At 43.2% G+C, this 72,089-nt stretch overlaps 1 pseudogene; it reads right to left on the reverse strand.

Annotated features, from left to right (window-relative positions):
* Positions 1 to 22,168: 22,168 nt before the first annotated feature.
* LOC112267723 lies at positions 22,169 to 43,347 on the reverse strand (annotated as a pseudogene).
* Positions 43,348 to 72,089: the final 28,742 nt, after the last annotated feature.

Here is a 72,089-nt window from a genome sequence, read left to right on the forward strand (position 1 = left end):
TGCCATCAAGCTGCCTGCCTGCCCTTGGACATGCTGACATGACCACCACCTCCGACCGCCACCTCCGCTGACCATCTACCAGCGCTATGAGCTTCCAGATCCCCTCATGACCATGGCTACCCATCTGCTGGATGCTTCAAGAAGCCCTCAAACAGACTTGATCAAGCTGAAACCTAATTGCTCCTGTACAGTAAGTCACTCTGGATAAGAGTGTCCACTAAAATGTATTTTTTAAATTGTTTGTTTATTTTGTTTAACAAGTGCTTTGAGATTCTGTCTGTAATAAAAAGTACTATAAATGTTTAATAAATTATTGTTATTATTTCCTCATACTTAATGCTTCTTCCTTAACATGTTCTGTTGGAGAAGGACATGGCTGTTGAGATCCCTTGAGATCACCTAGGTCAAAACTTGAAAATGTCAAAATTGCTTGCAAAGTAGATTTATTCATAAAACTTTGAATAATAAAGAAGCACTTTAATGAACGTCCACTGACCTCCAAGACTTGCTTAATTGCATCATCACTTTTATATATACTGAGCAAAAATACAAACGCAACATGTAAAGTGTAGGACCCATGTTTCATAAGCTGAAATTTAAAAAAATCCCAGTAATGATCCATACACACCTTGCCTCCAAATTCTGTGTACAAATTTGATTACATCCAGGTTAGTGAGTATTTATCCTTTCCCAAGATAATACATCCACCTGACAGGTGTGGCATCAAGAAGCTGATCAAACAGCATGATCATTACACAGGTGCCCCTTGTGCTGGGGACAACAAAAGGGTCACTCTAAAATGTGTTGTTTTGTCACACAACACAATGCCACAGATGTCTCAAGTTTTGAGGCAGCGTGCAATTGGCATGCTGACTGCAGGAATGTCCACCAGAGCTGTTTGCTAGAGAATTTTATGTAAATTTCTCTACCATAGGCCACCTCCAATGTAATTTTAAAGATTTTAGCAGTACTTCCAACCATTCTCACAAACGTAGACCACGTCTATGGCGTTGTGTGGGTGAGCAGTTTGCAGAGTGCCCCACGGTGGCGGTGGGGTTATAGTATGGGTAAGCATAAGCTACAGACAACAAACACAAATGCATTTGTCAATGGCAAACTGAATGCACAGAAATACCATGACGACATCTTGAGGCCCGTTGTCGTGCCATTCATACGCCGCCATCACCTAAATCAAATCAAATCAAATTTATTTATATAGCCCTTCGTACATCAGCTGATATCTCAAAGTGCTGTACAGAAACCCAGCCTAAAACCCCAAACAGCAAGCAATGCAGGTGTAGAAGCACGGTTTCAGAAGATAATGCATAGCCCCATGTCGCAAAGATCTGTACACAATTCCTGGAAGTTGAAAATTTCCCAGATCTTCCATGGCCTGCATACTCACCAGACATTTCACCCATTGAGCATATTTGGGCTGCTCTGGAATCGACATGTACGACAGCCTGTTCCAGTTCCCGCCAATATCCAGCAACTTTGCACAGCCATTGAAAGGAGTGAAACAAAATTCCACAGGCCACAAGCAACAGCCTGATCAACTCTATGCGAAAGAGATGCCTCGCGCTGCATGAGGCATCTCTTTTCTGAACCTCGCCCCTACGTTAACATTTGCATATTTGCATTCCCAGTCATGTGAAATTCATAGATTAGGGCCCAATTAATTTATTTCAATTGACTGATTTCCTTGTATGAACTGTAACTCAGTAAAATCTTCGAAATTGCATGTTGCGTTTATATTTTTGTTCAGTATATAGACTGTACGTCTTATCCCTAAGTTTGTTTTACTCACTGCTCTAGCACACTCTGCTAACCCTGATGTCCTTGCTGTGTCTGAATCCTGGCTCAGGAAGGCCACCAAAAATTCAGAGATTTCCATACCCAACTATAACATCTTCCGTCAAGATAGAACTGCTAAAGGGGGAGGAGTTGCAGTCTACTGCAGAGATAGCCTGCAAAGTAATGTCATACTTTCCAGGTCCATACCCAAACAGTTCGAACTACTAATTTTGAAAATTACTCTCTCCAGAAATAAGTCTCTCACTGTTGCCGCCTGCTACCGACCCCCTCAGCCCCCAGCTGTGCCCTGGACACCATTTGTGAATTGATCGCCCCCATCTAGCCTCAGAGTTTGTTCTGTTAGGTGACCTAAACTGGGATATGCTTAACACCCCGCCAGTCCTACAATCTAAGCTAGATGCCCTCAATCTCACACAAATCATCAAGGAACCCACCAGGTACAACCCTAACTCTGTAAACAAGGGCACCCTCATAGACGTCATCCTGACCAACTGGCCCTCCAAATACACCTCCGCTGTCTTCAACCAGGATCTCAGCGATCACTGCCTCATTGCCTGTATCCGCTATGGAGCCGCAGTCAAACGACCACCCCTCATCACTGTCAAACGCTCCCTAAAACACTTCTGTGAGCAGGCCTTTCTAATCGACCTGGCCCGGGTATCCTGGAAGGACATTGACCTCATCCCGTCAGTTGAGGATGCCTGGTCATTCTTTAAAAGTAACTTCCTCACCATTTTAGATAAGCATGCTCCGTTCAAAAATGCAGAACTAAGAACAGATACAGTCCTTGGTTCACCCCAGACCTGACTGCCCTCGACCAGCACAAAAACATCCTGTGGCGGACTGCAATAGCATCGAATAGTCCCCGGGATATGCAACTGTTCAGGGAAGTCCGTAACCAATACACGCAGTCAGTCAGGAAAGCTAAGGCCAGCTTCTTCAGGCAGAAGTTTGCATCATGTAGCTCCAACTCCAAAAAGTTCTGGGACACTGTGAAGTCCATGGAGAACAAGAGCACCTCCTCCCAGCTGCCCACTGCACTGAGGCTAGGTAACACGGTCACCACCGATAAATCCATGATTATCGAAAACTTCAATAAGCATTTCTCAACGGCTGGCCATGCCTTCCGCCTGGCTACTCCAACCTCGGCCAACAGCTCTGCCCCCCGGCAGCTCCTCGCCCAAGCCTCTCCAGGTTCTCCTTTACCCAAATCCAGATAGCAGATGTTCTGAAAGAGCTGCAAAACCTGGACCCGTACAAATCAGCTGGGCTTGACAATCTGGACCCCTATTTCTGAAACTTTCCGCCGCCATTGTCGCAACCCCTATTACCAGCCTGTTCAACCTCTCTTTCATATCGTCTGAGATCCCCAAGGATTGAAAGCTGCCGCAGTCATCCCCCTCTTCAAAGGGGGAGACACCCTGGACCCAAACTGTTACAGACCTATATCCATCCTGCCCTGCCTATCTAAGGTCTTCGAAAGCCAAGTCAACAAACAGGTCACTGACCATCTCGAATCCCACCGTACCTTCTCCGCTGTGCAATCTGGTTTCCGAGCCGGTCACGGGTGCACCTCAGCAACACTCAAGGTACTAAACGATATCATAACCGCCATCGATAAAAGACAGTACTGTGCAGCCGTCTTCATTGACCTTGCCAAGGCTTTCGACTCTGTCAATCACCATATTCTTATCGGCAGACTCAGTAGCCTCAGTTTTTCGGATGACTGCCTTGCCTGGTTCACCAATTACTTTGCAGACAGAGTTCAGTGTGTCAAATCGGAGGGCATGCTGTCCGGTCCTCTGGCAGTCTCTATGGGGGTGCCACAGGGTTCAATTCTCGGGCCGACTCTTTTCTCTGTATATATCAATGACGTTGCTCTTGCTGCGGGCGATTCCCTGATCCACCTCTACGCAGACGACACCATTCTATATACTTTCGGCCCGTCATTGGACACTGTGCTATCCAACCTCCAAACAAGCTTCAATGCCATACAACACTCCTTCCGTGGCCTCCAACTGCTCTTAAACGCTAGTAAAACCAAATGCATGCTTTTCAACCGATCGCTGCCTGCACCCGCATGCCCGACTAGCATCACCACCCTGGATGGTTCCGACCTTGAATATGTGGACATCTATAAGTACCTAGGTGTCTGGCTAGACTGCAAACTCTCCTTCCAGACTCATATCAAACATCTCCAATCGAAAATCAAATCAAGAGTCGGCTTTCTATTCCGTAACAAAGCCTCCTTCACTCACGCCGCCAAGCTTACCCTAGTAAAACTGACTATCCTTCCGATCCTCGACTTCGGCGATGTCATCTACAAAATGGCTTCCAACACTCTACTCAGCAAACTGGATGCAGTCTATCACAGTGCCATCCGTTTTGTCACTAAAGCACCTTATACCACCCACCACTGCGACCTGTATGCTCTAGTCGGCTGGCCCTCATTACATATTCGTCGCCAGACCCACTGGCTCCAGGTCATCTACAAGTCCATGCTAGGTAAAGCTCCGCCTTATCTCAGTTCACTGGTCACGATGGCAACACCCATCCGTAGCACGCGCTCCAGCAGGTGTATCTCACTGATCATCCCTAAAGCCAACACCTCATTTGGCCGCCTTTCGTTCCAGTACTCTGCTGCCTGTGACTGGAACGAATTGCAAAAATCGCTGAAGTTGGAGACTTTTATCTCCCTCACCAACTTCAAACATCAGCTATCTGAGCAGCTAACCGATCGCTGCTGCTGCACATAGTCTATTGGTAAATAGCCCACCCATTTTCACCTACCTCATCCCCATACTGTTTTTATTTATTTACTTGCTCTTTTGCACACCAATATCTCTACCTGTACATGACCATCTGATCATTTATCACTCCAGTGTTAATCTGCAAAATTGTAATTATTCGCCTACCTCCTCATGCCTTTTGCACACATTGTATATAGACTCCCCCCTTTGTTTTCTACTGTGTTATTGACTTGTTAATTGTTTATTCCATGTGTAACTCTGTGTTGTCTGCTCACACTGCTATGCTTTATCTTGGCCAGGTCGCAGTTGCAAATGAGAACTTGTTCTCAACTGGCCTACCTGGTTAAATAAAGGTGAAATAAAAAAAAAAATAATAATAATCACAATGAGAAAATTGAAGTCTTAGTACTGTTCCACAGAGATGGAAACTGCAAACCTTACATATTCAAATGCATCCTACTCAGTTAGGAGAGGCTAGACAGACAAGTCTGGTGACCAAAATTGATGACGATCTCCTCTGAGTGTACAAAACATGACATACACTGACCAGGTGAATCCCTTATTGATGTCACCTGTGAAATCCACTTCAATCAGTGTAGATGAAGGGGAGGAGGCAGGTTAAATAGGGATTTTAAAGTCTTGTACAATTGAGACATGGATTGTGTATGTGTGCCATTCAGAGGGTGAACAGGCAAGACAAGATATTTAAGTTCCTTTGAACAGGATATGGTAGAAAGTGCCAGGCGCACCGGTTTGAGTGTGAAAAACTGCAACGTTGTTGGATGTTGTTGTGTTGCCGGCTTGTAGCGCAAATTATCCCCAATGAGCAGTCGACTGTATCACGGTGACATCTAGATTGTTACTATACTACCAAATGCCAATATTACAAGTTGTTTTTCTTGTAGGCAGCTATCCTACTCAAAATAGAATTGAGTGGGATGGAAAAAATTGCCCACGTTGCTACCACCAGTGACACATGATACAGCTGCCCGGTGAACAACTGCTGCCCAGTGGGAAGCAACACTAGTGGGAAGCACCGCGATACAACATCGTTGCACTGGTCATTCACACCAGCTTGTCATTACGTTAGCTAATTGGCATGTCACAGTGATACTACAAGTTATTTCTCTCTCACCCATCGAAATAAACATAACTTTCTTTCGCAAGCGCCATTATGCTGTTGTTGCCAGCTAGCCAGCATAAACTAGCTAGCTGGGAAGGGCTCATCATCAGGAAGATTGATTGAACTGACTGAACCGAATCCATTAGTCTCGACTCACTCTCAGCTGCGCGACACGACGTCATCAATTTGGGCACCAGGCGTGTCTGTATAGCCTCCCCCTACTCAGTTCAGTAATTTCCCACAGTCTATTGGTCAACAACAATTTATCCTTCGCTACTGTCATTTTCCGTGGAAGACCAATTCCCCATTCCTTTACCTTTAAACAGGTCAACATTCACAAGGCCACAGGGCCAGACGGATTACCAGGACATATACTCCAAGCATGCTCTGACCAACTGCCAAGTGTCTTCACTGACATTTTCAACCTGTCCCTGACAGAGTCTGTAATACCAACATCTTTCAAGCAGACCACCATGGTCTCTGTGCCAAAGAACACCAAGGTAACCTCCCTAAATGACTACCGACCCATAGCACTCACGTCTGTAGCCATGAAGTGCTTTGAAAGGCTGGTCATGACTCACACAACACCATTATCCCAGAAACCCTAGACCCACTCCAATCTGCATACCGCCCCACAGAAAGATGCAATCTCTATTGCACTCCACACTGCACTTTCCCACATGGACAAAAGGAACACCTACATAAGAATGCTATTCATTGACTAGAGCTCAGCGTTAAACACCATAGTGTCCTCAAAGATCATCACTAAGCTAAGGACCCTGGGACTAAACACCTCCCTCTGCAACTGGATCCTGGACTTCCTGATGGGCTGCCCTCAGGTGGTAAGGTTAGGTAACAACACATCTGCCATGCTGACCCTCAACACTGGGGCCCGGGGGGGTCTGTGTTCAGTCCCCTCCTGTACTCCCTGTTCACCTGGGACTGGATGGCCAAGCACGACTCCAACACCATCATTAAGTTTGCAGACGACACAACAGTGTTAGGCCTGATCACCGACAAAGATGAGACAGCATATAGGGAGGAGGTCAGAGACCTGGCAGTGTGGTGCCAGGATAACAACCTCTCCCTCAATGTGATCAAGACAAAGGAGATGATTGTAGACTACAAGAAAAGGAGGACCGAGCACGCCCCCATTCTCATCAACAGGGCTGTAGTGGAGCAGTATGAGCGCTATCACCAACAAACTATCATGGTCCAAACTCACCAAGACAGACTTGAAGAAGGCACGACAGCGCCTATTCCCCCTCAGGAAACTGAAAAGACTTGGGTCCTCAGATCTTCAAAAAGTTCTACAGCTACACCAGCTACACCATCAAGAACATGGTTGCATCACTGCCTGGTATGGCAACTGCTCGGCCTCCGACCGCAAGGCACTACAGAGGGTAGTGCATACGGCCCAGTACATTACAGGGGCCAATCTTCCTGCTATCACAGACTAGTCTCTCTGTGGTACCAGAGCGCCAAATCTAGGTCCAAAAGGCTTCTTAACGGCTTCTACCCCCAAGCCATAAGACTCCTGAACAGCTAATCAAATGGCTACCCGGACTATTTGTATTGTCTCTGTTTATTATCCATACATAGTCACTTTACCTCTACCTACATGTACATATTACTTCAATTACCTCGACTAACCTGTGCCCCCGCACATTGACTCTGTACCGGTACCCCCTGTATGTAGCCTCGCTACTGTTATTTTATTGTTGCTCCGTAATTATTTGTTATTTTTCTATTTTTCTTATTTAAAATGTTTTATTTAATAGATTTTTTTAAACTTCAGTTTATTTTAGTAAATACTTTCTTAACCCTTTTTTGTCTTAAAATTTCACTGGAAGGTCTGCACCTGTTGTATTCGGCGCATGTGAGAAATATATTTTTATTTGATTTAATATACAATGAATATATACAGACTAGCCCTTGCTAATCAGGAAACAAATGTGTTTGTAGTGTGGCTCTGAATTCACTGTCCATGCAGTCAATGCTTTAACCACTTTTGGAGCAAACTAGTCCTCTCATATGGTATCCTGATGTCGACAGCAGATGGGAGTTATACTCATAACATTGCCAACTTAGCTAGCTAACATATATTTTGAGAAAACAAGTTATTATAATTAAGTCTTGGAACCGGTTCAAGGAACAGAAACAAAAAACAGAAAATAACAAAATTATTTGAGGAACAGAACCCAAACCTGAAACAAAAGTGATTTATACATTTTTATTTTAAAAGCATGGAAACTGGTTAATAACATTATTTTACGTTCCAGGCATTGTTTTCCAGTCCCACAAAAATCACAACAAAGCACCTATGTAAAGCCCACACTGTCACTAAGAAACTTCTTCCAGCATCTGTCAGCTGGAAATCTTTGCCTCTGTGTGTGTGTGTGTGTGTGTGTGTGTGTGTGTGTGTGTGTGTGTGTGTGTGTGTGTGTGTGTGTGTGTGTGTGTGTGTGTGTGTGTGTGTGTGTGTGTGTGTGTGTGTGTGTGTATATCTGTCCCCCCTTCTGAAGCTGACATACTGACGAAATTACAAGCATGGTTCAGAAATTAGGGGGAGATGTTTATTTAGAAAAGAATGTATTCACTTTTTCAATGCTAGTTAAATATACTATAGTTGTCACGTTTCACATTGGATTTATGAATTACTAAAAGGTAAAGTGTTTTTTAATTATAGTGCTCCTCTGCACACACAAGCTTGTTAGCTAGCTAGTATTTGCTCGAAAAATTCTACATCAACCGGCTCTGCATTTCAGGAATCACAGTAACAAGTACTCCTGGTACACTATTAAATTATATAACCATTAAAATGTCATTTTTGAACCAGTTCAGAACTTTATTTTGCTGCTCGAAACAGTGAAACAGAGAGAAAAAAAGTTCTGTTCAGAACGAAACGATTGGAAAATAATTTTGGTTCCAACCCCTGATATTAAGTGGCTAGGTAGCTAGCTTTAGCAACGTTTGATGGCCAATGAGACTGAGAGCTTGCTAACCAGCTGAGCTAGCAAACAATGTAACAAAAGTATAATTTCGGATTCGAAAAATACTCCATCAACAGGCTTTGCATTTCAGGGATCACAGTAGCAAGTACTCCTGCTACACTATTCAATTATTTAACCATTAGAAATGTAGCCATGAAAACTCTGGTTTTGCCATAGCCCTGACACTGGTTACCATGCGATTTAAACGTGAGCTTGTCCGAGGTGTCGGACTCGACGACAGTTACTATCCATTGGAGCGCTGCAATTGGTTGCCCAAAATTCTGTCCGGGGATTAGCAAAGGGCCAATTGTGTATTCATGTTTATACATCATTGGTTACAATGGCTCACGTACACTGTGAAATGCATCTACCATAAATCAAAATGATGACACAATGATTAATACAAATGTGTGCACTCTAATGTATTAATATTTCTAGGTATTTACTATCGCCTATTAGACTGACATCAACATACAGCACCAGCGTGCAAGACAAAGTAATACTAAAATCACTGCTAGAACAATAAGCCAGATGTTTTAACCGGATGTATAAATCTAAAGCATCCGGTTGGCATTTCCACTCACCACCAAATATGCTAATGAGAGGAAGCCCAGCGGCTGGCAGGGGGAGAATATGGAGTGAGATGGGTTTTGGCCGTCATTTTGCTAATTTTGTAGTCGATTAAACATTTGCCAATACAGTTTTCTGTTCGCAAGACTAAAATATGTTAAGAACAGACTGGACTAAATTTAGTAGACTTGACCCTTTCTAAAAATGGTGTTGTTTAGAAGGAGTGCATGGGCAAAATGAGTTATTGCACTTCACAGAATAGGTGTTCCCTAACGGAAATATCCAAATACATGCTAGGATGTCAATAGAGTCTCGCTAGTTCGTGCTTGGCTCTGCCCACCTCCTTGCTTGTTCTGTCCACTATGAAAAAGCTCTGGTCTAATCTTGGGTTAATTATAAAAAATCTTTTTTTTTTTTTAAAGTTTTTTAATATATTTATGGTTTACCAGACTGCGAATAATGTTATGGTACTATGTACTATGTGACAGGTGTGAAAAAAAGTATTGAAAATGTATCCTTTACTCAAAGCTTTCTTTTCTTATGTGAGCTGCTTGTTCAGATCAAAGTCTCCACTATTCAACCTTGTTGCTTAAACCCGGGGCTGTAGCTCTCTCGTTGTCTGTGTGCTTTAATGTTTTAATGGCTCCTACTGCTTTCTTTGATTATTGCAAACAAAATTGATGTTGATAGAACATAATCCTCCACTGGATTCGTCTCTCTCCGCCTTACCCAATTGTTTTTGCGCTTCTGCACCTCTTTTCGGTCAGCCATCCCCCAGTGGTGGAATTGTACCTATTTTCTGTTGTTCTCCTTCCTTTCTTTTGAATATCTGTTTCCCGAAGATAATATAATAGCCACGAGAGAGGCTTGCGAAGACAGCCTCTCAACAATTCCTTTTACAGGAATTGATAGCTAGTCGAGGATAACATTAATGTAAAATTAATATACAGTGGAAGTCGGAATTTTACATAAACCTTAGCCAACAACCTTTAACCTCAAGTTTTTCACGATTACTGACTTTTAATCCTCGTAACAATTCCCTGTCTTAGGTTAGTTAGGATCAGCACTTTATTTTAAGAAGGTGAAATGTCAGAATAATAGTAGAGAATTATTTATTTCAGCTTTCATTTATTTAATCACATTCCCAGTGTGTCAAATTAGTATTTGGTAGCATTGCTTTTACATTGTTTAACTTGGGTCAAACATTTCGGGTAGCCTTCCACAAGCTTAAGTTGAATATAAGTTGAATTATGGTGCATTCCTCCTGACAGAGCGTAACTGAGTCAGGTTTGTAGGCATCCTTGCTCAATCACGCTTTTTCAGTTCTGCCCACAAATGTTCTATGGGATTGAGGTCAGGGCTTTGTGATGGCCACTCCAATATTTTGACTTTGTTGTCCTTAAGCCATTTTGCCACAACTTTGTAAGTATGCTTGGGGTCATGACCCATTTGCGACCCAGCTTTAACTTCCTGACTGATGTCTTGAGATGTCGCTTCAACATATCCACGTAATTGTCCTCCATCATCTTCACAAGGTCTGTTGCTGTTGTTCTGGGATTGATTTTCACTTTTCGCACCAAAGTACATTCATCTCTAGGAGACAGAACGGTCCCATGGTGTTTATACTTGTGTACTATTGTCTGTACAGATGAAAACTTTACCTTCGGGAGTTTGGAAATTGCTCCCAAGGGTGAACCAGACTTGTGGAGGTCTACAATTTTGTTTCTGAGGTCTTGGCTCATTTCTTTTGATTTTCCCATGATGTCAAGCAAAGAGGCACTGAGTTTGAAGGTAGGCCTTGAAAAATATCCACAGGTACACCTCCAATTGACTCATTTGTTGTCAATTAGCCTATCAGAAGCTTCTAAAGCCATGGCATCATTTTCTGGAATTTTCCAAGCTGTTTAAAGGCACAGTCAACTTAGTGTATGTAAACTTCCCAACCGACTGGAATTGTGATACAGTGAATTATAAGTGAAATAATCTGTCTGTAAACACTTGTTGGAAAAATGACTTGTGTCATGCACAAAGTAGATGTCCTAACAGACTTGCCAGACATTTTTGGAGTGGTTGAAAAATGAGTTTTAATGACTCCAACCTAAGTGTATGTAAACTTCCGACTTCAACTATACAATGCCACCATATAGATAGTTATGTATATCTAGTTACGTCTCAAAAACTAGACTACAGCCTATATGTACCATAAAACTGCTCTGTATAACCTAGAGGTCATTTCATGCTGTGAAAATAGTCACTTTTATATGTATTATGCTATGCTGTGGTACATGCGTCAACCAACATTGTATCTAGTATTCAACTACATTTAACATGTAAGTTCAGAGGTTGTACTAAGTAGCAATATATCAGCTGAATCATCCATGAATCTTTGCCGACACTAGTCAGTACGCCATGACATCAATTTCAGAACATGTTTCACTTCAGAAAAGCCACCGGAGTTTTGCCAGATGTAATATTTAATTTGTCATCAGTATCTTAACGTCGTACCATTTGTTTCCATCTCGAGCTCCATCTATTGTCACGTCCTGAACTGACAAACAGTTGCCCAACAGCCCGGCCCCTTGATGAACGAACAACTTCAAGGAACAACCTGCTAAATGTGGATCCAGGATCCTCTCTGTCTTGCAGCAGAGAATGTCTATTTGTGGTGCGGTTTAGACATGAATTAATTCAATGTGATTTAGAATTCATGAGGAATGGCTGCTAACATCTTTCACCAGGCAACACGGTTCGTCTTCTCATCCCTCTCCATCCTCCTGTTGTACCTGGCTGACAAATGAAAGGACTAATTCATATATATATATATATATATATACTATATATCATATATATATATATATATATATATATATATATATATATATATATATATATATATATATAAGAGAGAGAGAGAAAGAGAGAAAGAGAGAGAGAGAATAGTTCCTTAAATGCCCCAAAAAACTTAAGGGTCTCTAACACCACCCTTTTACCCTCCTCATGTCGCTGCACTTGTCACCCCGGGACAGTCCTGTATTGCAGACCCTTTTCAGGTGTCCCAGCTTTTGTTTTAGACAAAAAGGTAATTTTGTCAGCAAGACGCATCAATGAATTCAGGCTTCAAGAGTGTAGACCTGGGGCTCTCCAATCCTGTTCCTGGAGAGTTACCCTCCTGAGGATGTTTGCTCTAACTCCATTTGTAACTAACCTGATTCAGCTTCTCATCCAGCTAATTATTAGAATCAGGTGTGCTAGATTAGGGTTGGAGTGAATTTACGGATGGTAGCTTTCCAAGAACAGGTTAGGAGAGCCCTGGTGTAGATCCATTGACGATCATTCATCAAATGGCCCGAGTGCACAGTGCACTGTTTAGATGCTGGAATTATTTAGGAATGGATGAACATGCGCAGGTAGCCTACTTTTTGAAGTGATTTGTTTGACAATATGATGAAAACATCATGGCTGGTTGTGTTCATGCCAAATGCAAACATAAACACATTTTTACGTTAAATTACATCTTTATTATTAGACCCATTTATTGTTTTTTTTTTTTTTTTTTTTTTTTTGGGGGGCGCTACAGAGAAAATAAAAAGGTTTGTTTTAAGATGTCTGTAGTATTCTGTTCATGTACAGTATCTAAGAAGGAGTGTCTGTTCTGGTGCTGGTTTCCCCTCTTTTTAAATTCAAACTCGCCCTTCTTTACTCTCTTTTCTATTTCAACTCCCTCTAATTGCAACCCATTCCTCTGGCCAGTTGAACTTAATTCCAGTAGACAGTGGCTCTTCTCAAAATTCAGCAGGCAGAGACCTTTGTAAATAAAGGGCTGGCAGGCTGAGGGGCGGTGTACACGACCTTGGTTCTGGTGAGTCAGGACATGATGAATTTAAAAAGCTGCTAGAATCCATGGCTGAATGTTTGCCATTGTGCGTGAAGATGCGCGCAACAATAGCAGAATATGCCGTCTTCACTTGAACTGAACAGTTGCTATGGATGCGTGACTGGAACAGTACTATGACCGTCACCAAACATACTGTTGGCCTGTGTCTGCTTCATTTCAAGTGATCCAATCACAGGAGGTTGGTGGCACCTTAATTGGGGAGGACGGGATCGTGGTAATGGCTGGAGCAGAATTAGTGGAACGGTATCAAACACATGGTTTCATGTGTTTGACGCCATTCCATTAGCGCCGTTCCAGACATTATTATGAGCCGTCCTCCCATCAGCAGCCTCCACTGGATCCAAGCAATGAAGAAATAGGTTGATTTTCTTAACACAGTGTAGTTGCGCTGTTGAAAGCTTTTGCTCCACGAGGAGCTAAAAGGAACAAGTCAAGTAGCTAAGTCAAGTCATTGTAATTAACATAGTGTACAATGAGGTCTCATTGTCGATTCATCAATTTAAAAAATTCCCTTCCAAACCCAACCAGTGAAACAACTTGGTGTATGTGCATAATGTACTGTTGTTCACAGCCTATAGCGTTGTGTGCTGACAAAGCCTGCTTTGGCTGGCAGCTAGAGCTAGGCCCATGTCTGGAGGCTAGCTAGCTTTAAGCAGGAACACTAGGCATAGCTTTCGTCCCAAATGGCACCCTATCCCCTGATAGTGTAATATTTCTGACCAGAGCCCCATGGGCCCTAGTAGTGCAATATATAGGGGATAGAGTGCCATTTGGGATGCACACTAAGCACCCTAGCTTGCTCCATGCAGGAACACTAAGCGCCCTGGAACTAAACTCCCCCCTTCCATGTTTCCCACAGAGAGGGAAGCTCCCAGGATCCCTTTGATGAGTGCAATTTCCGTCTAATTAATGAGGGGAAATTAGGGGATATGAGGCTTTTTTATATCAGCCTTAATTCTTCTGATGGCTCATTAAAACCCATTCTGTAAGCGCCCTGTGATGTGATAGCCTGCACCTTCTGTGTGCAGAGAGAGATGTGGGAAATGGGGAAGCCATGAGGGTCTTTCTATAAACTAGGGTACCAGTGAGGATTTCCTGGACAACTTGTTACAGCTGTTGGTAAGTCATTGATGATAATCTGCAACAACAACAAGAAATCACGTCATTACATTAAGATATAAAGGGGATGATAACTATATTCAATAAAATTCCCGAGTTGATTTAACCCTTGATCATGGTTGTTGTCTTGACGGATTTGTCCAAAATCGTGTGACATAAGACATTCCTTTTCTGTCCTGCGTTTATGGCAGTCGAATTTGTCGCTATATCATATATTATGCATTAATCAGTTAAATTAGATATTGAACTTGAAACCCTATAAGAATCCTGGATCTACAGACGCTGTTGAACAGTTTTTTTGTATCGAGATATCAGAAGTGCAGTGTAACTACGTGTCTCCTTACATTATGGGATGAAAAGAGTTTTCACAGGGCACACAAATAACAATTTCTGAATGCCAGTCAAGTGACGATCAGCTGTTGTGATAGCACATGTGACGCAACAACAGAATAAGGGTATAATTGCACACTGCAATTAGGGGTGTTTTCTGATGTAAGCTTTTCTTGATATCAAGTTAAACCCATTGATGTTCGCTATTGGTCCATGGCTGTTTTCTTCACGTCGGAGACAACAGTTGTTGACAACTGTAGCATTGTAACTAAGTCTAACCGAAACCATTTTCTTAACCTCCTAACCTCCTCCTAATTTTCTTAAGTCTCCTAACCTGCCACACTAATTCACCTAACCTGCCATGTGAATTATCCTAACCTGCCACATTTGTTATCCTAACCTGCTTTGTAAACAAATCATCTGTGTTGAGAAACCATCAGTCTCGTAAGACCGGAATTGACCAATGGCAGGTATCGATAGCAGGAAACACCCACATCAAGAAACTCCCCAAATTGCAGTCTGCAATTACACCATATTTGACCGCAGCCCAAGTGCTGGAAAAAAGCTGTTCGCAAGCAATGTCCAGAGTATTTTGCAGTTCTGCCTGGATCCATGTTGGATCTAATATCCCTAGCGAATTGATGTTGATCATCTGTTGTCTGCTTGATTTACAGCAGGGACTTTAGTTAGATTTAACAATGAAAGCATCAAGATAAGGATTTCATGTTTTCGTGCCTTGGATTGGACACAGAGTCTAAGTCTACTGTGCGCAATTCTGTAGGATAGACTATTGCGTAACACCCAACACTATTCCTTTTAATTATGTTATATAATGACAACACATTACATAGCCTAGTGGGCTCATTCACAACATGATCTGGTAATGTAAATGTCATGAAATAACTTGACAAGTACAGTGCGTTTTCCATGTTACACTTGCAATACAAGGGGTTTGAAGTAGCCTACTTTAATTTGGAGCTCAGAAATCCAAGAAGCTTACTGGAATACCTTTCCTGCTTTAAAAGTCCTTATAATTATTGCAGCCAATTTTTAAGTTCTCCTGCCCCTTTATAATTACCTGTGATAACATGTTTGATCTGTTTTTGTGATAGACGTGGCCACTTTCGTTTGTTTCCGGCCATTTCAACATCTACTGTTGGCTTCAACTTGGCTTTACATACAAATCCTTTCATTAAAAAAGGAACCTGGTTTTTGGTAACGTTCTCATTATAAAAACAGCGACAGTGAGATTCAAATGGTGAGATGAATGCTACCGTTATTCATGGCTTTAGGCTACAGAAAAATCGCCATGCATGCATCCAATCTATTTAGTCAGGAAGTTCACATTATTCTCACTCATTTTAGAATGGTATAATCTGAATTTGAATAAAAGTGGTAGTGGCCTACTTTTTTTTTTTACACTTTTTGCATGCTTTTGGGGGTAGGAGGAGGGTTCTGAATTAGGCTCTATGCATAATTATATAAATTATACTATTGTTTAACACTGAGAATCTTGTAAATTACAATTAAGTGCTTGAAAAAGTCCCTGAAAATCCATGAATTTGACTTGCCAGTGGTTGTATGAACGCTGCATAAAGGGTCAAAATAAATTTGTTTCAAACCATTTTTGAAAAGTTGATCCCAATGTCACACATTGGCCCCATTATTCATAGAGAGATCCATAAGCTCGCTCACACACTCACTCACACACATATATATATATATATATATATACACATATCCAACTCCCACAGTGTTTAGTTTCTGGCAGGGTGGTAGAGGCTCCGGGAGGTTGAGTCCCCTGCGGCGAGAACAAGAGCCCAAGGAAAAATGTCATCCTGGTGAGCCACACCATCAGGGACGGCCGCTAATTTATCCCTGTGATAATTCCGTTTTGTCAGGGTGTACCGCCGAGGAACGAGCTCTGGGCCAGACAGACACAGGGGGATCACAGTCAGGCAGTCCCGTAGCCTTATACAGCCATACGTTGTGCCTCAGTGACTATTTCTCTAGAAACAAAATCCCAATGTATCAATTGTACATAATTGCAACTACCTGGGACATTGCTTCTGTTTCTGAAGTTCTATTGTTCTACAGCCTCACACTGTGCAAAAGGCAGCTTTCTATTTGGAAAGCAATAGAATCGTACTAAAAACTGTCCTGACATTTCAAGACACCTGCATGTACCACCAACTAAAAATGATTTCCTCTCCTTAGACCCTGGCCTTCAGAGGGCCTGTGGTGCACACAGTCATCATGTAGCATACTGTAAAAGCAGAGAGTATAAACCAATCCCTGGTAGTTTCATGAAAGCAAAAATATTCATATCAGGTATTTATATGGACCTATTAACTCGGATTTGGCCTTGACAGAATGTTTATTTGATTGAATGCTCTTAGATGTATATTGCTCTTAGGATGTATATACCCTTAAAAATGATTTCAGGACCTTTGGGTTAAGGCCTACTGATTTACCAGTTCATCCCCATTTAATCCCGCTTCTGACATCTGTTTGGGATGGCAGGTAGCCTAGTGGTTAGAGCATTGGGACAGTAACGGAAAGGTTGCTGGATCAAATCCCTGAGCTGACAAGGTAAAAATCTGTTCTTCTGCCCCTGAACAAGGCAGTTAACCCACTGTTCCTGGGCTGTCATTGTAAATAAGAATTTGTTCTTAACTGACTTGCCAAGTTAAATAAAATAATGCTGGCTGCTCATTCCATGTTGGAAGGCAAAGATTCATAGTTTCATGTTCATTCTCGTTGATTTCATTATTCTTTTTTTAAATGATTTCTGGCTATATTAAAACATCAAGGCGGACATTTTACTGCTTTAAATTAAATAATGAATCTATATAATTGAACTTATTTATCATATTTATCCATTACTTCAGAATGAATAAATGTTGAAAAGGGTGCACTCAAACACTGTATATCAAAACATCTTGAATTGTTGCTTGTCAACCCTGTTATGTGACATATTTCATTCAAAAGCTGTCACCTTGGAACATTCATTCAGTCTCGAGACTCTTGAGTTACATCAAAAAACTCCATCGCCATCTCAATACAAAAGGACTGTGTCCTTTCTATCCTTTGCCTTCCTTTCAGACTGACCGCAATGCAAATAAAAGTTAGATAATAAACCAACAGACATGCAGCCAGGACCATCCAGTGCTCCTACAGAAAGCTCCTATACAGCTCTCTGGTTTCAATGTCAAATCCCCTTTCAGAGTGACAGACACTCCATTCACACTCCATTCTGTTTCAGTGACACTGACGAGGCTTTGTTTACTCCCAGGGAAGCGAGAGAGACACTTCGTATTCAGACCAAACACGTTGTGCGTGTCCCAAATGGCACCCTATTCCCTATATAGTGCACTACTTTTGACCTAGAACACTATATAGGGAAACGGTGACAGTTGGAAGGCACACATTGTAACGGCCGTTGGTGGTGGAAGAAGGTGAGGACCAATGCGCAGCGTGGTATGTGTTCATGATGTTATTATTTACTGAATCAAACTGAACACTGAAATACGAAACGACCATGAAACAGTCCTATCTGGTGAAGACACACAAACAGAAAATAATCACTCACCACTCAAGGGTGAAAACAGGCTACCTATGTATGGTTCTCAATCAGGGACAACGATTGACAGCTGCCTCTGATTGAGAGCCATACCAGGCCAAACACAGAAATCCCAAATCATAGAAAAAAAGAACATAGACTGCCCACCCCAACACACGCCCTGACCATACTAAAACAAAGACAAAACAAAGGAACTAAGGTCAGAACGTGACACACATTCATGATTTGTGTTTTTCAAACGGTGAAAAATGTTCAGCTGAATTCTGTAGCCTCCTTGAGTGTCACGGCCCCGGTTTAATAAAGTATTTCAATCTTTTCAGAATGTGAACCCTTATTTCAGAAACCCAAGTATTCTACTATGTCTTTATTTGAACATCAATTACATTTTTTGGTGTTTAGTTTCATCTTTTTAATAAAAAAACATTTGTTCAAAGGTTTAGCAGACTCATTTTGTTCTTTCATAGATGTGTTTTATTATAAATCTTTTTGAAGATTTATTGAAACAAACATAGCAATTAGACCAAAAACACCTAAGATCCTCTGGGATTTCAGCACCAGGGACAGCGACTATCTCCCACATCTCTGGTGTGTGTGTGTGTCTCTGTTCATTCTGTCCAGCCAGCAGAGTTGTGTCCTGCATGCCCATCAGACAGACAGGCTATGGGGGCATCACTTACAGTCTACCCCAGGCCCCAGGGGAAGGGAGTGAATACAAGACTGTTAGCGACCTGCTATATTTCCACACTGTACAGCACATATGATCTGTGGTAGAACACTCACACACGATTCGGAACCACTGTATAGTGAGTGTGTGTGAAACCTCTGTCGTTGTGTTTGCGTGCGCATGTGTATAAATACTCATGTGTAGTCCACATGCACGCGTGTCCATACACACACACCCCACCAACATGTGCATTTATTTATTTACCAGGTAAGTTGACTGAGAACACATTCTCACTTGCAGCAGCGACCTGGGGAATAGTTACAAGGGAGAGGAGGGGGATGAAGGAGCCAATTGTAAACTGGGGATTGTTAGAGACCGTGATGGTTTGATGGCCAGATTGGGAATTTACACATTTACACATGAATAGATGTTGAGTGGAACTTACAGTAGGCAAACTGATGCACATCCATAATGCAGTATATCAGGGGTAAGCGGCAGCCCGGTGTTACTGACGTGTTGTACATTCAGGCGCCAGAGGCCCTTTTAACGGCGCCCAGAGGACTCTTTACTGCACTGCTTAAACTCCTTAAATGGATTTGAGCCCTAAATGCATTTACATTTCAGTTGCTTACATATCTTTTAATGTGGCTTCTTCTTAGAGAGATCTATGGATGAGGAGATGGAGACGGGGGGCGGTTAGGTATAAAAAGGTTTGTGAGTATTTGATTACATGCAAAGATAGGGGATCTAGTCTTACCACCAGACAGCGCGCAGACTGTTTGTGGGGCTCCTCGGTGAGACTAGTGCTGGTTTGTAACTTTCGTACTGTGACGGTTGAAGCCCACTTGTCAGTGTTTCTGTTAGTGTTCCTGAACTAAAGATAGAGAGGAGAGGTGCATCGATAATCTGAAGAAGAAATCATCTGTTAACACTGTATGTACATAACTACTGTATACCTTCTCATAAATATAAGTGTTCCACTACACAAAATATGATATGCACATGTTTTTCAATAGCTTACACTACATATGGCATCGGAGAGAGCATTATTCGGTAGTCACAGCTACTGGTGGAAAAGGTACCCAATTGTCATACTTGAGTAAGAGTAAAGATACCTTAATAGAAAACGACTCAAGTAAAATTGAAAGTCACCCAGTAAAACACTACATGAGTAAAAAGTATAAAAATATTTGGTTTTAACTATACTTAAGCATCAAAAGTACATGTAATTGCTCAAATATACTTATCAAAAGTATCAAAAGTAAAAGTATAAGTCATTTCAAATTCCTTATGTTAAGCAAACCAAACGGCACCATTTTCTTGTTTTTACATTTATGGATAGCCAGGGGCATACTCCAACACTAGACATCATTTACAAACAAAGCATGTGTTCAGTGAGTCTGCCAAATCAGAGGCAGTAGGGATGCTCTCCTGAATTGGACCATTTTCCTGTCCTGCTAAGCATTCGAAATGGAATTAGTACTTTGGGGTGTTATGGGAAAATGTATGGAGTAAAAAGTATATTATTTTATTTAGGAATCTAGTGAAGTAAAAGTTGTTAAATATATAAATAGTAAACTACAGATACCCTAAAAAAACTACTTAAGTAGTACTTTAAAGTATTTTTACTTAAATACTTTACACCACTGCATCTACTGGACAAGGATTTATTTGCATTTGTAACTGAAACAAAAATCTGATCCTTACTCTTAGCTTTAGGGTGGGCGTTTGTTATTTGGTGAACTGTGAAAAAGAGATGTGTTGTTGCCATGTATTATATGATCGTATACATTCATATAAGGTGGCTCCAATGCCATGTGCAACATGTGGCACCTCCTTCAACTCTATCCTCCTACGCAAAGATTTAGCAAAATGTGAGCTGTGATGACAACTATAATATCTGAAGTTCCGTTTGTCAAGGCAGACTATACGAGTCGTCTCATCTTCCTTAGTCTTTGTTTTCAACCCACATGTGAAAATGACTACTGACACGTGCAGCCTATTTCTATGCCTAGGTCCATAATGACACCCTATTTCCTTTATAGTGCACTTGTCACGCCCTGACCTTAGAGAGCCTTTTTATGTCTCTATTTGTTTTGGTCAGGGTGTGATTTGGGTGAGCATTCTATGTTCTTTATTTCTATGTTTTGTGTTTCTATGTTTTGGCCGGGTATGGTTCTCAATCAGGGACAGCTATCTATCGTTGTCTCTGATTGGGAATCATACTTAGGCAGCATGTTTTACCACCTTAGGTGGTGGGAAGTTGTCTTTCTTAGTGGCACTATAGCCCTTGTAAGCTTCACGGTCGTTTTCTTTGTTTCTTGTTTTGCTGGCGACATTCATTCAAATAAAGAGAAATGTACGCTCACCACGCTACGCTTTGGTCCACTTCTCCTTCAGACGGTCGTGACAGAACTTCCCACCACCAAAGGACCAAGCAGCGTGGCCAGGAGGAGCAGGGATCCTGGGCCCGGGAGAAGAGAGAGTGGAGGACATCTTGGATATGGGAGCAGGTTATGGCAGGGGACAAGACCCTGCCATGGAAACAGGCAGAAGTAGCGAGGGAGGAACTACAACGATACCAGGAGTCACGGCAACGAAGCAGGCACGAGAGGCAGCCCCCCAATTTTTTGGGGGGGGGGTGGCACGGGGAGTCAGGTTGTCTCCAGTGCGCGTTCACAGCCCGGTGAGCTATATCCCAGCTCCCCGCATCGGCCGGGCTAGAGTGGGCATCCAGCCAGGACTGATGGGGCCGGCTCAGCACTCCTGGCCTCCAGTGCGTCTCTACGGCCCAGGATATCCTGCGCCGGCTCTGCCCACTGTGTCTCCGGTCCGTCTCCACAGCCCAGTACGTCCTGTGCCAGCACCCCGCAGTTGCCGGGCTAGGGTGAGCATCCAGCCAGGACGGGTTGGGCCAGCTCTGCGCTCCAGACCTCCGGTGCGGCTCCATGGCCCAATATATCCTGCGCCTGCTCCACGCACCAGGCCTCCAGGTTGTCTCTCCAGCCTGGTGAGTCCTGTGCCTGCTGCATGAACGAAGCCTCCAGTGATGATCCATGGCACGAAGCCTCCAGTGATGATCCATGGCACGAAGCCTCCAGTGATGATCCATGGCACGCAGCCTCCAGGGATGATCCATGGCACGCAGCCTCCAGTGATGATCCATGGCACGCAGCCTCCAGTGATGATCCATGGCACGCAGCCTCCAGTGATGATCCATGGCACGCAGCCTCCAGTGATGATCCATGGCACGAAGCCTCCAGTGATGATCCATGGCACGAAGACTCCAGTGATGATCCATGGCACGAAGCCTCCAACGACAGCCTTCAGTCCGGAGTCTCCAGCGACGGTCCCCAGTCTGGGGCCGGCGATGTGGGTCCCCAGTCTGGGGCCGGCGACGAGGGTCCCCGCACCAGGGGCGCCACCAAAGTGGGGTGAGCCAGAGGGGGAGCGGTGTCTACATCCTGCACAAGAGCCGCCACCGTGGAGAGATGCCCACCCGGACCCTCCCCTATAGGTTCAGGTTTTGCGGCCGGAGCCCGCACCTTTGGGGGGGGGGTACTGTCACGCCCTGACCTTAAGAGAGCCTTTTTATGTCTCTATTTGGTTTGGTCAGGGTGTGATTTGGGTGGGCATTCTATGTTTTGTGTTTCTATGTTTTGGCCGGGTATGGTTCTCAATCAGGTACAGCTGTATATCGCTGTCTCTGATTGGGAATCATACTTAGGCAGCATGTTTTGCCACCTTAGGTTGTGGTATGTTGTTTTTTGTTAGCTCTGTGTAGCCTTCAGAACGTGACGTTCGTTGTTCTTTTGTTGTTTTGTTTGGTGTTCAGATTAAATAAAGTATCATGAACCCGTACCACACTGCACCTTGGTCCACTTCTTCCGACGAGCGTTACAGCACTACTTGTGACCAAGGCTCTGGTCAAAAATAGTGCCTTATACAGGAAACAGAGGGTGCCATTTGAGACTAATCCTATCTTATTGTTATGATCTGGTGGCACACTGTGAAGAACGATCAAACGAGTGTGATTAAAGTCTAAATAATGAATCACTTCACAAGATGAATTAGTATGTGCAGAATGGATGAAATTACAAGCATACGACGGTATTAACATTTGATATGGTTAAATTGAATGTTGCAATGAATTTCAAATGAAAAACCAAATGTTCCAGGTTTGCGCTCACATCCCAAAATAGCACAAGGGACTCGGAGGGAGAAACCAGGGGAAGGATGAACATTTCTAGTTCCATTTCACTTCATATCAAATAGATTAATCAGTATTTCATTGTTCTATTTAAAACATTTATTGTTTCCTTGCATGCACAGACGTGTATCCGACGTTGTCATTTGTAACAAGCTACCTGCTCGTGTAATAACATCATGCAATAATGCATAAACCATGAGGTGTAGCCCCATATATTTGCATCTTTGAAGGATTGTTTGGTCTTGTAGAGATCGCAAAGCACTCATCTCCATATCCACTGCTACAGAAGACCGGCTCCTCTTGGCCAGCAGAGTCTTTCAGTCTTTCATATCTCAATCTGAGCTCCACGAGATCCTTTGGATGCCAAGATCTGATTGAAGAACTCCCGATGAATGACATTTCTCCATTTTCATATTCCCAAGCCCACAGTTTTAAAGGAAAAGTGTAAAACGCAAAACTGATCATCATGCGCAAGTGATACTTTGCTTCCCGAAAGTCCAATATGTTGAAGACTTGACTGCTAAAATGCTAAACATGTTGGCACTGTATCAACAGTGGACTAATGAAATAAATACCTTTTTATGTGTGGATTTGTCCTTTAAGGTAGTGGACTTAGTGAGTGGGAATATGACAATGGATCAACTGCATCCATAAAGAGCTTTTCAATCAGATCAAGCATTCTTTTGTGCTCCCCTTCTTTTGCCCGACTCAAATGCAGGCTGCAATCCAAAGATAAGCAAAAACAGCATCCAAAGTATGCCTAACTGCTGCACACCAAATCTGTTTTGAAGTCGTCTTGGGAGTGACCCACCTTGCACACAGTGCAGTTATTTGTTTAGAATTTTCTTGTCAGTAAGAACAAACAAAGAGGTTTTTCTTTATTGTCACTATCATGGAATGCTACTCCAATGAACTAATTCCGTTCACAAAGTCAGCCTCATGACTTGGCACATGGCTTCCTCAACCGCTGAACTGCTCTTTTGCATAGTAATGGTTTTCTATGTTGTTCAATACGAACTTGGAACTTTTGGATAAGAAATATCTTGAGGACCAAGGCCTATAATCACAAAGTCTCAGAGACTGAGAAGGAATCAGTTCTGCCTTAAAGATCATAACAAATATGAGGGGGAAGCTGATCCTAGATCAGCACTCCTACTCTGATGTGAATATGGGCACCCAAATGTTTACCCTAAACAGTTTGTTGGCCCTTGCTTCTATCAATAACTGAAATCAATGACTTTTATGAGTATATCCCAAAGCAATAATGCACAAGTCTCTGTGTCTATTTAATCCATTGCTTTCATTTTCTCAGGTGTTTTATCACATTAACGATGACTGTCTCAATCCCTTGAAGGAAAGACATAACTGCTTTATGCTTTTTTTAATGACAGCCACCACATACTGTGCATCTCTTGATAATGCACGACAGTGAAAATGTACAAGGACTGTCTGCCGTTATCAGAGGAGCTTTCTCATTGAGCTTCAACCAGTGGGCTTGTCAGCCAGTAAGAGGATGAAAACAAAAGAAAAGCTTTATTATAACATTCTAAAATGAGGTCATTCCATACAATGTCTGTTTTTAAAACTTCCCCTGTTGAGGGACACTCGTCTGAGTGTCTGATAAAATTGATGTATAGAAAACCAACTGACATTGAAGATGAATGGGGGTTCACGGTCCCTCTTCTGCCCTCCCCGGCACATTGTGAAGACGAACCTAAGAAACATGTTAGCTACCCTCTCTCCCCTCCCTCACTTGCTCTCACTTCCCTCTCGGTTTCTCTCCCCCTCACTTTGTCTCTGGCAGAATGAGAGTTGAAAGGTCTGTAGGGAGGGATAAAATAATAGTTATTGGCAGTAGATGTAGAGACTGCTAATTTCCTAGGAGAGAGAGGAGCCATTGGGGCACTTCTAGTCACAAGCACTCGGGCGGACTGGCATTACAGGTGGAAGAGTAAGCTCTGATATCACCGTTATTGGCTATAGTGCTTTTCCTAGGCAGGCAGTGGCTGGATCATGAAGGTAAACCGGTGGTGATTGGTTGCCCAGATGAGACGTAGCCAATAGGCTGCTCCTGGGCGGACCAAGCACCTCTCTCTCTGTGTCTGCTCACCAGCGTAGTCATAGATCTTGAGGGGGAGGATGAATGCTAGCAGAAGAGAAGAGAAAGCGCTATTGTGTCACAACAAAAGGACAATATGCTTTGTGAATAGCAACGGTACACCGATGGACTTTTCAGTGTATTTCACAGAAACACAATTGAAAATGCATGTTGAATGTTGAATGCCCACTTGGTAACTCCATGTGCATTTTACAACAATACTGGTGAACACTGTATCTGCATTGAGCTACTACCATTTACCACAATAAAACATTTCTCTGTAGTAAATTATTAGATACAAAGAAAATGCATTTCCAACCGCAAAATGTAACTCCTTTAGACTGTGGCAAATGGCAATGGCCATTATGTACCAATCATACCCTGAACTCACTACATTTTTTCAGACATGATGTTCTAACACATCACACTTATTGCGTAAGTACACACATAATGTACAGACACACACATGCATATACACAGAGCGTACAAAACACCTTCCTAATATTGAGTTGCACCCCCTTTTCTGCTCTCAGAACAGCCTCAATTCGCCTCCTCCCCTTTATCGACACTGATTTAAGTGGATTTAACAAGTGACATCAATAAAGGATCATAGCTTTCACCTGGATTCGCCTGGTCTGTCTAAGTCATGGTCCTCATGTATTGTACACTCAGTGTATATTCACACAATCACACACACACACACACACACACACTCTTCAGGGCATGAGGGGGTAAATTACTTGTAAAATGGCTGAGTGATGAGGAGCAGAAGAGGAAAAGCCTCAGAGATTAGCCCAAGTTGAGGATGAAAGGCCAGGGATGCATGGAGGCCGGGAGGAGGAAGAAGGTTAGTGGACGGAAGGATACTACAGCAGTGAAATCCTATTTCAACAGCCTGAGGGAGGTGAGGGAACAGGGCTCTGCATTAGCGCTCAGTAACTCTACTCCTGTGTTCAGTCGTTTCAGGGGTTTTCTCAGGGAAGAAGAAAACATGTGAATTCCAGCAGCACTGCTGAGGCAAACATGAGTGAAGATGAAAGAGCTGAAGATTTCTCTCGCCATCTTTATTGGATTACACATCCAAGCTGGGAAAAGTGTCTTTGGCATTTCAATAGGCGCCGCTCGAAGACGAGTGGCAAAAGGTATGACGCGGGGAAAAGAGGGAGAATCCAACAGCTTCATCTCCAGTTGGTTAAGAAAGCTGTTCAAGGACATTAAGACTCAGAGACTGATACATCTTTACCTAGAATGACTGTGTTGGACTCGGGTCAAATGTAGTGCACCATGTAGAGAATAGGGTGCCATTTGGGATGCACCCCATATCACAATAGAAGCCTTCAAACTGATCGGCAACGAGTTGCTTAAAATACCAACCTATGTAAAAGGTTCAGACAAAAAAAAAAGACATCTCAATATGTTCAATTCAACCATTATTCTCAGCCGTTCTCATTATTTGGCCAAAGCAAGAATATCAATATTTGACTAACAACAACTTGATCACAGTTCCAAGTAACAATCAAATTCAGCATCATTGCATAATTTGGATCAGCATTGTGATTAGCATCATTACATTGCTCTGATTGGGCTAAATGGTGGAAATAGGGGGTAAAAAGAAGGGGTGAATTGAAGGTTCTCAGTCCTGAGCAGGAAGCAGATGGAGCTCAGTCATAGGCCGGCAGGCTGAACATGTCTGGTTTAAAGGCTCTCATACTGAAGAACTCGTGTTGAGGTGAGGTGACCCACAGTATGATTCTGACTGTTACTTTTGCGTCACAGATGCATGAATAGAGGCAGCATACGAATGAAAAGCCAATATGGAAGCAGTGTTGAGAAGAATGGACAAAGAACTGAGTGACCAGAGCTTCCTTTTTATTCATTGGGAACTTCCGACATCCTGCGCTTTTTGAACCTCAATAGCTATGCTTCCTGGCTTTTCAAACAAAACACCCCCTCCAAAGACGTCTCCCGCCACTCTACCTAATTCAAGGTTCAATCAATCCCTATAATTTGAATGAGTGCACAAAAAGAATCACACAGTTGCACTATTTTCTGCAATGTTCTTTCTTCTACATGATTTCCCTCCAATTTGCCTTTGACTTACCTCACACACTAATGGTGACAGACAATGCAATTTAATTGTACCAGATTGACCTAGCAGCTTCGGAAATGCCCTGACTACCAGTCAGTCTCTTCTCTAATTCTTAAATGGAACTAAAATAACTTAAAGGTTCCCAGGTGGAACAATAGAAGCCGACTCGAGGACTCTAGAAGATTTGACTAATTGACTCTTGCCTAGAAGTAGCCTAGGAGGGGGACAATAAGTATGGAAACACAGAGCAGCAAGGCTACCGAGGGTCCCTCGCTAGGTAATGCCCCTTAATTGGGAGCAACTAAGACTCTGAATTAGGCAACGAGCCAGGCAAATTAACCTTAAATCAGTGTTCAATGGCTGCATTGTAATTGGACGAGAGGGAAACAGGACTCAAATGCACTGCATTTGGCACAGGAGGAAGGCACATAGCACAAACAGACTGGCACTCAGATGATCATGCCAACTCCTTGTCACTCATTGTCATGCCAAACATGTTTGGCTTGACAATGAGCAATGGAGTTTGCAAGGGCACAAGTAGATCTGTGACCAGGCTACAAGTCACAGCAGCAAAGAGAGATTGGGGTGTTGATTTGCCTTATAAAGGGTCAAGGGTCTTTTCTCCCACTCATTGTTAGGACCAAAGAAGTTTGCTTCAAAAATCTACATTTTATTGTTGAATTACAGGCCTGCTATTCCATGCATTGGGAACAGTGAACGGAGAACAGACAGAGAACCCAAAGTCGTTCACCATGCAGGCCTCCAACAGCCATCCCCATGGAAGATTAACAACCAGTCCTGAGGCATACACCCAAACACATGCAACATTCATCAGAACCAATTTAATCTGTATTCACAGTGTACCCAAGGCAGTCAATGCCACAACACAAGAGAAGAGGGGGAGACTCTCCTCACTCTGTGTGGGGATACTTTCCAAATGACACCCTATTCCCTACATAGTGCACTGCTTTTGACCAGGCTCTTCTCAAAAGTAGTGCATTACGTAGGGAATGGGATGCCATTAGGGACGCACATCAGACTACAGTGGCTGGTGCCAAGACTACTGTGAATAGCCAGCTCAGCAGCACGTCACACACACTCCCTTTACAACGGTGTATTAAGGGGAGATGACAGGACACAGCGTAGTGTTGTTATGGAGCAGATCCAGGGCCTGCTTGGGAGCCAGCAGCAACTACTTCAGCAGAACGGACCAGGACGTTTAATAGTTTACAGGACTATCACGGGACACTTAGAACAAGGAGAGAAAAGTTTCCCTCAGAGAGACTGGGACTGGAGAATGGGTTTTAATCATATGGACGCATGTTATGTGACTGAGTCATAAGTATGTACACTACTGTACACTACGGTTTAAAAGTTTGGGGTCACTTAAAAATGTCCGTGTTTTTGAAAGAAAAGCTCATTTTTCGTCCATCAAAATAGCATCAAATTGATCTGAAATGCAGTTTAGACATTTGTTAATGTCGTAAATGACAATTGTAGATGGAAACGGCAGATCTTTTATGGAATATCTACATATGTGTACAGAGGCCCATTGTCAGCAACTATCACTCCTGTGTTCCAATGGCACGTTGTGTTAGCTAATCAAAGTTTGACATTTTAAAAGGCTAATTGATCATTAGAAAACCCCTTTGCAATTATGTTAGCACAGCTGAAAATGGTTGTGCTGATTAAAGAAGCATCAGCATTTCTGGGTTCGATTACAGGCTCAAAATGGCCAGAAATAAATAACTTTCTTCTGAAACTTGTTAGTCTATTCTTGTTCTGAGAAATGAAGGTTATTCCATGCGAGAAATTGCCAAGAAAGATCTCGTAAAACGCTGTGTACTACTCCCTTCACAGAACAGCGCAAACTGGCTCTAACCAGAATAGAAAGAGAAGTGGGAGGCCCTGGTGCACAACTGAGCAAGAGGACAAGTACATTAGAGTGTCTAGCTTGAGAAACAGACGCCTCACAAGTCCTCAACTGGCAGCTTCCTTAAATAGTACCCGCAAAACACCAGTCTCAACGTTAACAGTGAAGATGCCACTCCGGGATGCTGGAAAAGCCATATATTTTCTTACAAAGAAAAAGCCATATCTCAGACTGGACAATTAAAAGTAAAGATTAAGATGTGCAAAATAACACAGACACTGGACAGAGGAAGATTGGAAAAAAGTGTTATGGACAGACAAATCTATGTTTGAGGTGTTCGGATTACAAAGAAGAACATTCTTGAGATGCAGAAAAAATGAAAATATGCTGGAAGAGGGCTTGACGCCATTTGTCAAGAATTGTGGAGGCAATGTTCTGGTCTGAGGGTGCTTTGGTGGTGGTAAAGTAGGAGATTTGTACAGGGTAAAAGGGATCTTGAAGAAGGCCTATCACTCCATTTTGCAACGCCATGCCATACCCTGTGGACGACGCTTAATTGGAGACAATTTCCTCCTACAACAGGACAATGACCCAAAGCACAGCTCCAAACTATGCAAGAACAATTTAGGGAAGAAGCAGTTGGCTGGTACTCTGTCTATAATGGAGTGGCCAGGATCATCACCGGTTCTTAAGCCTATTGAGCTGTTGTGGGAGCAGCTTGACCGTATGGTATGTAAGTGCCCATCAAGCCAATCCAACTTGTGGGAGGTGCTTCAGGAAGCATGGGGTGAAATCTTTTGAGACAATCTTGATTTCCATTCAAAATTATTTTAACCTTGTTAAAGTCTTGACTATATTTCCTATTGATTTTGCAACTCATTTCATGTGTTTTCATGGAAAACAAGGACATTTCTAAGTGACCCCAAACTTTTGAACGGTGGTGTATGTTATGTGATTTAATCAGATACACTATATATACACAAAAGTATGTGGACAACCCTTCAAATGAGTGGATTCTGCTATTTCAGCCACACCCATTGCTGACAGGTGTATAAAATCGAGCACACAGCCATGCAATCTCTACAGACAAACATTAGCAGTAGAATGGCCTTACTGAAGAGCTCAGTGACTTTCAACGTGGCACTATTATAGGATGCCACCTTTCCGACCTTTCCAAGTCAGTTCGACAAAGTGCTGCCCTGCTAAAGCTGTCCCGGTCAACTGCAAGTGCTGTTATTGCGAAGTGGAAATGTCTAGGAGCAACAACGGCTCATCCGCGAAGTGATAGGCCACACAAGCTCACAGAACAGGACCACTGAGTACAAAAAAAATTGTCTGTCCTCGGTTGCAACACTCACTACCGAGTTCCAAGCTGCCTGTGGAAGCAACGTCAGCACAAGAACTGTTCGTCAAGAGCTCCATGAAATGGGTTTCCATGGCCGAGCAGCCACACATAAGCCTAAGATCACCATGCGCAATGCCAAGCGTTGGCTGGAATGGTGTAAAGCTCGGCACCATTGAACTCTGGAGCAGTGGAAACGCATTCTCTGGAGTGATGAATCACGTTTCACCATCTGGCAGTCCGGTGGATTAATCTGGGTTCGGCGGATGTTAGGAGAACGATACCTGCTTAAATGCATAGTACCAACTGTAAAATTTGGTGGAGGAAGAATAATGCTCTGGGGCTGTTTTCCCTTTAGTTCCAGTGAAGGGAAATCCTAACGCTACAGCATTCAATTACATTTTAGACGATGCTGTGCTTCCAACTTTGTGGCAACAGTTTGGGGAAGGAAATTCCTGTGTCAGCATGACAATGCCCTCGTGCACAAAGCGAGGTAGATACAGAAATGGTTTGTCGAGATCGGTGTGGAAGAACTTGACCGGCCTACACAGAGCTCTGACCTCAACCCCATCGAACACCTTTGGGATGAATTGGAACGCCGACTGCAAGCCAATTGCCCAATTGCCCAACATCAGTGCCGACCTCACTAATGCTCGTGGATGGATAGAAACAAGTCCCTGCAGCAATGTTTCAACATCTAGCGGAAAGAGGGGAAGCTTTTATAGCAGCAAAGAGGGGGGCACAGACTCCATATTAACACCCATGATTTTGGAATGAGATGTTCGACGAGTATGTCCACATACTTTTGGTCATGTAGTGTAAGGATGTTATATGATGGAATCATATGTACTGTGTGTTATGTTACGGAATCATATGGACTGTATGTTATGGCAGATGAGTGTGTAGGCTTGCTGCTAGACAGTAGGCTCATGCTATTGTAAACAGAGAGCAGGGTCTGGATCTGTCACATAGACTTGACCTGGCAGCATGGTCAGTCCCTGGGGAAGCCTCATTAGATGAGTCATTCAGCCCAGATGGAGAAGCAGAGAACCATAGGTCACAGTCGCCATACGCACTCAACCTAGACATGGACCAGGGAAACTAGGAAATAAAGCTGGGTTTACTAAATCTACACACAGATGAATGAGGAGAGGAAGGTATAGTGGAGCTCAAAAGGTATTTCACAGAAAACACATGAAGAAGACTTTCAGCATTCATGTAGGGAAGAGCACTCAACATGCTCGGCACTAACACAAATGACTTATGATTGGATGAAAGAAATTGGTAGTAAGAAGCGGTTTTGTTAGACCATCATTGATAAAAACCTATTGCTGAAAGAAAAACACTTAAGTGTTATGGATTTGCATCCCCTCAATCATGAATTACCCATCTAATAGAACACAGCGTTGTTTTATTTTATCGAAACCTCTCTAATGCAAATTCAGTGGAGTGCGGTGTACTGCAGGGCAGCTGGCTTGGGCCATTGTTTTCTGTTTCTATTAAACAACCTTCCACAGAATAGACACTGAGTATACTGTCACGGACGCCTCTCGGAGGAGGGAACGCAACACCCTGCTACAACTCAATTGCCTGTGGAGTGAAAAAAGGTATGTGATTGTAGGTGCGGGTAAGGATGAAAGAGGGAGAGAATATTACCGTTTACAGGGAATTTATTCTTCCTTCACACGGTAAGGTGGGGAAACGGGTCTGGAAGGAACCAAAGCAAAGAAAGTTAAAGTTCCCCCTCTCCTACCACCTGGCACACTAACCAAAATACAGGGGGTGGTTCGCCCAGGTCTTACCTAGTGTGCATAGACAGAGTAAATGCTACAGGCCTCTTGCCTAAACACTCCTAAGGTGACTTCCCCCCCTGAGAACAAATGAAACAGAATAATTCAAACTTAGTGAACAATTTCAAATAATCCAAAAACACTAGGTACTATGGTATACACATACCTCTACAGGAACAGCTACAAAACACTTTCAACACATTTACCAGACCAAAAACCAACACAGCATATACAAAGAAGTTTTCTCACCTAACAAAGGAACACTGGCTTTTCAAGCTGCAGGAGTTGGTAATTGCAGACAAGCTCTATCCCCTGACAAGAGGCCGGAGTCAGAGCTCCATTTAGTGATGGGCCCGACCAATCAGCTGCTTTGGAATCCAGGAAGCCATCCTGAAATATACACACACAAACAAACCCACAACAACGCAGAAACTGGGCAACAGTACAAAACATTCAAAACACCTTCCTAATATTGAGATGCAGGCTCAGTTCAGAACAGCCTCAGTTCGTCGGGGCATAGACTCTACAAGCTGTCAAAAGCGTTCCACAGGGACGCTGGCCCATGACTCCAATGACCTTTGGAGTGCCCATTCACTCTCAATGGCACACACACAATCCATGTCTCAACTGTCTCAAGGCTTAAGAATCCTTCTTTAACCTGTCTCCTCCCCTTCATCTACACTGATTAAGTGACATCAATAAGGGATCATACTGTAGCTTTCACCTGGATTCACTTGGTCAGTCCGTCATGGAAAGAGCAGGTGTTCCTAACGTTTTGTACACTCAGTGTATGTCGGCTACGACAGTAAAATAAGTACTTAACATAGAGCTCCAGTCAGTTTTAAAATGGGTAACTAGCAATAGGCTGGTACTGTTGTTGTATTGTTTTTGGGACAAATCACTCACTCAACCCTAAAGCTCCTCCAGATTTATTATTGAATAATGTGGCGATTGAGCAACTTAAAGAGACTAAACTTCTGGGTGTAACCCTAGATAGCAAGCTACAGAATCATGGTAAAATCATATGGACTCAATGGTTACTAAAACATGATGAGGTGTTGCTCTGCTTTCTTGACATCTCAGTCGACCAGACAGGTCCTACAGGCCTTTGCCGCACCTGGACTACTGCCCAGTCGTGGCAAAGAGGGACATAGGTCAATGACAGTCGGTCCAGAACAGAGCAGCACGTAATTGCATGTAGATGTACACAGATGGCGAATGTCAGTGACATGCATGTCAATCTCTCCTAGCTCCGAGTAGAGGAGAGACTGACTGCATCACTATCGGTCTTTGTGCGAGATATCGATGTGTTGAAGGTACTGAACTGTCTGTTCAAGCAGTCGGCACACAGTTCGGACACTCATCGGTACAACACGAGACACGCAACCAGGAGGTCTCTTCACAGTCACCAGGTCCAAAACAGAGGCTGGGATAACGCACAGTATTAATTGAGCCATGACAACATGGAGCTCTCTGCCACCTCCGGTAACTCAAGAAAGCAATAAAAACAGATTTAAAAAATATTTAAAAAACAGATAAAAGAACCCCTTACGGCACAACGGGGACTGTGAAGAGAGCCATTTTGATATATTTTGGATTGTAATTTGCACTATGTTGTGTATTGAATGATGTAGGTGGGTGGCTTTGCACAAGCCACGGCTTGTCTGAGTCAGAATGGCTCATAGGGCAGGAGACATCTCCTGTTCCTGAAGCATGAGACAGAGGCAGATTATGTATATTATGTATTTTAGTTGTGTTTTTTTCCTCCTGTATGGATCCCAATAAATACTACTACTAAATACTACCTTTACGGTGTCATTTTCTATTTTATTGTGTCTTTTTTTATGTCATTTTGTGTCATTTTTATGTTCCTGGAAGGAAGGGAGATAAAACAAAAACGTATTTTGAATGGAATTTTGACACACACAGTTGTTTGACAGTGATCCATTCAACAAATCATTTTCTTTTTTCCTCAGGTGTTATATCCTAAAGAGGCTGATCCTCTGCTCCAACATATTACTTCCCTTGTCGCTTTTGTCAACGTCTGACACGACAAGGCAAACCAACTATGTCAACACAAAGAGTGCCTGTGTGTCTGTTAACTTTCGCACGGCTTTAAGACGGGGCTTGTCACAGTCACACAGCCATTCACTGAAATAACAGCGTCTGTACAGTCTCTTTCCCTTCAATATTTAACCAGAGCAGTTGATGTTTTGTTTATGTCGGGTTAATAAAACAATCCTTCTGCCTCTCGTCTTGCTCCGACACCAATCTGGTCTGAGCGTAATGCAATAAGGTAGGTAGTGCAGCGTGTTCATACATCAAACAGTCGGTCTCAGACTGATGCATTCTCAAACTTGATGAACGGTACCTTAGCAAGAAAATACCTGAAACTAACACATCACACAGTGAGGAGTTGTGCGAGTGTGTATATTCGAGTCGGCAACGTGGGTTGTTGAGTGAGTGAAGAGACAGTGATAGATTGCCTGCTACCTCTTCTAAACCATCTAAGCCCAGGGCAGGCTGACTACAGGGATGTGTAACATTTCATCATCTGTGTTATGGGGTACTTTGTTATACACAGGAAACAGGAAATGCAGGCCATTATTTTAAAATCTGGAGGTCATGGAGGTTTGCGTCCTAAATGGCGCTCTATTCCCTTTACAGTGCCCAACTTTTGACCAGGGTCCATAGGGCTCTGGAGTGCACTCAAAAGTTGTGCACTATAAAGGGAATAGGGTGTCATTTGGGATGCAACCCTGGAGGGCACAGTATAAACGCATAACAGGGCAATCCACTGGCCTCCAGAGGGCTGCTTTCACAAGGCTAATGAGTGGTTTGGTCAACTATGAGGAAAATCACATGGAGAGGTCAGTCAGATGTTCGTCATTTTAAGGCCGGATGGCAGACAGGTGCGGAATAGCTTTCATTTGGTGTCTGAGGAGTGAGGACCCGTTTTCATCTTTTACTCAGAAAAAGACTAGATTTAGGATAGTCTCTTCTAACATGCCACTGTGCTTGCGGAGCGCCCGGAATCGGTTGAGAGAGATTAGGTTTTGAAAGACTTAGGATACATGCAGGCTATGGAAGAGGTAGACTTCATAAATAACCCTAGGTAAGGGTCACGTTATCTAGAAATGGCGGAAATAGAAGGTCAAGGTAAAGACATACCTATTGATGATTGAGTGAAGTCAATTCTCTCCCGCACCATCCTTCCACAACTACCTTCCAGATAAGAAAATCATTAGCAAACCATTATATTTCAGTGAACTATACCCCCAGGAAATAGCCTTTAACTTGTATACCGGCTGTGACAGTGACACTCCCCGGGAGCTCATAAAAATCCCCATTGACCGAGTGTCTGTCCGTAAATCTTACATCTCCATGCCAGTGTTGGCATTTCTTTCCAACAGAATAAAAGGAGTGATCAATACTGTTAAAGCTCCTCATAAACTCAGACAGACCCACTGACAATGTATTCTCCCCGTTCCTGATTTGGTATGGACAGAAAAGGACCCAACAGGCTCAGTGAAAAACGAACACGGAAGTCTGTGTTCAGAAAGGACTTTTAACAAATCAAATAATATTGTGCATCTGAAATGAATGGGAGTTCGCAGGGTTTTAGGCCACTAAAATGTGGCGCTAGACATAAAAACCTAAACAAGCACATTACTGCTGAGTATAGGGCAAGCGGAATTACATCTACTGCTATTAAGAACAGACCTTCTGACCTCTTAAAGCACCACTGTGTCCATAATATTTTTTTGCAGAGAACTTCAAAGCTCAAGTATTGAATATTTCATAGAGCTGATATTAAAAAAACACTCCTGTTTTTAAAAACATTTTTACTCGCAGCGAGGCCCTACCTTCTCCGTCAAAGCACATGGGACTGTCTGTTCATAAGGAACATCATTAGGGCTGTAGAATAGCACAGCCTTCACTATTCAGATAGATAGATCAAGCCTGTTTTAGTCCCTGACCATTTCAATCCACCAGCACCAAACACACTGGGCACAACAAATGCATCACAGTTCGCACTGTGATAGCTAAATTGAAGAATACAATTTAAAAAATGGACTATGTGGTTGAGAAATATTGAATAATGTGTCTATTTTGGGATTATAGCAGCAGTTACAATTTATTATGTGGTTGGTGCATCTGCACTGCAGAGAGGCCCACTGGGTCCCGATAGTTGAAATGCCCATAAAATACGGGGGTGTAGCCGAGGCGACTGGTTGTCCCTAAATCAGCGTTGTTGTTGTTGTTGTTGTTGTTGTAATATCATTATCTAGGCTAGCTACAGATCCAAGCTCTGGAGTCAATACAGTCTCTGTACTGACTCTTTACACCCTCTGTGTGAGCCTCTCTGTGACTTAGTCCCAAATGGCACCCTATTCCCTACACAGTGCACTAATTCTGACCAGAGCCATATGGCCCCTGGTCAAAAGTACTGCATGAAGAGGGAATATATTGTCATTTGGGATGTAAGTGGGTCTTTTCTGAAACCTATTGTCACCTCACTGTTTTTAAATAAGGTTGGTTGTGTTTCTTTTACTATAGTCTACACAGGGTTATTAGACTCAGTAGGAGTGTGAAGACATTGGCCTTTAAGTAAGGCACGACTCTTTCCCATGCACATAATTCAGTATGTAACTCAACTACCTACAACAGTTAAACAACAGTCTCTCTTTCAATATCTTTAAGATGATCCATGCTATAATGGGCCTATTTCATTTTACACAAGTTCATTTCATGTCCTAATTGTACCGTTTTTGGTGCTATAAACCTTTCCTTGGTGTAAGGTCATTTATGATTAATGGTAGCGGAATTACTGTTCTCCCTGCCTTTCAATGTATGTCCCAAATTGCACCCTACTTCATTAATCTTAGTTGGTAGGCTGAGCACACACACCTTTAGTGAAAACCTTTTCTCTATCTCCCTCGGCCTCCCTCCCTTTCCCCACTCTCTCTATGTCATAGTATTTTTTAGTGCTGGGGAGAAAGTGAAAAATGGAGGAGGTAGAGGACTATTTCCTTGCCTTTGGTCACCATAGAGACAGAGTACTGGGCTGGGCACATTACTCACTTGTGAGAGGGTTTTAAGCAGTCTGCCAGGCGTATTACCTGCAGTGTTGCATAGCATCATTATGGCCCTCAAAATGCCTCACGTCACTTCATGCCTGTATTCCAAGGAAACCTTCCTCCCAATAACGTTGATATAAACAGCAACCTTTAAAGCACCAGAAGACAAATGCATCCTGAGAAATGGATTGAAATTTCACTGCATGACTGTTATCGAACATGTCCAGTTGTAGGGAAAGCTTAAAATAATGCTTACATTTTAGAGGTAAAAAGGACAACAAAAAAATACAACTCAAATGTATCACCTAAGCCCGACTTCGCTGCAGTTTCTGTGAAATGCCTCACTACAATGAATTCAACTCATTGTAAATTCATCACTGCTTCTACTAATCTGGGGGTAGGAGAGAATCTGCGAACACAATGTTAATACACCTTCCCCTTTTTCTTTTTATTGCATTCTGTCTTTCTCCTGTCTCCTCCTTGCAATCCTGAACCGCAATTTGTCCCCTCCCTCCCTATTTCTCTCTCTCCCTCTGTGCTTAGTCAAAACTGTCACGGAGAGCGGAGCCAGGTTGTGATGCATCATAATTCGTTATTCCACTAAACACTGAACCGATTCCCCTCTCAGCCACAGTTCCATATCTCATCAAGAAAAACGTTCTAACTGGGTATGTTTGGAAGCCTCCAAGATTAAAAAAAAGCAGGCCGACAAGTATTGAAGGCTACTGCTGCAGCAGATCCATTTGCAGAAAAATCTACAGCCCTGCACCTGTTACGGAGATTCATTTACCTCAAAAAGGAAAACAACAAATCCAAAGCTATTAACCTCTCTTTTCGGGTTCCCATTTTCCATTTGATAGCTCTCTGTAAAAATAACTGAATGTAGTCTTCTAACCCTAATGATTGTAGACCTATTTCATAGGTGGCTTTGCTCAAACAGGCATGGCAGGAAGGTGATTAAACATGGTTGTGGCTGCATCCCAAGTAGCACCTTATTCCCTGTACAGTGCACTACTTTTGACGAGTGCACTATGGGCTCTGGTCAAATGTAGTGCACTATAAAAGGGAATAGGGTGCCATTCGGGAATGTACACAGTGTGATTCCTCAGTATTGTGGGAGTGTTGGGGGTATTTTCATGGCTGGTGTTGACAACACAGATCTGTTACTTACAGCTACCCTTAATAAGCCAAAACATTGGCATTGAAAATGGAAATGAATGAGAGAGTATGAAGTCGGTTATAGGCTTAATCATTTCCCTCACTTTCTGGATGTGTAAATAAATTAAATTCCATAGGTTCTTATAAATAGAAGCTAAACATTCGATAGCCTAGTTTGGATCTGCTACAGTCGATCAGTCAGTTAGTCAGTATCTAGATAATAATTCCTTTGACATGTCTTAAGAACAGGTGATAGCTGGGGCATTGAAGCATGACAGGATGACATTAGCCTTGGTAACCTTCCTAACAACAGAATTGGTTATGGGCTTAAGAGGTAACCCACTTTCTTGGAGGTACTGTATAAACGCAATTCCACAGGTTCCAATAAAAACAATTTAGTTTATCTGGTCAATGATTAGCCTACGAATGTATATACTAAGTAACAAATGAAAAACAACGGAATTGGTGTACAACTTTTAGGGGTTGCTCTTTTTCAGCGTTATAAGTTGTGCCAGCCCACTGTCCACTACCCTGTCCCATTTCCTATCATTTATAGCATCTGAGCCATGATTGGTAAGAATTGGTGACCTTCGGGCTGCTTTCCCCCTCTAACATTACTAGCATTACTAGGTGTGTATGAGAGTATCTAAGAGTGTCTACTGGTCTGTCTCTCTTATTGTGGCTGGTTATTTTATGCTTAGCTTATTTATTCATGAGGCAAGTATAGGGCAATAGTCTACTCCACTACCCACTGTAGGCTACTGTCCCTATTACCGTGCCTGGAGGCACAGGAGGAGTGAACCTGTTGGCACACACCAAGAAGGAGTCAGGCTGAGGTTTGCTGTTTTTTTACATTGGGGTCATCCCCCAGGATGATGTGGCTGAACAAGTCAAAAAAGGCTTTGTGATGACTGGTCTTCATCACAAACGTCAGGCCTACTGAGCTTGTCACTATGGCGATGGGCACGTTGTGTTTACAGAGATGGTGGATGAGCTTCTCCACTCCTGGTTACCAGTTAAAGTTTGGACACACCTACTCATTCAAGGGTTTCTCTTTATTTGTACAATTTCTACATGGTAGAATAATAGTGAAGACATCAACACTATGAAATAACACATATGAAATCATGTACAGTCGTGGCCTCAAGTTTTGAGACTGACACAAATATTAATTTCCACAAAGTTTGCTGCTTCAGTGTCTTTAGATATTTTTGTCAGATGTTACTATAGAATACTGAAGTATAATTACAAGCATTTCATAAGTTTCAAAGGCATTTATTGACAATTACATGAAGTTGATGCAAAGAGTCAATATTTGCAGTGTTGACCCTTCTTTTTCAAGACCTCTGCAATCCACCCTGGCAGGCTGTCAATTAACTTCTGGGCCACATCCTGACTGATGGCAGCCCATTCTTGCATAATCAATGCTTGGAGTTTGACAGAATTTGTAGGTTTTTGATTGTTCAGCCGCCTCTTGAGGATTGACCACAAGTTCTCAATGTGATTAAGGTCTGGGGAGTTTCCTGGCCATGGACCCAAAATATCAATGTTTTTTTCCCCTAGCCACTTAGTTATCACTTTTGCCTTATGGCAAGCTGCTCCATCATGCTGGAAAAGGCATTGTTCATCACCAAACTGTTCCTGGATGGTTGGGAGAAGTTGCAGAATATCAGTCTGTCCCTGATGTTTTTCCTGGAGAGAAGTAGCTTCTTTGCTGCCCTTCTTGACACCAGGCCATCCTCCAAAAGTCTTCGCCTCACTGTGCGTGCAGATGCACTCACACCTGCCTGCTGCCATTCCTGAGCAAGCTCTGTACTGGTGGTGCCCCGATCCCACAGCTGAATCAACTTTAGGAGACGGTCCTGGCGCTTGCTGGACTTTCTTGGGTGCCCTGAAGCCTTCTTCACAACAATTTAACTGCTCTCCTTGAAGTTCTTTATGATCAGATAAATGGTTGATTTAGGTGCAATCTTACTCGCAGCATTATCCTTGCATGGGAAGCCCTTTTTGTGCAAAGCAATGATGATGGCACCTGTTTCCTTGCAGGTAACCATGGTTGACAGAGGAAGAACAATGATTCCAAGCACCACACTCCTTTTGAAGATTCCAGTCTGTTATTCGAACTCAATCAGCATGACAGAGTGATCTCCTGCCGCCAGACTGACATGATGTCAGTTGGTCCTTTTGTGGCAGGGCTGAAATGCAGTGGAAATTTGGGGGGGGTTCAGATCATTTGCATGGCAAAGAGGGACTTTGCAATTAATTGCAATTCATCTGATCACTCTTCATAACATTCTGGAGTATATGAAAATTGCCATCATACAAACTGAGGCAGCAGACTTGTATATTTGTGTCATTCTCAAAACTTTTGGCCACGACTGTAATAACCAAAAAAGTGTTAAACAAATCAAAATATATTTTATTTTTGAGACTCTTTAAAGTTGCTTTCACACTCTTGGCATTCTCTCAACCAGCTTCATGATATAGTCACCTTGAATGCATTTCAATTATCACATGTGCCTTGTTAAAAGTTCATTTGTGGAATTTCTTTTCTTCTTTAATGCATTTGCGCCAATCAGTTGTGTTGTGACAAGGTAGGGGTGGTATACAGAAGATAGCCCTATTTGGTAAAAGACCAAGTCCATATTATGGCAAGAACAGCTCAAATAAGCAAAGAGAAATGACAGTCCATCATTACTTTAAGACATGAAGGTCAGTCAATACGGAACATTTCAAGAACTTTGAACATTTCTTCTAGTGCAGTCGCAAAAACCATAAAGCACTATGATGAAACTGGCTCTCATGAGGACCGCCACAGGAAAGAAAGACCTTGAGTTACCTCTGCTGCAGAGGATCTGTTCATAAAAGTTAACTGAACCTCAGATTGCAGCCAAAATAAATGCTTCACAGAGTTCAAGTAACAGACACATCTCAACATCAACTGTTCAGAGGAGACTGCGTGAATCAGGCCTTCATGGTCAAATTGCTGCAAGGAAACCACTACTAAAGGACACCAATAAGAAGAGGAGACTTGCTTGGGCCAAGAAACACAAGCAATGGACATTAGACCGATAGAAATCTGTCCTCTGATGAGTCCAAATGTGAGATTTTTGGTTCCACCGCTGTGTCTTTGTGAGACGGAGAGTAGGTGAACAGATGAGCTCTGTGGGTGTGGTTCCCACCATGAAACATGGAGGAGGTGTGATGGTGTAGGGGTGTTTTGCTGGTGACACTGGCTGTGATTTATTTAGAATGCAAGGCACACGTAACCAGCAGGGCTTCCACAGCATTCTGCAGCGATACGCCATCCCGTCTACTTTGCGCTTAGTGGGACTATTATTTGTTTTTCAACAGGACAAAGACCTAACACACCTCCAGGCTGTGTAAGGGCTATTTGACCAAGAAGGAGAGTGTGGGAGTGCTGCATCAGATGACCTGGCCTCCGCAATCACCCGACCTCAACCCAATTGAGATGGTTTGGGATGAGTCTTAACTATTATTCTACGATGTAGAAAACAGTAAAAAAAAAAGAAAACCCCTTGAATGAGTAGGTGTGTCCATACTTTTGACTGGTACTGTACAGTACACATCATTGGTTAGTCCTACACACAGTGAATACTAACAAATCCAAACAAATTGAGCCCTGTTCAAATCCAGGATCACACTCCCTCTGCCTCATGCCTTATAGCAGGGGTACTCAACTTACGCTATGAAGTCCAAAGCCTGCTGATCTTCTATTCTACCTGATGAATGAAAACATGGGATTAAAATTTGTTTGTCAATAAACTCATCAGAAACGGATATTTCATAGGTGAGAATAAATTATTTTGTTCATGTTATGGTAACTATAAAAACTTTCACAAACTACAACTATACCACACACACACACACACACATACACACACACACACACACACACACACACACACACACACACCTTAGTTACCTTGCATCATTTGAGCTGAAGGAAGTATCCTCTCCTGTATTTTTCTAGTCTCACTGAAAAGTTCCTCTGGTGTCATTGGTCATTCTAGGGAGTCTCGTATAATTGTGGAAGCCTCCATAGCTTTCTTACCCATTCACATCCCAGGTGTATTTCTTTCCAAACCGGTCGCGTACTCCCTGGTATGACATCGTGTACAGCCTCTCTGTATCTGCAAGTTCAAAACAGTGCAAAATAAAAGTTAAATAGCTATGTTATCACCACATGTTTACCTTAAAGCTAAAATCCTTAGTTGCTAGATCAAGTTTTGGACTTATAAAGTAATGATATATACCCTTTGATTCTGGAAGAATATAACTTATCTCACGAGCTTAGTTCAACTGTCATACCCCATCAGAACCCAAATGATACGTTTTGTTTTACTACAATGTTTGTAAAGAACAGAAATGTAAACAAACGGTTTAGCTTTAAAACATGGTTTAATCTATCATTTTGATATCATGGATGGTCAGTCCTTAGGCATTCAAATCTCTATGCATTTTAATGGTTACATTTACCCACACCCATCCCCCTGCTCTTTACTGAAACAGATGCTTTTAACTAAGGAGTCTAGATTTAAATCACGAAATTCAGAAGACTATGCAAGACCGCACATGGAAATGATTAGCGAGTGTTATGGTTGTAGAAAGATTATTTTACGGATAGCAAGCGTTACATGTTCATTTTGCTTCACCATGGTTAACACGCATGAATGAATGAGCCGTTACTGAATGCTAGGCCTAGGTAGCTCATTCGTGTCACATTCTGTTTTGCTTGATCGTCTTATGTGTATATAGAAAGTGTATGTGAATAACCTAATAATAATTCATCCATGTCGAAAAGAACGTGGGTCACCGGTTTAAAAATCGATTGTGTAGACATAATTACAGTAGCTGTCAACACCACAACAAAATCCAATCTTGAAATCGAAGAACCAGCAAGCTAACGATAGTTATGGTTAGCAAGAAGATGGACAACTGGTACCAAAATCTCAACTGTCACGTAGAAAACTAAATGTATGCTTTTATTCATTTCTAGAACATACTGTTTACATTACACAACATCAAATGAATTTAGATTCACAAAAATGACGCTGCCACAAATAAAAGGTGATTCTTTAGTCGTCCAATATTTTGTAATGGCTGCTTTAAAACACATTTACGTCACTGTTTATTTTTAGATAACATCACATACAAAATACTGTGCTTTGACCTTTTCTGGACCTTTGTGCTGTTGACTGTGCCCAATCATGTTTGTACCATGTTTTGTGCTGTTAAAAACATTGTGTTGCTACCATGTTGTTGTTATGTTGTGTTGCTACCATGCTGGGTGGTCATGTGTTGCTGCCTTGCTATGTTGTTGTCTTAGGTCTCTCTTTACGTAGTGTTGTCTCTCTTGATGTGATGTGTGTTTTGTCCTATATTTATATTGTATTTACAGTTGAAGTCGGAAGTTTACATACACTTAGGTTGGAGTCAATAAAACTTGTTTTTCAACCACTCCACACATTTTTTATTAACAAACTATAGTTTTGGTCGGTTAGTCGGTTAGGACATCTACTTTGTGCATGACACAAGTCATTTTTCCAACTATTGTTTACAGACAGATTATTTCACTTATTGACTGTATCACAATTCCAGTGGGTCAGAAGTTTACATAAACTAAGTTGAAACAGCTTGGAAAATTCCAGAAAATCATGTCATGGCTTTAGAAGACTCTGATCATCATTTGAGTCAATTGGAAGTGTACCTGTGGATGTATTTCAAGGCCTACCTTCAAACTCAGTGTGTCTTTGCCTGACATCATGGGAAAATCAAAGGAAATCTGGTTCAAACTCCTAAAGGTACCACGTTCATCTGTACAAACAATAGTACACAAGTATAAACACCATGGGACCACACAGCTGTCATACCGCTCAGGAAGGAGACGCATTCTGTCTCCTAGAGATGAACGCACTTTGGTGCGAAAATTGCAAATCCATCCCAGAACAACAGCAAAGGACCTTGTGAAGATGCTGGAGGAAACAGGTACGAAAGTATCTCTATCAACAGTAAAACGAGTCCAATATCGACCTAACCTGAAGGGCTGCTCAGCAAGGAAGAAGCCACTGCTCCAAAACCGCCATAAAAAAGCCTGACTACGGTGTGCAACTGCACATGGGGACAAAGATTGTACTTTTTGGAGAAATGTTCTCTGGTCTGATGAAACAAAAATAGAACTGTTTGGACAGTTTTCAGCAAGTTGCAACATACAGAAATAACTTTTTTTTCCATAAACAAGCTCTAAATCATGTTTGATGCACTCTGGATGTCCTTGCAAGCTGAACAACACCATCCCAATCGTGAAGTACGGGGGTGGCAGCATCATGGTGTGGGGGTGCTTTGCTGCAGGAGGGACTGGTGCACTTCACAAAATAGATGGCATCATGAGGATGGAAAATGATGTGGATATATTGAAGCAACATCTCAAGACATCAGTCAGGAAGTTAAAGCTTGGTCACAAATGGGTCTTCCGAATGGACAATGATCCCAAGCATACTTCCAAAGTTGTGGCAAAATGGCTTAAGGACAACAAAGTCAAGGTATTGAGGTGGCCATCACAAAGCCCTGACCTCAATCCTATAGAACATTTGTGGGCAGAACTGAAAAAGCGTGTGCGAGCAAGGAGGCCTACAAACCTGACTCAGTTACACCAGATCTGTCAGGAGGAATGGGCCAAAATTCACCCAACTTATTGTGGGAAGCTTGTGGAAGGCTACCCAAAACGTTTGACCCAAGTTAAACAATCTAAAGGCAATGCTACCAAGTACTAATTGAGTGTATGTAAACTTCTGACCCACTGGAAATGTGATGAAATAAATTAAAGCTGAAATAAATCATTCTCTCTACTATTATTCTGACATTTCACATTCTTAAAATAAAGTGGTGATCCTAACTGTCAGGGAATCTTTACTAGGATTAAATGTCAGGAATTGTGAAAAACTGAGTTTAAATGTATTTGGCTAAGGTGTATGTAAACTTCCAACTTCGACTGTATTTATTTATTTTAATCCCAGGCCCCTTGTCCCCGCAGGAGGCCTTTTGCCTTTTGGTAGGCTGTCGTTGTAAATTTGAATTTGTTCTTAACTGACTTGCCAAGTTAAATAAAGGTACAATTTTAAAAAATGTACAAAAATGTACTTTTTTTTTATTCAAACAGACAAGCAGTGTTGTACCTAAACCATTGATGTAAACTGATGAATGTAGGCTTACTTTTCACTTGTCAATATTTATATGTAGGCAGCATTTAACATATCAAATATTGTCTATATTTTCAATGAATTAATTAATTATCACAGGGTTATAAACATTATTGAGCATTATGCGGTGATGGCTCTGGGTGAGGCCAGGATAACTCTCGTTCGTCACCCACAATGGCGCCGCCAATGTGTACAGTCCCAGAGCTCTGTTTACACGTTAATAATCCTGGCTTGTGATACAGTTTTGGAAACTGTACTTTCATATTGAGAAATTATTTTCAAAAATCTAGAGGTAACTCACTATGCACCTTTTTTTGGCTGTCATTGGCTCATCATCACAAGGCCTAGCCTTCATTAGACTATCAGACACAATCCTAAGCACACCACCCCTAAAGCAATCCATCAATAATTATAGGCTAGCTGAACACCAAACTCTGACTGTAGTCTAGGCCGATTCTAGCCTAAATTATTTTTCATTAAAATGAACTATGTTGATTTATTCATCCGCATTCCAAGGGGGTAGTCTATATCACACAATACAGGTGGATTCGTTGTTGCAGATTAAATTAACAAAGCCTGTGGACCTGTGTTCTAGTGCTACATTTTACAGAATAATTGGAACCTCAATGTTTGTCTTGTTAAGGTGAGAGAAAGAGACATCGGGGGAATGAGCCCTCCAACCTGGGCGAGCTAATGAGGCTATGGATTCCGGTCTAATTGGGAATAGCTGAGGCCCAGACTCAAACAAAGCTTAGGTCCAAAATATCACCCTATTCCCTGTATAGTGCACTACTTTTGACCAGGGCCCATACCTATTTGGGACATACCTTTTGTTTGAGTCCTTCGGGGTGAGTTTGCCTCTCTTTACCAATTGTGTTTCATACCTTTGTGTCTTTTTGGGAATTGCTTCAGACCGAACACTCAATTCTTTTTCTACCTAATTGTTCACAAAGTGAGCACTAAAGGGAAGAAGAAAATTCGGGGCACCTTCATTTTTTTAAATATTTGATTTACATAGCTTGACATTCATATCTTTGCTGTAATGTATTTACCTACTATATATTATAAATAAATCATACAATTTCATGTGGTTTACACTCTTTATAGATTTATGCTATACAGCTACAGGCCAGTAAATCTAATTACCACTTTTTTTTCTCACAGAAATGAGTAAAGGCCTACATTTTAGACTGTAGTTAATTCTATTTATTTAATCATTGCATTACCTTGCAGATACAAACATGACACTTGCATAGAAGGGGAAGTTCTTAAGCAATTAACATCTGCACTATTTACATTATGCTGATAAGCTCATTAATTTTGGGCGACTGATTGGTATCAACCTTCGCTGCAAATCCCCCGTGATTTTTTGGCCTCTGCGAGATATTTGCAATCACCCTTTTAAATGAGGAAAAGTGAACTGAAATGCAAATTCAGCAGCTAAGATCAATAGAGTTTGCTCTGGGGAAAGCTAAGCAGAGGACCTATTGCGAAGACAAACTCAGCCATATCCTTGATGAGTAAGTGTTCAGCAAAGGCCAGGCATGAAACCATAGTAGAGGTAGAAAATTCACAGGTAGTTTACGCTAATGCAGAGGGAAAACCCTGACTGATCCTGACGGGCCAACCCCAGGTGGTAAAGGTACTGTAAGGCAGCAACGAGGAATTATGTTTTTGGAAATGTTTACAAATTAATACATTAAAATCTGAAATTTCTTGACTCAATTAGGATTCAACCCCTTTTGTTATGGCATGGCATGCCTAAGTTCAGGAGTAAAAAATGAGCTTAACAAGTCACAATAAGTTGCATGGACTCACTATGTGTGCAATAATAGTGTTTAAAATGATTGTTGAATGACTACAATTATCTGTAAGATCTCTCAGTCGAGCAGTCAATTTCAAACACAGATTCCACCACAAAGAACAGGGAGGTTTGTGGGTACAAATAAAAGTTATCCATTGAATATCCCTTTGAGCAGGGGTGTCAAACTCCATGGAGGGCCTGATGCCTGCTGTTTTTTTGTTTTCCCCTTTAAATCTTTAAACCTAGACAACCAGGTGAGGGGAGTTCCTTACCAGTGGTGGAAAAAGTACACAATTGTCAAACTTGAGTAAAAGTGAAGATACCTTAATAGAAAATGATTCAATTAAAAGTTAGTCATCCAGTATAATAGTACTTGAGTAAAAGTCTAAAAGTATTAGATTTTAAATATACTTAAGTATCAAAAGTAAATGTCATTGCTAAAAAAATACTTAAGTATCAAAAGTAAAAATATATATATAAATAAATTCGAATTCCTTATCTTAAGCAAACCAGACGGACGGAACGATTGTTTCGTTTTTCTCATTTACATATGGAACAATTGTTTTGTTTGTACAATTTGCTGATGGCCAGGGGCACACTCCAACACTAATTTACAAATGAAGCTTTTGTGTTAAGAGAGTCCAGCAGATGAGTGGCAGTAGTGATGACCAGGGATGTTCTCTTGATAAGAGTGTGAATTGGATCGTTTCCTGTCCTGCTAAGCATTCAAAATGCCAGGGAAAATATATGGAGTAAAAAGTATATCATTTTCTTTAGGAATGTTGTGGAGTAGAAATTAAAGTAGTCAAAAATATAAATAGTAAGTACAGATACCCCAAAAAACTACTTTAGTAGAACTTTAAATATTTTTATTCAAGGCTAGGCACCACAGGCAAAAATTGGTGGTTTTGCTTCCATCTGTCAATTTTCTGATTATGGGATATTTTGCAACAATAACTTCCATACTTTCATGAAATGTACAAATAAATTGGCAATAGTATATAAATACTTGATTTATATAATTTTATCCCAACTCCTTGAACTACACCTAGCAACTCACGATCCCCCACGACGAAATTCCACTCCGCGGAAGACATCTTCCGTGAGTAGAAGGCGCATGGATGGAATTTAGGCGGCGAGCCAGTGCATTGGGAGAGAACAGCACCTACTCTAACCTCGGAGGCGTCCACCTCCACGATGAAGGGCAAAGACGGGTCAGGATGAGCCAGAACAGGTGCGTTAAAAATATTCCTTGAGCACACGGAAGGTTTCATTGGCCTCCGCAGTCCAGTGCAGCTGTCTAGGACCTCCTTTCAGGAGGGAGGTGAGAGGGGCCACCACTGTGCCGAACCCCCTAATGAAGTGCCTGAAATAGTTGGCAAAACCTAGGAAGCGCTGCACCACCTTTATGTTGGATGGAACAGGCCACGACCGCACTACACTGACCCTCTTCCAGCTCCACTTTCGCGGTGGATATCTGATAGCCCAGGAAGGAGACCACCTGCTGGAAGAAAATGTACATCTCTGCCTTGGCGTACAGGTGATGCCCTATCAGCCTCCCCAAAATGGACCTGACATGAGACATGTTGCTCACGTGTAGTGGAGGACACCAAGAGACCTCTGTCCTTCTTCACGAAAAAAGAAGCTGGAGGAGGCTGGAGAGGTAGACGGACAGAAACATCCTTGGGCCAGCGCCTCCTGGACATAGACCTCCATGGCTTAGGTCTCTGCATGTGAGAGAGGGTAGATGTGCCCCCACGGGAGGGTAGGCCCAGGCAGTAGGTCGATAGTACAGTCCCATGGGCTATGAGAGGGCAGGCACGTGGCACGAGTCTTCAAAAAAGCCATCTGTAGGTCCCGGTATTCCTCCCGGATAGGGACATGGGTGGCTTGGTCCGGACTTTCCACAGAGGTGGCACAGATAGACATAGAGAGACATCTCCCCTGACACTCCTGCGACAAACCCAACAACCTCCTCTCTGTCCACGATATCCTGGGGTTATGCAACTGTAACCAGGGGAAACCTAAAACTATGGGGTGTGCAGGAGCAACTGTGAGGGAAATGGGAATCGTGGTCTGGCACACTAGTCCTGTTCCTAGGGGACGGTTGGCTAGGTCATGGACTGGGATAGGGGGTTGTAAAGGGACTAGAGGAATGCGTAATGATAAGGCCAGTGACTGGTCTAGGAAATTGCCTGCAGAACCTGAGTCCACTAGGGCAGGAATCAGTGGGGGGCCAAGATAGTCCGGGAGGGTGACAGGAAGGAGGACGGCTGGGTGGACAGGGAGGAGCAAGGCACGTCCACGCCTACCTGGGAAGGTGCAGGAGCGCTCCTCGGCCTGTCGCTTCCTCGCCTGGTTCTCCTTCTGGGACAGGTGTTCTAGGGATGGTCCGACTCCCTGCTGTAGGAGCAGACCCTGTTAACGGCGTCATTGACGTTCCTCTGGGGGAAGGTGATTATCCAGGCGGATGACCATGGTGATGAGCTGAAGGTGAGGTCATCATCGCGAGAGGCCAGCTCGGTCTGGACGGCCGCCTGTAGCCTGCTGCGGAAAACTGTCATCAGGGCCTGGTCGTTCCAGCCAGTGGACGCAGCCACCGTCCGGAAATCCAGAGCATACTCGGACACTGTCCTGGACCTCTGGCGTAGACGGAGGAGACGCTCACCTCCCTCAGCACCAGCAACAACTCAAAGAGGGCCTTACATATGGGGCAGGCAAGGCTGATTCGTGTTCTGTACATTTCAACAGCCGTACAAAAGCCTTGTATTTGAGAAATTGAGCAAAATGATTTGATAATTTGCCCAAAACTGCAGATTTGTGCGACAGACCAGTATTCAAATCATGTGCTCTATTGCTTGAAAGAAATGTATTAAACGTGATAATGTATTTGTAAAAGGCATATTGGATGTTTATTTGTCCGTTTTGAAGTGATATATAAATAAGAGATTAATTAATGTGACATAAATGGTCATATTTATGGAAAGTAAATTTTAATTGCATTAGACTATCTTTTATCGTCCATTTTCTCCAGTTTCCCGCGAGCCAATTAATTTTTCTCAGTCTTCAATGAATGTAATTTCACATTATTCCACACACAGATTCTTACATCTTATAGTCAAACTTTTACAGAGGTACACTACTGACGATGCGCTCCCCAAATTTCACCACGCTCACTGTTCATTAACTCTTGGAAGTGCTTGCACAAAGGATAGTAACATCTCATCCTGTGTTCTTGGAATCTGAATATCTGGACTTGTCCAGTGACTGCTGAGAAAGATCAGCTGACAACAGGGGAAAGTCCTTGTGGCGGCACGGAGAGACGCCTGACCGGAGGGAATAGACCCCACTGGGACAGTCATGGGGTAGCTTCCCATTTCTGTAGTTTCCCATGCTTCGCAGTATGTTGGAAACACCCACTTTAGCTACAGAAAGTCAACATACGAGAATACCCCTAGAGTCTGCGAGAGCGGGGGCGGAAGATGACTCATCGGCTGACAACATGGTAACGACTGGACTGGAAACGACTACGAGTAATGAGAGCACAGCACAAGAGAACACCACAGCAACTGTCACAAGTTCTGCTGCAACAGTGGGCCACAAACAGATGCAGGTATGTGTATGTGGTTGGAGGAAAGTTACATCACACCATGGGTTGAGGATCCACCAGGGGAAGAAGGGGTGTTTGGGTAAAGAGAGACAGAGAACTCGCATTGATTACTTTCTGCGAAAGCGATCAAATCAGTCGAATGAAGCACAGCAACTGGACGTAAACCATAGTTTGCAGTGCATCAGTACCACTGTCATGGAGGACGTAAACTCAAGCACCGAAATAACAACTGAGGTGGAACCAACAACAGGAGTGGAACTCACCCAGCCTCCCAGACCTGCAGTCGAGAGGAGACTGCCAGGGCACAGACCGTATGTGAAGTGGCCTGGCGCCAGTGACAAGAAGTTGTGGGAAACAGTGAATACTGACCTTACCTTGACCCTCGAGAAACTTCGAGGCACAGTGGAGAAGAAGTTGGAGAGGATGGGGGACATCATCTATGAGTACGGGACAGAAAGATTTGGAGTGGAAGAGGCAAAAGGCGGGAGAAAGGTTCCAACCTCACCAGTTTCCAGGAGGCAACAAGAAATCAAGTGCCTCGTTCAAGAAAGGCGGCAGCTTAAGAAACAGTGGAAGAAGGCCTCGGAAGTGGAAAAGGGCATAGAGGCACTTCAGGCTGACATCAAAACCCGGTTGGCATCCCTCCGGAGAGCAGAGAACCTACGGAAATGCAGAAGGAAGAAAGAGCAAACTAGAACTCGATTCTATAAAGATCCCTTCAAGTTCCTTAAAAGTCTCTTCACAAAGGAAAAAAGTGGAGCTCTAAAAACAACAAAGAAAGACCTAGAGGAGCACCTGAGAACAACAAACTTTGACTCAAAGCGACATGAACATCTGGCCATCCCATCAGTTATCCCACCCATTGAACCCCCGGAACATCATATTGAGACCAGCCCTCCGACATGGAAAGAGGTGGAAAACACAGTTCGTCCCGCAAGAACAGCATCAGCCCCGGGGCCAAATGGAGTCCCGTACAAAATGTATAAGAACACACCAGATGTCCTGAGGTTCCTCTGGAGGCTTATGAGAACAGCTTGGCAGAAGAAGATAATACCCAAAGTGTGGCGTAGGGCAGGTGGGGTCCTGATCCCTAAGGAGAAGGATGCAGTGAACATCAGCCAATTCCACCCAATCTCCTTACTGAATGTCGAGGGTAAAATCTTCTTTAGGGTCATTGCCCAGAGGATGGCCGAGTACCTGCAAAGGAATGCGTACGTCGATACATCTGTACAGAAGGCAGGAATATCAGGGTTCTCTGGCTGCTTGGAACATTCCAGCATGATCTGGCACCAGATCCAAATGGCCAAGGTGGAGAAAAGGGACCTCCATGTAGTCTTCCTCGACCTCGCCAATGCATTTGGTTCTGTGCCCCATGAACTCCTGTGGTCTGCCTTCAGATTTTTCCACATACCGGACACCATCACAAACCTGGTGAAGTAGTACTTCCAGGATCTGCAGTTCTGCTTCACCACCTCAGAGTTCACCACCTCATGGCAGTGCCTGAATGTAGGTATAATGGCGGAATGTACCATTTCTCCGTTGGCATTCACAATGGCAATGGAGGTTATCATCAGATCCTCAAAATGGGTTGCTGGTGGACAGCGAGTCGACTCTGGTTTCCGCCTCCCTCCACTCAGAGCCTACATGGACGACATTACAACAATGACCACCACTGTCCCATGCACCAGGAGACTGCTCAGAAAACTCGAGGAGAACATCAGCTGGGCCCGTATGAAGATTAAACCATCCAAGTCACGCAGCATCTCGATTGTGAAGTACTCTCTGACCTGAAATTCTTCATCGGAGATGACCAAATCCCAACAGTGTCTGAGCAGCCGGTAAAAAGCCTTGGAAGGTGGTATGATGCAAGACTGAAGGACAAAGACCAGGTGCAACAGCTGTGCAAAGACATCAGTAGTAGCCTACATTCCATCGACAACACCCAGCTACCTGGAAAGTTAAAGGCCTGGTGTCTGCAGTTTGGTCTCCTACCCCGGGTGTTGTGGCCCTTAGCACTGTATGAGGTCCCAATCTCAACAGTGGAGAAGATGGAAAGAGGAGTCACAGGCTACTTAAAGAAGTGGCTCGGAGTTCCACGATGCCTTACCACCATAGGCCTCTATGGAGATGGTGTCCTCAAGCTGCCCCTCACCAGTCTAACAGAGGAATTCAAGTGTGCAAAAACCAGGCTCCAGATGACACTGAATGAATCTCGAGACCCAGTGGTGAGCAACAACGCGCCGACCTTGGCAACTGGGCGAAAATGGAGGCCAGGAAAAGCAGTCCAGGAGGCAACAGCAGCCCTCAGACATGCTGACATTGTGGGTCATGTTCAGCAAGGGAGAGGAGGCCTTGGGCTAACTAGCCGTGCTGCTTGGAGTAAGGCCACTGCACCTGAGCGGCGGAAGATGGTAGTGCAGGAAGTACGCCATCAGGAGGAGGCTGCAAGGTGGGCCAAGGCAGTCTCTCTTGCCAAACAGGGACAGTGGACTCGATGGGACAGTGTGGAGAAGAGGAAGATCAGCTGGAAGGATCTGTGGGCCATGGAAGCGAGGCGGTTGAGCTTTTCCATCAGAGCAACATATGACGTCCTTCCAACACCAGTTAATCTTCACCAATGGTATGGTGAAGATCCGGACTGTGCCCTCTGTTCCATGCCAGCCAACCTCAGGCACATTCTCACAGGGTGTAAAACAAGCCTCACCCAAGGACGCTACACTTGGCGTCACAACCAAGTCCTTAAAAACCTTGCGTCCGCCCTGGAGGACAAGCGAGCTGCCACCAACTCCCTACCACCCACAGCAGCATCACACTCCTTACGGACAAACTTTGTCCGCGAAGGGGCTAAACCACCGAAGAGCGGCTCTACACCATTAGAGCAAGACCAGCTGTGCTTGGCCCGCGACTGGAAAATGCTAGCTGACATTGGCCGGCAACTTGTGTTTCCTCCGGAGATCGCAACCACCACCCTAAGACCTGACATGGTGCTCTGGTCCCGTTCGCTCAATAAGGTTTTCATCATTGAGCTCACAGTACCCTGGGAGGACTCAGTAGATGAGGCTTATGAGCGAAAACATCTGCGCTATGCTGATCTAGCTGCCGAAGCACGGCATCATGGCTTGGAACACAGAAGTCCGATCAGTGGTGGTGTGCTGCAGAGGTTTTGTGGCAACATCTACAACCAGACTGCTTAGAGACCTGGGAATTAAGGGCCAGAGCCAGCGTTCGGCAATCAAAGCTGTATCGGAGGCGGCAGAAGGCAGCAGTCAGTGGCTCTGGATGAAGAGGAAAGACCCCAGCTGGGCCCCGAAGTGAGAGGGCCAGAAGGTATGTGGTCAACAATGCTTGACTCAGGGAGGAGGGCGCCCCTGCCATGCATAGTCCCATGGGATGTTGGCTATCAACAACAAGGTAACTCCTATGACTAATTGGGAATGGGACGCAAGCGTAGGATTGATCACCCTGTCGCTGGCCGCCTTTGGGGAGGGTGTATAGTGTGAAAGGCCGAAACACCCTAGGAACCAAAGGTACACTACTGACGATGCGCTCCCCAAATTTCACCACGCTCACTGTTCATTAACTCTTGGAAGTGCTTGCACAAAGGATAGTAACATCTCATCCTGTGTTCTTGGAATCAGAGGCTTTTTTATATCTTGTGTAATTTTGATTTTAAGTTTAACTTCTTGGCACACCCATCCCGTCAGCGGGATCATTTTCGTCAACATCCGCTGAATTGCAGAGTGCCAAATTCAAATTAATATATTACATTTTTTAATTTGAATATTTAATTTTCATGAAATCACAAGTGCAATATAGCAAAACACAGCTTAGCTTGTTGTTAATCCACCTGGCGTGTTAGAATTCAAAAAAGCTTTACAGCAAAAGCTATCCAAGCGTTTATGTTAGGACATCTCTCTCAGCAGACAAAACATTACAAACAGCTAGCAGCTGATGATCTTCGGATGTTTGCACTCACGAGACTCCCAGTTACACAATAAATGTTCCTTTTGTTCGATAAAGATTATTTTTATATCCAAAAACCTCCATTTGGTTGGCGCCTTTTGTTCAGAAATCCACAGGCTCGTGCAGGTCATGACGGGCAGACAAAAATTCCAAATAGTATCTGAAAAGTTCGTAGAAACATGTCAAACGTTTTTTATAATCAATCCTCAGGTTGTTTTTACAATAAAAAATTTGATAATATTTCAACCGGACCGTAGCTTTTTCAATAGGAGAGAGAGAGAAAAAAACTCTGCTGGCACCCAGGCATCCACTGACGAGATGTGATCGTTCTCGCTCATTTTTCAGAATAAAAGGCTGAAACTATGTCTAAAGACTGTTCACACCATGTGGAAGCCATAGGGAAAGGAATCTGGTTGATATCCCTTTAAATGGAGGGAAGGCATGCAATGGAACAGGGAGATTAGTTTCTCTTAGGCACTTCCTAGTTGGATTTTCCTCAGGTTTTCGCCTGCAATATCAGTTCTGTTATACTCACAGGCAATATTTTGACCGTTTTGGAAACTTTAGAGTGTTTTCTATCCTAATCTGACAATTATATGCATATTCTAGATTCTGGGCCTGAGAAATAGGCAGTTTCATTTGGGTACGTTTTTCATCCAAACATCAAAATACTGCCCCCTACACTCAACAGGCTAATTGTATCTGTAAATATGTGCAAAATATGCATCCGTCATTCATGTGAATAGTGTTCCATGAAATTACACAATTTTTATCAACTGTTCCGTAAACATCTGACCGTTGAGTGTCTATTCACAATAAAACAAAACAAAAATTTCTTCCATGAAGCAATGTGTTGAAAAACAGATTCTCGTAATATGCGAAGTAATGCATTTTAAGTAGGTTTTGCCTCATTTGCATATTTTAATTTTAAAAAATAATACAACTTGTAATGCAAAAATGTATTGTATTTATTTATACATTCAACTGGTAAAGTTTCAGTCTGATAAGAGTAAAGGTGGAAAAATCTCTATCAGCCTGTGATGACTGGCCTTAAGTACTTTGCACTGTTCCTTACTAATCAATGACCTTAATTCATCAATCAAGTCCAAGGGAGGAGTGAAAACCCGCAGACACTCGGCCCTCCATGGAATGAGTTTGACACATGTGCCTCTGAGCATGGTGAAGTTATTAATTACGCTTTGGATGGTGTATCAATAAACCCAGTCACTACAAAAAGATACAGGCATCCTGTATCAGTTGCTGGAAAGGAAGTAAACCGTCTCAGGGATTTCACTATGAGACCAATGGTGACGTTAAAATGGTTACAGTTTAATGATAGGAGAAAACTGAGGATGGATCAACAACATTGAAATACTTCACAATACGAACCTAAATGACAGAGTGAAAAGAAGGAAGCCTGTACAGAAAAATAAATATTCCAAAACATGCATCCTATCTATCCTGTTTGCAATAAGGCACTAAAGTAAAACTGAAAAAAATGGCAAAGAAATGTACTTTAGGGCCTGAATACAGTATTATGTTTGGGGCAAATCCAACACAACACATCACTGAGTACCACTTCATATTTTCAAACATGGTGGTGGCTGCATCATGTTATGGGTATGCTTGTCATCGGCAAGGACTAGGGAGTATTTTAGGATCAAAATAAACGGAATAGCCCAGGCAAAATCCTAGAGGAAAACCTGTCTCAGTCTGCTTTCCAACAGACACTGGGAGTCAAATTCACCTTTCAGCAGGACAATAACTTAAAACACAAGGCCAAAATAAACTGGAGTTGCTTACCAAGACGACATTGAATGTTCCTGAATGGCCTAGTTACAGTTTTGACTTAAAATCGTCTTGAAAACCAATGCAAGACTTGAAAATGTCTGTCTAGCAATGATCAACAAACAATTTGACAGAGCTGGAAGAATTGTTTAAATAATAATGTGCAAATATTGTACGATCCAAGTGTGCAAAACTCTTAGTCCATGTTCACATTGGCAGTTTGAAGTGACTCAAATGCAATTTTTCTGCATATCCCTATTCGAATCTGTTCTTTTTCCAGCAGACTGAATAGCCAAAAAGTACATGGAATCAGATATTTCAAGCCACATTTCAAATTACTTTCATAGGTGGTTTGAAGTCAGATGCAAATCTGATTCCTGGTTGTGTGACTTGTGTATGAATGTTCAAATCTGATTTATTTGCCCTCAAGTGCCCTCAAGTGGTTTTTAGACTTATTTGGCATATCTGGTTACTCTGTTGACAGTTTGACAAGAACACGTGGTAGCCAACTAGCTTGGTAATTGTTTACAAAGAACATTTATGAATTTGTTAGAAAGCTAAACAGTTACCATCTTATCCTTTGAGGCTTTAAATGTGTTTTTACACTTTGATTTTGAACATTAAAGTAACTGGGAAACATTGTTGTCACCTTAGCTTGCTACTACATAACTTCTGACTGACAGGAAGCACAAGCACCAACACCAATCAGCCTACACCACTGCGCACACACCCAACGTTGCTATGACAACTAGCGTAGCCTCGTTCACACTGTCAAAACAGAAAACTACAAGTGACCAAATTGGATTTGTGTCTGAACACACTAATCCGATTTGGTCACTTGTAACTTGCTGTTTGGATAGTCAGTATTCCGAGACTGATTTGAGCAGTAAAATGTAACTAAATGTAATGGAAAATGTAATCTATTTTATCCCCAAAAGTAATTAGTGCTGCATACTCAAGGGCAAAATCTCACCATTCTGGTAAAAAATAGTTATAAATTGCTGCAGTGTAGTCTATTTTGAGGACACATGCTCAAGTATACAGTACAAATATGTTAAAAATATGAAATATTTTATTTGATGTATTCCCTATTCAACAAAACTGTATGACTAAGGCTTGAAATGACTTATATTCTTTCTAAATATAGTATAATCAAATAATAAAATGACTAACTATAGATTTCACCTTCCTTATAAATGTAAAATACATATTTGTATGTTTAGTGTTAGAGAAAATGTGCATATTTTCGAAAGGTCTATCTTGATCGAAACATCTGCCCCCATCACTGTGAATGTCTCAAGGAGCTCTAGCTTGGCTTTCTGAACTGGTTAGGAACCCGCCTTTCATCTCATATTAATATTGCCCATCTATGACAAACAGATTAATGGCTGTAAATTGATCTCTGAATGTGGTACCATGATGAATATTGAAAAAAGGGGCCAATCATTAATTAAGAGGTTTAAAAGTAGTGCACTAAATATGAATTAGGGGTGCCATTTGGGGAGCATTAATTGTTTACCCTGTTCACTGTTCAGTCATTAAAAAAAAGCCTGCACGATACAAGTGATTTCGGAGCATCTTCAGCCTCTTCCTCTTCCCCTTCCATAGCCTAATTAGCCACACAGAGACCATAAGCACTTGAAACTGAAGTGTGATCTAATTTACACACCGTTGATAATAATGGTGATCAAGGCAATCAATTGTCACTTGTTGGCTTCTCCTGATTTTCAATTACAGGGTTTATGGTAAGACTATGGCAACATTACTGTAGGCTGGAGTGGAGAAGAGGTTTAAGAGTTTTATCTGGTTAACTAGCAGGATAACAGAGGTAGAACTAGTTTTATTCCATCTTACACACACTAGTGAATAAAGACTTGAGATCCTGTTCTTCTCATCTTAGTCTCTGGTAGCTAGCTTCTTAGTTTGGATCCCGCAACACAGTTGGCATCAGTTGCTGGGACTGCTTGTCTCTTTCCAGTGATCCTGCTGACCAAGGACGGGTCTGAGGAGCTATTTGGGGAGCTAGCCTAGGTGCTAGCTAGCTGCATATCAATCTAGCTGGGTTTCTTAAACGCAGCCCATGACGCAGTTAGCCATTGTGGCTGGGACTGCGGATTGTCCCAGGTTTGTGGCTGTCTAGATCCCTGCTGTTTGTTGTTTTCAATCTTCCCCATGACCTGCCCTGTCTGGAACTGCGAGGAGTAACAGCATAACCTACGTTGCTAGCTACCATTACAAAGACCAAAGCCGGCAGTGGTGTCTCTCTGTCACACTTGAAGGTTATTTTGAACTAGTTAGGGATAGGCGGGACGCAAATGTCTCAACTGGCCAATTGCCAGGGAAAATGCAGAGTGCCAGATTCAAATAAAATACTATAAAATTCAAACTTTCATTAAATCACACAAGTAAGATACTCAATTAAAGCTACACTCGTTGTGAATCCAGCCAACATGTCAGATTTTAAAAATGTTTTTCGGCGAAAGCATAAGAAGCTATTATCTGATGATAGCACCAGCAGTAAACAAAGGGGTTAGCATATTTCAACCCTGCAGGCGCTACACAAAACGCTGAAATAAAATTTAAAACATGCATTACCTTTGACGAGCTTCTTTTTTTGGCACTCCAATATGTCCCATAAACATCACAATTAGTACTTTTGTTCGATTAATTCCGTCCATATACATCCAAAATGTCCATTTATAATGCGCGTTGATCCAGAAAAAAACAGCTTACAAAAAACGCAATGTCACTACAAAATATTTCAAAAGTTGTCTATAAACTTTGCCAAAATATTTCAAACTACTTTTGCAATACAACTTTAGGTATTTTTAAACGTTAATAATCTATCAAATTGTAGATGGGGCAATCTGTGTTCAATACAGGAATGAAAACAAACCAGTGCCACTTTTCACGTCTTGCGCAACTCACAAAAGTGTACCCAGTTCCTAGTTGGCCTACTTCTTCATTGCACAAAGGAATAACCTCAACCAAATTCCAAAGACTGGTGACATCCAGTGAAAGCGGTAGGAACTGAAAACAGGTTCCTAAGAAATATCCCTTGGCAATAACATCTCAGGGAACAGAGAGAGGAAGAAAAAAAATAATTCTGAACAGTTAGTCCTTGGGGTTTTGCCTGCTACATAAGTTATGTTATACTCACAGACATGATTCAAACAGTTTTAGAAACTTCAGAGTGTTTTCTATCCAAATCTATGAATAATATGCATATCTTATATTCTTGGCATGAGTAGCAGGAAGTTGAAATTGGGCACGCTATTTATCCAAAAGTGAAAATTCCGCCCCCTAGCCCCAGGAGGGGGCAAAAGAGAGACCTACAAGGAGTTGTTACAACAACAACAACAAAATAGTCTCAAGTATTTTGGCCAAATACTTGTGTATTCTACTAATAAATGGATAGATAACCAGACAAGAGAGGTCCAGGACCTGAAGAACAGTTTGCAGGTTTCCCAGGGTCAGCTCGATGAGTTGAAACAGGAGAACGGCAAGATGACAGCAATCTGTAAGTCATTGAGAGAGGACATCAGTTCTGTGTGAGAATCTATGATAACAATGATGGAGAAATCAGACTCGGGGGACAATCAAGGCGGAACAACATGGTTGTGGACGGAATTGCAGAATCTCCACATGAGACCTGGATGGAGTCTGAGGACAACGTGAGGGAAATTATCTCTGAGAAACTGAAGATGGACCACAGGAAGATTGAGGTGGAGCGTGCCCACAGGACTGGAAAACCCACCACAAGGTCCTGAGGTTCAAGGACGAGGTAGCTGTTCTGGAAAGAGTCAAGAACTTGAGAGGAACGTATGGCTTCCTCAACGAGGACTATCCTGAAGCTGTGTGCCAGAAGAGGAAAGAACTGATCCCAGCCATGAAAGCTGCCAGAGCAGCTTATTGTCCACCCTCCCTCCCAGAAGTCTGGAAGGGATGAGAGAGCCAAGCCTATGGGTTCGTAACTTCAACCCCGCATCACAAACACACACCAATTGATTAATGACATGCTGAATGTATCATTTTTTTTCTTACATTGTTTGCTCTCTCCAGTATAATGTCTGTCTCTGATAAGCTACCCAGGAAAGGGCTGAAAATAGCCCATATTAATATGTGTAGCCTTAGAAATAAAGTTCCTGAAATCAATAACTTGCTAACATCAGATAACATTAATATATTAGCCATTTCTGAGACTCACTTAGATAATTCATTTGATGATACATCAGTAGCAATACAAGGATATAACATCTATAGAAGAGACAGAAATGCTTATGGGGGAGGTGTTGCTGTATATATTCAGAGCCATATCCCTGTAATGCTTAGAGAAGTTCTTATGTCAAGTGTTATTGAAGTGTTGTGGTTGCAGGTTCTCTTGGCACATCTAAAGCCTTTTCTTTTGGGGTGTTGCTATAGGCCACTTACTGTATGTGCTAACAGTCAGTATCTAAATAATGTGTGTAAAATGCTTGATAGTGTATGTGGTGTAAACAGAAAGGTCTACTTTCTTGGGGACCTGAATATTGACTGGTTTTCATCAAGCTGTCCAATCAAGAGGAAGCTTCTTAGTGTAACCATTGCCTGTAATCTGGTTCAGGTTATTAATCAACTACCAGGGTGTTTACAAACACTACAGGAACAAGATCATCCACATGTATCCATCACATTTTTACTAATACTGTAGAACTTTGTTCTAAAGCTGTATCCATACCCATTGGATGCAGTGATCACAATATAGTGGCTATATCCAGGAAATTTGTATTTTATACCTTTATTTAACCAGGCAAGTCAGTTAAGAACAAGTCTTATTTTCAATGACAGCCTAGGAAAAGTGGGTTAACTGCCTGTTCAGGGGCAGAACGACAGATTTGTACCTTGTCAGCTTGGGGGTTTGAACTTGCAACCTTCCAGTTGCTAGTCCAACGCTCTAACCACTAAGCTACCCTGCCGCCCTAAAAAGCCAAAGTTCCAACAGCTGGTGCCTAAAATCGTGTACAAGAGATCAAACAAAATATTTTGCTGTGACTCTTGTGTGAATGATGTTACAAATATTTGTTGGTCTGATGTGATTAATGAGGAGCATCCAGACGCTGCACTTGATGCATTTATGAAATTGCTTCTTCCAACTGTTGATAAACATGCACCTGTTAAGCAACTCACTGTTAGAACTGTTAAGGTTACATGGATTGATGAGGAAATTAAAAACTGTATGGTTTAAAGAGATGGGGAAAAAGGAGTTGCTAATAAGTTTGGCTGCACATCTGACTGGCTTACTTACTGTAAATTGAGAAATTATGTGGCTAAACTCAACAAAATAAGAAACTTTATTATGAAGCCAATATCACTGATATAAAGAATGATGGAAAAAAACTTTTGTGTACTTTAAATTAAATTAAGGGCAGAAAGACATGTTCAACTCCATCTTTCATTGAATCAGATGGCTTATTCATCACAATACCATTTGATGTTGCCAATAATTGTAATTATTATTTCATTGGCAAAGTGGGCAAACTTAGGCAGGAAATTGTAACGGCTTTCTTGTGTCGAAGGAGAGGCGGACCAATACGCAGCGTTGTTCAAGTTCATGGTTTTTTAATAAGAAAAACTATACATGAACAAACTACCAAAACAATAAATGTGAAAACCCGAAACCAGTCCCGTGTGGTACAAACACTGACACAGGAGACAATCACCCACAAAAGTTCAGGACAAACACAGAAACAGACAAACTAGACACACAACATAGAATGCCCACTCAGATCACACCCTGACCAAACAAAACATAGAAACATACAAAGCAAACTATGGTGAGGGTGTGACAGAAATGCCAACAACGAACAGTGAGTAATTGTATTCATACATTTTTTTAAAAAACTAATAATGAAAGGAAAGCATTGCAAGTTTGAATTTTGTAAAGTTGGTGTGGGAGAGGTGGGAAAATTATTGTTATCGATCAATAATGACAAACCTCCTAGCATTGACAACTTAGATGGAAAGCTACTGTGGATGGTAGCTGACTCTATGTTTAATCTGAGCCTAGAGGAAATTCTTTGTCCTCAGGCCTGGAGGGAAGCCAAAGTAATTCCGTTACCTAAGAGTGGTAAAACGGCCTTTACTGGTTCTAACAGGAGACCCATAAGCTTGCTGCAAGCTCTTAGCAAACAGTTGGAAAAAATTGCATTTGACCAAATACAATGCTATTTCTCAGTAAACAAATTAACAACAGACTTTCAGCATGCTTATAGAGAAGGGCACTCAACATGTAGTGACTGCACTGACACAAATGACTGGTGATTGGTTGAAAGAAATTGATGACAAGAAGATTGTGGGCGCTGTACTGTTAGATTTCAGTGCAGCCTTTGATATTATTGACCATAACCTGTTGTTGAAAAAACGTAAGTGCTATGACTTTTCAACCTCTGCCATATCGTGGATTCAGAAGTATCTATCTAATAGAACTCAGAGGGTTTTCTTTAATGGACGCTTCTCTAATGTCAAACATGTAAAGTGTGGTGTATTGCAGGGCAGCTCTCTAGGCACTCTACTCTTTTCTAGTTTTACCAATGACCTGACACTGGCATTAAACAAAGCATGTGTCCATGTATGCTGACGATCCAACCATATACGCATCAGCAACCTCAGCTAATGAATTCACTGAAGCTCTTAACAAATAGTTGCGGTCTGTTTTGGAATGGGTGGCTAGTAATAAACTGGTCCTGAACATCTCTAAAACTAAGAGCATTGTATTTGGAACAAATCATTCCTTAAGTTCTAGACCTCATCTGAATCTGGTAATGAATGGTGCTGTTGCGCAAGTTGAGGAGACTAAAATACTTGGCGTTACCTTAGATTGTAAAGTGTCGTGGTCAAAACATATAGATTCAATGGTTGTAAAAAATGTGGAGAGGTCTAGCCATAATAAAGAGATGCTCTGCTTTTTTGACACCACACTCCAAAAAGCAACTCCTCTGAAGGCAAAAGGTTTGATAGGTTTCAAACGCACAGCAGGACTGTCTGTAATTGGTCTCTGTTGCCTTCACAGCGGCGCAATTAAGTCTTCAGATCTTCCCCAGATCCCTTGAATGTCAATCAGGAAGCAGTAATCAGGAAGCAGTACATCATCAAGAAGAGAGTAACCGTGCCAGTGTTGGTTACAAACCCATATTTATAAAGCATCTCAGAGTAGGAGTGCTGATCTAGAATCAGGTCCCCTCCTGTCCATGTTATCTTATTCATTGGGATCTAAACTGATCCTAGATCAGAGACTCTGAGACGACTGACATTTAGTAAATAGGTAGCAGTGTCGGTTACCACGGTTACAAAGCAGGTCTGACACATTCTAACACTTTGAGGACCAAGGTCCGAATCACTCGCTATTACATCATCATCACGTCACTGAGATCCACGTCATGTAGCCTATCGATGAAGGCAGTTCCTCAAGGTGAAGAGTTAACCTTCCCAGCGTCTTTTGACTTTTGAGATATCAAGCACTCGTATTTTCTTGACTTCTGCCCAGATGTAGACGAATGCCTGGACCTGTCAACTTTTGCCGACAGGAAGTGTTTCAACTTCGAGGGTCACTCTCAGTTTAGATAGACGAGTCTTGCAAAGATCCTAATTCTATGCCCCAATGCATGTCTGTCTACAATGTCGACAAGGACATTGTAGTGTCGGAGTGCCACAAAATACATTTGCCTGAAATAGTAAACTGTTCTGGCAAAAATAACCATTGTTTACATTGATATTGGTCCTCATAAGTATACCCACGCAGATTAACCTATCAACCTAAAAATGCAGGTCTATATTTTGGTCATTCCAACCTCAACCAGTCATATTATGAGAGTCATTGCATACTTCCCAAACGTAAGGAAAAGAAAACATTGACAGGAAGATGACATGACACTGTTCATGTGAAATGAACCCCCACCTTTGACTTATACCTCTCAGAGGACAACAATCACTTCTCACTGGTTTGTGTTCCAAATAGCATCCCTATTCCCGTGCCTGTTTTGTTTCAATCGATGTGGAATCAGAACATGCCATCCTGTAACAGACCTGAGTGCTTTGAGGTGATTTCAATCACAAAGGGAATCCCTAGGATGGATAATGTGTTTGTGAACAGAACTCTCCCCACGTGGCTTTAGTTATTGTGCAACCTGTTTCATTCCTGTTATAGAGACATGGGTATTATAGTGGATTCTGCTACCGTGTGTTGCTGCTCAAGAAAAGACCACGACTGCGTCCAAAATGGGCCCTATTCCCCCTTGTAATGTACCAATTTTGACCAGGGCCCATAGGGCTCTAGTCCGAAGTAGTGTCCTATAGGGAATAGGGTGTTAATTGAGACGCCACCCTATCAAAGACCAAGGTATGTGTTTTGTTTTGAAAATGCCGCAAAATCAATACAACTGTCACTGAAACAAACAAAACATCTCACAGAGGGAAATGGCCAATGAGGATGTCAATGTCCTTCATAAAATTTGACTAAACCACTGCTTCTACGTCTCACTTAAACACTTTTGGTCAGAATTCCAGAATAGGTCGTTGGTTTTAAGCAATGGGAGAAGTTACCCATTGTACATGAGGGCTGAATATATTCTCAAACAAAATAATAACATGTGAGTGATGACATACTGCATTAAACAGTGTCAGATATTATTTCCCTGAGTAACAACCACCTGGAGGCGATGTGGATTGTTTTCAGAGGTTGTTGTTGTTGGAATAGCACTCTTGACATTATTGTTATCGCTTCTATGATGAGCCCCAATAGCTTGTGTCCTTGCTGGTACACGGAGATGACGGCTCTTGTAATTGTGCCAAGGCGACATGGTGTACAATCTGGCTCATGTCGTTGAGAGCGGGTGGTGGGTATGTCCTCTACTGCAAACACAAGGGAAAAAGCTGCCTAATTGAAAGTCTGCGCTAAAGAGAGAATTAGAGCCAGAGACAGAGAAAGAGGGAGGAAGAAAGGAAGTACGAGGGAAAGCGAGAGGGAGAAACAGTGAAGTACAGAGAGAGAGAGAGAGAGAGAGAGAGACGTAGAGACCTGGCCACTGCAGCTATCTCTGTACTGTAAAAAGAACAGTGGTTTCAGTCCACTACTCTTCAGATTCATTCCCTGGCTGCTTGATTTACGTGCCCTTGTCACGGATGACATGCACCGACCCCTGAGCACTCCGATCCAATATTCATATCTTTTACTGGGCACACCAGCGTACGTCTTTGCATCGGTCCTGGCGATCTGCCTCTCCGTGAAATGTTGGCTTCCCTCTCTCTCTCTCTTTTACATTTTACAATAAATAAATAGCACACCGGCCGCAGACCAATGTCCTGTTGGAAATAGATGTCCAAAAGCATTGTTGAGAAATCACAATAGCCCATGGTTTTTGGACACAATGTAATGTGTTTAAATTAAGCCCCATGCGGTGTGCAGGAATAATATTATTATAATAGTATGGTTCTAATTAGAAACGATCAACAAAATCCCAAAGGCAAGGCTATGTTTATTGTGTTTGAAGGGAGGTAAGGGATCAAATAATAACCGACAATTTGATTAATATACATTATGTACAGCATGTACATAAACTAAATGTAAAAATGACATGTTTTAAAAACATTTTTTTTAAAGAATCTATTCAATTAGCTGATTCCCATGTATTTCATTCCCATTGTTAAATAACTGGAACTACAAAACCTCATCTGATATCCGTCTGCCTCATTACATCTACCATAGCTAAATGTATCAGTCTGGTAACACGAGTTCACTTATTTACACTTCAGTAATTAGACATTGCAGAGTCAGATCTTCGTCGCTGCGTCTTTATTCAGAGAGATGAATTGTCTTGTCATAAGTGGATCGTTTCCTTGGCTAAGGGGGCCAAAAGAAAAGACAGAGAAAATGGAAGAGAGAAAGAGATAACTGAAGTAAAAAAATAAAAAATAAACTTGATTCAATTATAGAACAAACGGCATGGCACTTACAAAGTGTTTAAATCACTGGATTTAATGAATTACTTTTTTTAAAGCACAGGGGGAAATATGACAAATGGCTAATGCCTAGAGTATAGGGAACTTGTGTTAGCTAGATTACATGAAAGTGGCAGTGTATTTTTTTCCACCTTAAATATAATTCATTCTATACTGTACAATCCTTGCCAGCCGCCAGGGCACAAAGGCTTATCACACTAACATGGGAATGACACACACCGCCACTGCTGTCTCCACAAGTCGAATTTTGGACCTGAGAGAGAGAGAGAGAGACCAAGAGAGAGAGACCGAGAGAGAGAGAGACAGAGAGAGAGAGCGAGAGAGAGACCAAGAGAGAGAGAGAGAGAGACACAGAGAGAGAGACACAGAGAGAGAGAGAGACCAAGTACGAGAGAGGGGGAGAGAGAGAGAGAGACCAAGAGAGAGAGAGACCGAGAGAGAGAGAGAGAGAGAGAGCGAGAGAGAGAGAGAGACCAAGAGGGAGAGAGAGAGAGAGAGAGAGAGAGGGGAGAGGGAGAGAGAGACCAAGTAAGTGAGAGGGGGAGAGAGAGAGAGAGACCAAGAGAGAGACCAAGAGAGAGAGACCAAGAGAGAGAGAGAGGGAGAGGGAGAGAGAGAGAGAGAGAGAGAGAGGGAGAGGGAGAGAAAGAGACAGTGACAGTGTGATTAATAGGACCATAACAAGGGTGCTCCATGAAGAATGGCATGAAAGATACATAAGGACAACAACAACCTATCAACCGATCATCAATCTCCAGACTAGGACTTGAACATACACTACCGTTGCACCTATGTTAGCACAGCTGAAAACTGACGCCTCACAAGTCCTCAACTGGCAGCTTCATTAAATAGGACCCGCAAACACCAGTCTCAACGTCAACAGTGAAGAGGCGACTCCGGGAGGCTGGCCTTCTAGGCAGAGTTCCTCTGTCCAGTGTCTGTGTTCTTTTGCCCATCTTAATCTTTTCTTTGTATTGGCCAGTCTGAGATATAACTCTGCCTAGAAGGCCAGCATCCCAGAGTCGCCTCTTCACTGTTGCTTTTCTTTCAAAAACAAGGACATTTCTAAGTGACACAAAACTTTTGAACGGTAGTGTACATTTACACAAAGCCAGGCCTCTTAACATCTTAAGCAAACCATGAATAAAGCCAGTTCCTCTTACATTCAAGGTGTTAGGATTTATGGCTCAGAAAGACAAGTCACTGACAAGTCATCAAAATGCACCCTATTCCATTTAAAGTGCATTACTTTTGACCAGGGGCTGATAGTGCTCAGCTCAAAAGAAATGCATTATGTAGGGAACAGGGTGCCATTTGGGATGCATCCTTAGCCTACCACTCAGCAAGAGTGAGGAGATGGGAATGAACGTTCCAGGCCTCCACTCCCACTCCCTCTTTCCATCTGCATACTGCCTGTCATTTGAAGCATGATGGTGAGTGCTGGACTGTACAGTATGTGGTCCCACAGGGTCTTTGCATGAGCATTATAACAATAATAATAATAATGGTCTTATCTAATTACCATCAACAATCCCAGTTCCCAGGCCTGTCTGGCCTACACTGGGCTATACATGTCACTGTCAAGCATCCAGCCGCAGCAATTAACATGAAAAGAGCTCTCGCTCTCTTTCACTCTCTGTTTTCCCTCTTTCTCTCTCTGCTCTCCCTCTCTCTCTGCTACCCATCTCGCTCTGCTCTCCCTCTCTCTCTCTGCTCTCCGTCTCTCGCTCTGCTCTCCATCTCTCTCTCTGCTCTCCGTCTCTCTCTCTCTGCTCTCCATCTCTCTCTCTGCTCTCCGTCTCTCGCTCTGCTCTCCATCTCTCTCTCTGCTCTCCGTCTCTCTCTCTCTGCTCTCCATCTCTCTCTCTGCTCTCCGTCTCTCTCTGCTCTCCCACTCTCTCTGCTCTCCCTCTCTCTCTCTGCTCTCCGTCTCTCTCTCTGCTCTCCGTCTCTCTCTCTGCTTTCCCTCTCTCTCTGTCTGCGCTCCGTCTCTCTCTCTGCTCTCCATCTCTCTCTCTCTGCTCTCCGTCTCTCTCTCTGCTCTCCGTCTCTCTCTCTCTGCTCTCTGTCTCTCGCTCTCTGCTCCCCCTCTCTCTCTCTCTGCTCTCCGTCTCTCTCTGCACTCCGTCTCTCTCTCTCTGCTTTCCCTCTCTCTCTGTCTGCTCTCCGTCTTTCTCTCTCTGCTCTCCCTCTCTCTCTCTCTGCTCCCCCTCTCTCTCTCTCTGCTCTCCCTCTCTCTCTGCTCTCCGTCTCTCTCTCTCTGCACTCCGTCTCTCTCTCTGCTCTCCCTCTCTCTCTCTCTGCTCCCCCTCTCTCTCTCTGCTCTACCTCTCCCTCTCTCTCTGCTCTCCCTCTGTCTCTCTCTGCTCTCCGTCTCTCTCTCTCTGCTCTCCATCTCTCTCTCTGCACTCCGTCTCTCTATCTCTGCTCTCCGTCTCTCTCTCTCTGCTCTCCCTCTCTCTCTCTCTGCTCTCCGTCTCTCTCTCTCTGCTCTCTATCTCTCTCTCTGCTCTCCGTCTCTCTATCTCTGCTTTCCGTCTCTCTCTCTCTGTTCTCCCTCTCTCTCTCTGCTCTCCGTCTCTCTCTCTCTGCTCTCCGTCTCTCTCTGCTCTCTGTCTCTCTCTCTGCTCTCCGTCTCTCGCTCTGCTCTCCGTCTCTCTCTCTCTGCTCTCCCTCTCTCTCTCTGCTCTCCGTCTCTCTCTCTCTGCACTCCGTCTCTCTCTCTTTGCTCTCCGTCTCTCTCTCTCTGCTCTCCGTCTCTCTCTGATCTCCGTCTCTCTCTCTCTGCTCTCCGTCTAACTCTCTCTCTGCTCTCCGCCTCTCTCGCTCTGCTCTCCGTCTCTCTCTCTGCTCTCTGTCTCTCTCTCTGCTCTCCCTCTCTCTCTCCGCTCTCCCTCTCTCTCTGCTCTGTCTCTCTCTCTGCTCTCCGTCTCTCTGTCTGCTTTCCCTCTCTCTCTCTGCACTCTGTCTCTCTCTCTGCTCTCCGTCTCTCTCTCTGCTCTCCGTCTCTCTCTCTGCTTTCCCTCTCCCCCTGTCTGCGCTCCGTCTCTCTGTCTGCTTTCCCTCTCTCTCTCTGCTCTCCATCTCTCTCTCTCTGCTCTCCGTCTCTCTCTCTCTGCTCTCCGTCTCTCTCTCTCTGCACTCCGTCTCTCTCTCTCTGCTTCCCTCTCTCTCTGTCTGCTCTCCGTCTCTCTCTCTCTGCTCTCCCTCTCTCTCTCTCTCTGCTCCCCTCTCTCTCTCTCTGCTCTCCCTCTCTCTCTCTGCTCTCCGTCTCTCTCTCACTGCTCTCCGTCTCTCTCTTTGCTCTCCCTCTCTCTCTGCTCTCCATCTCTCTCTCTGCTCTACCTCTCCCTCTCTCTCTCTGCTCTCCCTCTCTCTCTCTGCTCTCCGTCTCTCTCTCTGCTCTCCCTCTCTCTCTCTGCTCTCCGTCTCTCTCTCTCTGCTCTCCGTCTCTCTCTGCACTCCGTCTCTCTCTCTGCTTTCCCTCTCCCCCTGTCTGCGCTCCGTCTCTCTGTCTGCTTTCCCTCTCTCTCTCTGCTCTCCATCTCTCTCTCTCTGCTCTCCGTCTCTCTCTCTCTGCTCTCCGTCTCTCTCTCTCTGCACTCCGTCTCTCTCTCTCTGCTTCCCTCTCTCTCTGTCTGCTCTCCGTCTCTCTCTCTCTGCTCTCCCTCTCTCTCTCTCTGCTCCCCTCTCTCTCTCTCTGCTCTCCTCTCTCTCTCTCTGCTCTCCGTCTCTCTCTCACTGCTCTCCGTCTCTCTCTTTGCTCTCCCTCTCTCTCTGCTCTCCATCTCTATCTCTGCTCTACCTCTCCCTCTCTCTCTGCTCTCCCTCTCTCTCTCTGCTCTCCCTCTCTCTCTCTGCTCTCCGTCTCTCTCTCTGCTCTCCCTCTCTCTCTCTGCTCTCCGTCTCTCTCTCTCTGCTCTCCGTCTCTCTCTGCACTCCGTCTCTCTCTCTTTGCTCTCCCTCTCTCTCTGCTCTCCATCTCTCTCTCTGCTCTACCTCTCCCTCTCTCTCTCTGCTCTCCCTCTCTCTCTCTGCTCTCCCTCTCTCTCTCTGCTCTCCGTCTCTCTCTCTGCTCTCCCTCTCTCTCTCTGCTATCCGTCTCTCTCTCTGCTCTCCCTCTCTCTCTCTGCTCTCTGTCTCTCTCTCTCTGCTCTCCGTCTCTCTCTCTCTCTGCTCTCCGTCTCTCTCTGCACTCCGTCTCTCTCTCTCTGCTCTCCCTCTCTCTCTCTTTGCTCTCCGTCTCTCTCTCTCCGTCTCTCTCTCTGCTCTCCGTCTCTCTCTCTCTCTGCTCTCCGTCTCTCTCTCTCTGCTCTCCGCCTCTCTCTCTCTCTGCTCTCCATCTCTCTCTCTGCTTTCCGTCTCTCTCTCTGCTCTTCATCTCTCTCTCTCTGCTCTCCGTCTCTCTCTCTCTGCTCTCCGTCTCTCTCTCTGCTCTCCCTCTCTCTCTCTTTGCTCTCTGTCTCTCTCTCTCCGTCTCTCTGCTCTCCGTCTCTCTCTCTCTGCTCTCCGTCTCTCTCTCTCTGCTCTCCGTCTCTCTCTCTCTGCTCTCCATCTCTCTCTCTGCTCTCCCTCTCTCTCTCTCTGCTCTCCCTCTCTCTCTCTCTGCTCTCCGTCTCTCTCTCTCTGCTCTCCGTCTCTCTCTCTCTGCTCTCCGTCTCTCTCTCTCTGCTCTCCGTCTCTCTCTCTCTGCTCTCCGTCTCTCTCTCTCTGCTCTCCGTCTCTCTCTCTGCTCTCCGTCTCTCTCTCTCTGCTCTCCGTCTCTCGCTCTCTGCACTCCGTCTCTCTCTCTCTGCTTCCCTCTCTCTCTGTCTGCTCTCCGTCTCTCTCTCTCTGCTCTCCCTCTCTCTCTCTCTGCTCCCCTCTCTCTCTCTCTGCTCTCCCTCTCTCTCTCTCTGCTCTCCGTCTCTCTCTCACTGCTCTCCGTCTCTCTCTTTGCTCTCCCTCTCTCTCTGCTCTCCATCTCTATCTCTGCTCTACCTCTCCCTCTCTCTCTGCTCTCCCTCTCTCTCTCTGCTCTCCCTCTCTCTCTCTGCTCTCCGTCTCTCTCTCTGCTCTCCCTCTCTCTCTCTGCTCTCCGTCTCTCTCTCTCTCTGCTCTCTCCGTCTCTCTCTGCACTCCGTCTCTCTCTCTTTGCTCTCCCTCTCTCTCTGCTCTCCATCTCTCTCTCTGCTCTACCTCTCCCTCTCTCTCTCTGCTCTCCCTCTCTCTCTCTGCTCTCCCTCTCT

Source organism: Oncorhynchus tshawytscha, linkage group LG14, assembly GCF_018296145.1.
Source record: "Oncorhynchus tshawytscha isolate Ot180627B linkage group LG14, Otsh_v2.0, whole genome shotgun sequence".
NCBI classification, from domain to species: Eukaryota; Metazoa; Chordata; class Actinopteri; order Salmoniformes; family Salmonidae; genus Oncorhynchus; species Oncorhynchus tshawytscha.